The sequence below is a fragment of the Arvicanthis niloticus genome, chromosome 2 (genome assembly GCF_011762505.2).
Source record: "Arvicanthis niloticus isolate mArvNil1 chromosome 2, mArvNil1.pat.X, whole genome shotgun sequence".
Taxonomy (NCBI): Eukaryota; Metazoa; Chordata; class Mammalia; order Rodentia; family Muridae; genus Arvicanthis; species Arvicanthis niloticus.
The window spans coordinates 14,064,389-14,136,477 of record NC_047659.1 but is presented as its reverse complement, the minus strand read 5'-3'; the positions used below and the strand labels follow the sequence as shown (position 1 = coordinate 14,136,477).

Sequence of the window (72,089 nt, the reverse complement as noted above, 5' to 3'; positions counted from 1 at the left end):
ATAAGATATCCAGAGGCATGATCAGGAAGCCACTCTAATGCCCTACATGGAGACCTCAAAGTTTAAACACTGAGCATGCCTACCCCAGGAATGTGACCCTACAGGTCTCAAGAATCTTCTCTCTTTGGTTGGGTGTGATCCAGTGCAGATAATACACCACTCAAGGAAGGACAAAAGTCCAGGCAGTGGTTTGACAGATGGTTTATCCACTTGAGAATGTGTTTCTCAGAGGACCTAAAGAGCAATGATTAACAATCCTCTGTCACTTCAGTTCCAGGTGGAATCCACTGACCTCTTCTGGCCTGGCGTCTGGGGACTTGAAAGCATGTAGTGCAAAAACCTACAGCAGGAAAAACACCCATACATATAAAAGAAATAACTCAAAAACAGAAACAATGCCTCCAAAATTTTTGTATAAAAAACAGATTTTTATAAAAGCATCAAATACATTGTCCAGACCAAGAGCAAAAAGAAAAAGAAACCATCATTATCATTAGAACAACAATTTTAAAAAAGGATAAAAAATCAAACCTAAAAAAAAACCCAACATCTCCAAAAGGGTCTTGAAATTCACTATCTCTGTTGGGAATTCATAAGTAATGTTATATTTCAAGAAAACAAGAGGCATACAGCTCCATGATTACTGATTTCTTTTATACTCCTTTATTGAATATATTTATTTCTTGGGATGTATTAGAGAAATACACTTGTGTTTCTACTTTATTCAACTTAATCATCCACACAGTAGTACATTTTTAAATAGCTAAATTTATAACTACAAAGATACAGCCTGGATACATTTTTCATCATGAAGCTGGGATCCACAGATTTTGAAACACTATCCATATCAAAAGCACAATTCTCTGTGTAGCTGTGACTGGCTGGGAACGAATAATGAAGCCTAAGCCACATGCTACTTGAAGAGGTCCATTCCTGCCTGATACTTCCAGTGTTAGAAGACAGTGAACCACACATGAATACAGAAGGTCTCATGAGGGAAAAATTAGTGATTACATTTTTATCCATGAAAATACATTTAATTTATTCAATACCAACTTAAAGTGGGGGAGTCAATATATAGTATATAAAATTAGTAAAACAACAAATTAATAACATAACAAAAAATAAACAAACAACAAAACTTCAAATGAAAACAAAGAAACCATATACTCAAAGCAATGAAAATTCTAACCAAATCCAAAACATTATAATTAAACTAAGAAGCATTCTTTAGCTGCAGATTTTACAGCACAGACCTACAGCCTGTTACTGGCCTTGGACATATTGTCCAAAGGCTGCCAACGATGGTAATAATCTCTTCAACATGTGTTCTCCTTGTGAAGAGTTGTGTCTGAGGGAAATCTTGACCTGGTCTGCCTGTTTGAGCTTCAGGAGGAGTATTTCAGACCTAGGGGAGGAAGAGACAAAGGCCTGTTGAGCACCTGCCATGTCAGCTATCCAGCAATCACCAGCTTTATTGAGCAGGACAATTCTGTATGACCTTTCAGCCTAAGATCATTCCCTGTATCCCTAAAGGAGAAGGGCCACAGAGAACCTGGGCCTGAGATTTTTTTCTCAGATTTAAAAAATGGCTTGAAAGTGAACAGTGAACTACACACTGTGCTGGAGTTAAAATAAAACACCACATTTCTCCAATGGTCCATATATATTATACTGAAAAATAACTGTGTAGCAATGTCTGAATCAAACACTATACAGAGGCCTTCTAGGGAACCTAACCACCATTGAAGTGAAGGCTCTTATCATATCTGGAGTGCAGGAACCTGCCTGGTTCTACTTGTGAACCCCTCCATCTGTGAATCCTCAGAGAAACCATCTCACAGGAAATCCATGGTCCCTGAAAAGATACTATAATAAGCAAGAGTGTGCTGCATGCAAATCTACCCAAGGGAAAACCTTGAACTTTAAAACAAATATTCATGAAGGAAAAGGGATACCCCTATGTTTATAGTTACTGTAGTATTGTTTGTGGGGTGACTTAAGGGACAACAGGCTCAGGTCATACCAGAGAGCTCAGAAGGGAAGAAAGAGCACACAATCAACACAAACTCTGTGGATCACAAGAATGATCATGGACAGGATTTCTTTTAAACTAGATCAGAACAATATTCTGAGCTGCTCCTAGGTGACTGAGGCAGAGAATCCTATGGAAGGCCTAAGACCCAAAAATACAGTTATACAGGTATAGGAAATCTTCTTGGCTCCTGCTATCCCATCCTAGTACCTCATATCTCAGAGACAGAAAAATGATCCTGCATTGTTTGAGCACAGCAATGGACACACACACACACACACACTAACACATACATAGACACACATACAATCACACCCAAAGACAGACACACACATTCCTGAACACACACAAGCACATGTTCATACATACAGTTGCAGAAACATTTTGACTTTCCCTGATCATGTTAATATAAGAGATCATCCAGGACACTATAAAGCCATAAGAAATAAACCCTTGAATTAACAAAATCGTGTGGAGAGATCTCAGTGATTAGGAACTGATTTGTCTTCTGCAAGTCCTCAGTTAAATTCCCCAAAACAGCAAAGTAGCCTACAAACCATCTTAGTAAAATAAGACGCCCTCTTCTGGTGTGTCTGATGAGAGAGACAGTGTACTCACAAACATAATCTGAATAAATAAAAAAAAAGAAAAAAAGAATAAAAAACCTTGAATGGGAAGAGAACATAGTAGGCATAGCCTATAGACAGCTCAATAAAATAAATGCTTTTCCCTAATAAACAAAGGATGGAAATATGGAGTTTTGGCCTGGTATGCAATCCTGTTAGGAAGTTCCCAAGGCTGTGCACAGTCGGGTTGGTTCCCAGCAAAGGCACATGGGATCAGGGTGGACAAGCCAGTTCCTGCATCTTGCTCACTGTTTCTCAGGGATACTAAACTTAGCAACATCTTTCAACAGGCCCTCCATTTTCCACAGCCTGTGTGGCTTTGTAACCAAAGCTATGAGCCCAGACAACTAGGAAATCTCTGTAACCAGGATGCAAAGTGAGACTTTTCTTCATGTAAGGAGATTCTGTCAGGGATATTTTGTGGAAAATAAGTCTGACAAGTTCAAGACCAAATGGTGGTTTGTATGATCACCCTAGGCAATAGTCCATAGAAGGGCTGCACTACAGTATACTTGTTCACTCCTTGACTGAAGAACATCTGGAGAGTTTCTACTTCAGGGCAGCTCTGTGAAGTACCACTACAACCATGATTTGCAATAATTTCCTCTATGGACACCTACTTCTTGTTCTGAAGTGCCTGGGTCAATGGGGACTACAGAAACTATACAGTTTCTCAAGAGCTGGACATGGCTTCTCACAGGGCTGCCCCATTTTATATCATCAGCCATGTCTGAAGTTCCTCGTTTCTTCCAGCCCTCCTTGAGGATGATTTTAACTCAAACCAAATCACTTTTGAATAACAGCCTTTACAGAGTGCTACAGACAGAACACAGGGTGAGTGCTTAAGACTACCAGGAGCCTAAGGGGCTGTCTGAGGCAGCCCTGTTCTAGCACCTCATCAGAGGTATGGGCCTTCTGCTTGATGCAGATGCAACACCAAGCAACTCAGTGTTTCACAGAGTTATACCCAGGACAAACTCCAAGGCCAAAGATAACTGAGTCAAGCTTAGGCAAAGTTGGAAAAAATGGTAGGAGGTAATGAGGAAAACAAACTAGGATGCTGAGAAGATGCAATGAGCCACCTGACCTTCCAGCAGGCAGTCACTATCCACCAAGAGCAGAGAGGTGGACACAGACACTTAAGCAGCCTTGTTGACTCTCAGGCCCATGGATTTGACACAGCAGCCTCCTACTCACCTCCATGTATTAAGTGTTTGGTTTTCTTACAAGTGATTTCAATATGGGTAAATAGATTTCCCTCTATAACCAGTTTCAATAGTGATAAATAGGCTTCCCACTACCAATGGTTGACAATCTGACTTTACACCAATATTTGTCTCCTTTTGTTCTATTGAGCTAGGTGTAGCAGCATGATGACCTGCTGCTCTGTTTCATGTTTCTTTGATCCAAAGTGAACTGACACTGACACTGTGGTGAGCCCCACACTCCCATCTTAGGACAAGAGGCTGGTGTTCAGGTCCATAAGTTTCCTTTGAATAGGACCACCTTGGGGCCACCTTTTGTCTCATGTGTGCAGCGAGCTGTTGCTGAGCACCCCTTTGTGCCCCATATCCTGCTGTGCTTACAAGAGTTACATGTCTGCTTTGTGGTTGTTCTCACATGGGTGGGCCTCCAAACCCCGGGCTAGGAAATTGTAATGAATGAAGGAAGGACTGGGAAGTAGAAACTGAAGTCACATGGTAAGATTTCAGAAGGGTGGGCTGGGCTAAATGTGAAATTATTGACTTTTAAGTGTTGGCAACATGGGTTCTGTTTGTTTGATAAAGGGTTGAATAACTCAACTGTGGGTTATGTGGAGCCGAGGTGTCTTGGGTAAGACCCATCCTGGCAACCAAACACCCTCCTCCTTTCCCTACTGATTTGAGCTGAATGACAAGAAAGCTCATAAGAAGGCACAGTGGGCCAAGTTGTGTATCTGACACGTGGAGCAGACAGCATTAGCTTCTTCTAAGTTAAGAAATTGTTTTCTTACAACAGCAACAAGAAAACTCAAAACAATGAAACATATAAACATGTTCTTCCTCTCCATGTGTTATGAAACCTTGTAACAATTATTTGAGACAAAGCAATTCCAGGAGCTCTGCCTGGGTGGTGACAGAAGATTCAAAGATGCTGGTCAGACAGCTTAACCAAAACAGAAAGACTGATCAAAACCACATGTAATTAACTGGCCTCTCAACACACTCATCTATATACATATTGTCACAGACATGCATATGACTCCCCCTCCCCACACACACATACCAGAAATCATAAGTGAGCAGGAAACAGTAAGGAGACCAAAATGCAGGAGGAACCACTGGATGTAGACTGTGAATATCTGATGTTTCATGTGAGACCCAGGACTCTGTAATCCATCCCGTGGGGACTAAATAAAACTTAGTAACTTCTGCAGACTAGGTTGAGATAGTTAGAGAAATCTTTTTCTTGAAGCCTCACATCTCTCACCCCAACTCTCAGCCTGAGAGAAGTCTTTCAAACATCCCTGTTCATCCAGTCAGCTCCTGAATAGAAGCTACAAGAAAGAACTCTAGTGACACTGACAGAAACCAGGACTGATGAGCTATCAGGCAGGCTCTGTCAGTACGAACCAAGGTTTAGGGTCAGTTAGGAGACCATCTTGCAATGCAGGGGTTGAGGAAGAGAAAAACACAAGCCCTTCCACCCCCACCATTTTTTACTTAAATAATTTTTGTTAGATATTTTATTACATTTCAGATGTTATCCCCTTTCTTCATCTTCCCCACCCAGAAACCCCCTTTCCCATCCCCTTACTCCTCCTTCAATGAGGATGTACCACCACTGACCCCCCCATATACCTACATGCCCTTGAATTCTCCCACACTGGGGCATCTGGCCTTCATGGGACCAAGGACCTCCTCTCCCACCTACATCTGAAAAGGCCGTCCTCCCCTATATATGCAGCTGGAGCCATGGGTCCAAAGTAAACGAGCTACAGGCCCTGACTTCATCACTCAATGTTCTGTGCTAATGCAAAGGAGGCAGCCACAAAGAACCCCTCTAGTACAATGGCATGTAGGTGTGTAATGTGTGTTCACCCCATCTGTCTTAATGAACTTCAGCTTGTAGTTGATCAGGAGGGTGTGCTTGCCAATCATCCAGTTTTTGAGAGAGCCTAACTCCACAGAAAGTCTTGTTAATGATCACAGAACAACTGGATAAGAATTAGGAGAGTGCCTGGACAAGGTGGAGGATGGTTATCTGAGCTTGACATTGTTTATGGTTCGACATGAGGGCAACTTGCTCCTAAGCATCCTCCATGCATCTTACCTGTTGGATATGCTTGGAATAATTGTCATAGATCTTCATGCTGGCCTCCACACATAGCCTCCTTGTTTCCTTAGAACACACTTCCAGTGTAATCTGCTCCTTAAGCAGCTGCCTGTTTTCATTCCAGAGCATTTTTACTTCACTCTTCATATGAAGAGACTCTGTCAGGAGGTGACAGTTCCTGATGCTGAACCACAAAGAAGAAATGGTGATTATTCCCAGGCACCATCCATCTTCCTCCCACTTCTCCAAGTACCATCCCTTCTCATCATGGGCCCTGATCCCCAGACAGCCCCAGACTACAGACCAGAGTATCCATGGGACCTCACATATAGGAAAGTCAAATCCAGAAGAAAGCAACATTCCAGAAGACTCAAGGTACTTCTGAAAACCCTGACACCAACAGGGACTCATGTATCTCCAAGAAGAGGACATGCCACCCATGACTGCATATATGTCTTTGGTATTAGAGAACCACCTCTAAGTAGAGACAGGGCAAAGCTTCTCTAGGAGAAGAGAGAAGACCCAGCAGATACATATCATTCTATGTGTCTCATGCAAACCAGATCTGTAAATGTGTTTTCAGTGCCCCAGAGACTCAAGGTTGATTGATGTCTCCATCAAGGTGCACACCTTTTCTATTTAGAGGATACTGACTTGGGAAGGACAATGATTGGAGGGGCTCACAGCCTCATCACACTTGATCAAAATGATTTCAAGAGGTCACAATCCTAGAGATTTTCTTTGAGGAAGGAAGCTTCTTGTTGAGAGGCAAACAGTATCAACCAGAGTCTTCACTTTGTTTTAAAGACAATGATGGGCAGACACATTCTGTGCTTAGTGCTGTGTAAACAACAGTGTTAATCACTCACCTGTAAAGTTGATTATTTTTAGTCAACTCCTGGCACTTATACAAGGCCTCACTGATCTGCTGCGGAATGTTTTTGAGCTCGCTCATCACCTGGTCATGTTGCATCACCAGCATCATCGTCTCAAAGTTGAACCTGTGAAAGAATGTGGCCCAAGGAGCAAATAATCCCTGAACTAAGGATTCAAGGATTACATCAATTCAAGTTGAATTGTGAACTACCCCAGCCCATATATGCCACACCCTGATGCATTTGTACTGGATTCTCTTGGTGCTTATTAAACTTGTTACACTTGATCTGGGCACAGTAGAGCTAGGGAACTAAAAAATGGGAGCTGACCTGCTTTGGCTCCATGAGGGGTCTTGAAGGAATAGATTAGGTATTCAAGAACATTCCAGGAGCCTGTGCCACAGTCCTGGGTCCAACTTAAACCTGTGATGACACTTTTTCACCTTGTAGACAAGGTTTTCTCAATTCTTGGTTCTATCACTACATAAATTCGCAAACTTCAGTATTTACAGGGAAAAGGGTTTATTGCCTATATCAGGATTTTCTAATGCCCATCAGAGGTGCGGACAGAGGTCATGTGCTGTGATGCTACAAGTGACCCTCCATGGCCTCATCACTCTCATTACATAAAAAGTCAGTCAGGTAAAGTCTCCAGCCCCATCACACTACACAGACTCCCTGGACCTTAAGTGGAATACACACATACAGACATACACAAACACACACACACACACACACACACACACACACACTGTTATAATGCCAAATACATACAGTGATGTGACATTATCTCAGTGTAAACTGAACAGAATTTGAGAAAAGCAGTGATGACTTGCCAGAAATCCACTCACACTGAGGGGCAGCATAGAGAACCAGGTCCTCCCAGTTGTTGACAGGACTAAACGGACCCAAAGCAGCTCCAGAAAATTACAAAACTGATTCACCATAAACACACAGCAGCTAGCATCTCCCACAAAGCAATACCAGTCCAGGCATCTTAAAATGCATTTGGACATGAGGACAGCCTTGAGTTGTAGCCTCCTGTGATATGTGGAAATCTAGGGTCAACAGAGAGGGCCCAAAAAAGTCAGCTGAGAACTGAGCATAATGGTTACCTGTTGTTCAAATCCTTGTGACTATAAAGTGTCAGGATTCCCCGGAGTTCATCTCTCTCATTGTTCATCCTTTCAAGGTCCCTTTTGAGCTTCACCAACCTCTTCATTCTCTGCTCCTGCTCACTGATGGTGTAGGCTTGGGAGGACTCTTTCTCAACAGACCCTTCAGGGAGATAAAGACAAGGAAACTTGTAGGGAAAATATGACAGGGAAAGGAGAAACCATACTTACTCCCACAGAGAAGCCTGAGGAAGAGGGAATTCTAGAGACACAGTGAATTCCTGAAAGAGCAGGAAAGCTATCTTCAAGCTGGAATCCTCACCTATGTCCCTGCTCCCAACCACCATCACTAAACATATGGCTCTGTCCCTACTGCAGTCCCACTAACCCTGAAGTGCTTAAGTTTTTCCAGTCAAGAAGAAATTGAAGGCATTGTCAGTTTATATCTGAAGATGTAGTCTGTACTGCTTAGCCCAAACATACTGACCATAAAAACCAGCACCAAACGTGTCCCACAAGCCAACACCTATACTTGCTTCTTAAATGCATGATGAAAAACCACACACTACTACACTTATCCCAGACTGTAATTCAGCCCACATCATGTGTGTTCCAGACCAAAGTTTCTGAGACCTTGATACTTGACAAGGGGATTATCTCTCTCTGTTCTTGGCATCACATATTCATGTAACCTACAGGAATCTATTGAGGATGAAATGCTTCAGCACTCTATCCTGAGAGCAAGGCTTTGTTATTCTCACAGAACTCTCTCCTGGCATCCTTTGCCACTCAGCAGGAAATTCAGATCTCTCAGCAAAGCAACTACAGGCTTGTCAATTCTTGGAGCTCTGCCAAAGTAATCATCAGAAATTCTGGACTCTGGGTCTGCCATTGAGAAATGTTGAGGCTCCAGATGCTAAGCCCTTCTCCTGTAAGGACCTGCTCAAGCGCCCCTCCTCCAGGAAGCTTCCCCATGCACTGCCCAGGACTCACTGTGTCTTCCCCAGGGCCATCTCCTTCTTCCTGCTTTACAGAATGCCTTCTGCCTAAGTCTGGTCTCTGGTTGTGTTGTATTGTCCCTACAAAACAGCCTGAGCAGCATGGACAACATGACTGCTTGTGAACCCAGAGGCTCTGAAGGAATACTCCACAGGCAGTTGGTGTCACCACAACACTGGTGACATCACAGAAGATTCTCAGGTTATCCTGGATACATGAGATTGTCCAGGGAAGTGACGAATGATGATGTCAATGGAAACTGCCATGGCCTACCTGCTTGACTAGCTTCCCCCACATTGACCAGTTTCTGAGGTGCCCTTTCCTGGAGTATCTCTTTGGACTCAGTGGATACCCCTTGGCAACTTTTCCTTTTAAAGCTAGAGATTTCTCTCTGCTTCATTACAAGTCAAGCACTTTGGATGGGAGAGTTGGTTAGGGCCTTGGCATGGGCAGCTCATGTTTGTTAGTATCTTAAGGTCTAGGGTTCTTGCTTGAGGGAGAATCTTCTCCTGATAAATCTACCCCTAGTCTCCATTCATGTACCACAGTCTAGTTCCCCAGGGTGTCCTGTTTCCCAGAGGCAACAATGGTTCTCCAGCACCTTTAATTTTATGCAAGTTGAATTATATCTTCTTATTGCACATGCCTTGAGGGGAGACATTGCTTCAATATATTCAGACATGTGTTTCCACAATCCCATTTTTTGCAATGTAAACTCCCTTGTTCATGGCAATATACGAAGGAGTTCAGGTCCAGGGGAATATCCAATTGTAAACTTTATGTCTCTTCTTCAAAAGATAAAATCCCACTTTCTCCCTTTCTCCATTACAACCAGACAAAGTAGGCATCTTGAGCAAAGGTCAACAGGGACATTGGATTGCTGATCTGTAGTTCCATTAGCCATCACTACTCTAATATCTACCTTTCTGAGTTCCAGTGAGAACTCAGAGTTCACTGAGATTCAGTGAAACCTCCATTTAAATGTATCCAGTAGTTCAGGAAGGACTGTGTTTGGCACTGTCATCTGTAGCTTCTGACTTCTGAATCTATGGTACAATGTGACTTAACCTCTCAAGTGTAAGGAAAATTCATGTGACTCCTTTCCAAATTGATTGTGTTTTCCTGGGATACTTCCTTCAGCCACATCGTATCACTATGACAATGACCAAAGGTGGAAATTATGCAGAGAAACAGCAGTGGATTTATTAGGTAAAATGAAAAGGATTTGGAATAATAGTCAATCCTAGTATAGAAATGAATTTCATTATGTGCTTGTGGTTTTATGAGAACAGCAGGAATAGCAGGGTGATTTCAATCAATGAAAGTATGAATTTCATTTTATAGTCTTACTCTCTCTCTCTCTCTCTCTCTCTCTCTCTATATATATATATATATATATATATATATATATATATATATAATTTAATTTTGCAAAGATAGTTTTATTATGACCAAAAATAAAACAATGAAACAGGGAAAAACATCCAGGACCGAAATAAACATGAAGTCTTCTGCTGGGTGTGGCAGCTCCTCTCTAACCTCAGCCTTGGCTCCATACTGAATCCAGACCAGCACTTGCTAAACTCAAGCCAATTAAACAAAAGCCATCAGTTACAAACCAAATGACAACCATTTTCTGGAGTTAATTACCATTGCTTAGTGTGGTTCCAATATATCACTTAAAGCAATTCACTGGCCAAATGCACAACCTGAACCAACATCCAAAAGCACTATACTTTTAATATTAATAGTTAGTGGCAAAGTTTTCCTAATACAAGGGGTCTTTTATTATTTATTTATTTATTTATTTATTTATTTATTTATTTATTTGGTTTTTTTTTTTTTTGAGAAAGGGTTTCTCTGTGTAGCCCTGGCTGTCCTGGAATTCACTCTGTAGTCCAGGCTGGCCTCGAACTCAGAAATCAGCCTGCTTCTGCCTCCCAGTGCTGGGATTAAAGGCATGGGCTACCACCGCCCAGGGAGGGGTCTTTTTATAACCATTGTAACTACTTTGTTTTTCTCAAGCACACTCCATACTGGTACCCAGGTTACTGACTTCACATACAACCCCTACCAACAGTAAAAGTTAAAAGCAACATCAGGTTAAAGCATACCTTTACAATACTTGTAAATCACAGGTGGATGTAATTTTCCCCCATCCTCCTTTGCTTTGATAAATATATAAGCTTTGTTACAAAAATAATGCAAAAATGTTGAAACCAATCTACTATAACTAAGAAATCTGATCAACTCTTACCCAGTATCCAAAGTCAAGATAAAAAAGGCAGGCCTTAACTTACTCCTGGTTCTGACCATATCATTTCTATAATTATCACGTTCCAAAATAAACTAACTAACAGTCAGCGTCTCCATTACATTAGTTCGTAGTTCAGCACTGACTCTCTTGGGGAGGCAAACCTGTCACTTCAATGTCAATCTCACTGAGGACAGCAGCCACCTCCTGAGCCAGCCTGCAGCATGCACAACTTAACCTTTAGTACAGTCCTAGCTTTTCAGAACAGGTCCAGAGGGGAGAACACTACTTCCTCCTCTTCCCACCTTGGCGAGGCACTCCTGTCTTCTTGCCCCCTGATTCAGGCGGCCTGGAATGCTTCTTGCCTCCCAGGCCTCCTTTCCTTTTCTCTCCCTGACCCAGCAGGCAGGCTGCCCTTTCTCTTGCAGGAAGGTCCTAGCCAGCCCCCTTTTCTCTTGCCTTTCTGCCTCATCTTCCTCCTCTTGGCAGGCTCCTCTTGGACCTCTTCCCTCATCTGTTTGTTGGTGGCCCTTGTCACGTCCAGCTGAGGTTTATTACTGTTCATGATTCGAAGTAGCTCTCACTGGTTCTTTTTCTTGGCTGGGAAGTCCCCAAAGGGGGCCTGAAACTTCCTCTTCTTGCCAGAGTGTTGTGGCGCCCCACCGAAGCTCCTCCTTACTCTGGTGTCCTTTAGGGTGCAGCCCAGCTGAGCTGGGCATCTGCATCTTGTGCTCGCGGGCCTGGTTCCACAGAAGGTTCATCTCTTTCTTGGCCACGCGTTCTTTCTTAGCCTGAATCCTCTTTGTGAACTGGTCTTCCATGGGGTTGAAGCTCCCGGGCACCTTGATGAGCCATTCCTTAGTGTCATCCTGTGCGTGCTTGCAGCACCAAGGCACCGCCACTGGCCACTCACCTCGTCCCACACGAGGTTGGTCTTCTTTTGGGGACTGATGGGATGCCCTTAAGGCCAGCGGGTTAGGGGCAGTGGCCAGGGCAGCAGCTTCCCACAACTGAGAAACCAAAGTACCAGTTAAATAAAACATGCCTTCTTTCACCAGACATTAGCTAAACCTATAATTGAACTTCTACAGGAGAGAAGGTTTCATCAGTCTGCACAGCAAACCCAGCAGGAAACATCATAGTGCAGAGATGTCAAGAATTCCCAAAGTTGAACCAACACGCACCAGCCTCCTTCCAAGTTAAACAGTGAATTCTGTTTTGCTGGATTAGGATGGCTGGCTTGCTGTTGCTACTAAATGTTGATACAGCCCCACAGACTCGTGTGTATGGCCAGGAGTTTAGATTCCAAGAAACCCAATGACTGCAATACATAGTGGTTTGCAGCACATGTCTCATGAGTGTTTCAAATGTATTTTTGCTTTGTCACAATTAAGTATTGGAAGATGGGAAGCTGTTCACAGAAGTGCTGTTTCTTAAAGTGTTACTTCCCCATGTGCTTACTGTTAATATTAAATACATTGCCTTGATTTAATATCGAGATGTGGATGCATGCCCCACCCCAAGGGAACAGCATAACCAAATTTGAAGTGGATTTAAATTCCACCACTACAAATGCCTGTTAGTTGCTTTCACCAGAGTGCCTTCTTTAAAAGTATTGACTATTTTGGAGAAACCCTGAATCCTACCAAGATCCCAAAAGAGTAGGACTGGTGTTCCAAGGACTTAAAATGAAAGAAAATCCACAATTTAGGAAACCAGCTCAAATGGCACAATGAGGTACCAGTCATTCATCCATCTAGGCAAACGTTTGGAAACTGCCAAGTTGGCAAACTTTAGTGGTGAAAGCCAGTTTGACTGCAAAGTTGACCAGCACCCTATACTTTAGCGCCAGGACCAAGAGACCTTCTCCCTGAGGGGCTTGCATAGACCCAGGAGGGGTTGAAGTGTCAATCAGACCTGGGCTGCCTGGAGTACCACTGCCCAATTACCTACTCCTAAGACCTGCCTCACCCCTCACTCCTCGGCCCAGAGCATATTCCCAAGGCCTGCAGATGAGAGGAGCAAGTTGCCTGCAAAGGAGACCCGGAACTCAACCCCTTGACCATGGGATCTGATGGCGAGGTGCTCGCTGACCATACTACCAGTGATGTCAGCTTCCACTGACAGAGGATATAGTTTCTTTTCCTCTAAAATACACCCGACTTGTGTCTTTGCACTTTGTATAAGGGCTTTTAAATTTTTTGAAAAGATGAACACTCCTGAAGAGGGCCAGATGCAAAATTTCTAGTCCTGCCCTTTCCTCCATAGACCAATTGTCTCAAAGTCCTGATGACCTCTTATTAGTTTGCACCAAAACTGTATTTCTTGGTATTAGAGAATACTGCACTAATGAGGAAGAAGGTAATATTGTGGCTTACAGCAATGCCTGAGCATTAGAATGACCATTAGAGTTTTGTTGAAGACACCTATGCCTCAGTCACATTCTTGGAGTTTTGATTCAATGATTGTAGAATATAGGGGTGAGCCTTTAGTATAAAGACACCTGCAGAGGTCAGCATGCATAACCAGGGTTGGCAATCAATGGAGATGTAGGCCAAGACACTTTGTCTTTTGCTAGCTGGCATAAAAGAGAGCAAATTAGAGATGACCCCATTGCAGGTTTTATTCTAGACTACCTTCCTTTGATTATTGACACAAAATAAGAGGAAACCTTCAACAAATCTCAGTAGGACTTCCGACTTTAAGGAGATGACAGGACAATTGCTGTACAGCATTGGAGAAAATCATGATGACACTGAGCAGCAGATGTGGCTGCTGGGAAAGAAAATAGCATGGCAAGCAGATCAGGAATGCTTTGTACAGCCTTGGGGTTCAGCCAGGACCAAAGCCTGTCACTAATCACTGAATGCCTTATACATTTCTAACTTCTGGTTGTACTTACAGATCAATATACTCTCAAGAATAGAAGGTCATGGTGGGTATGTGATGCCCTAATCTTTATGAGATAAAGTATTTTTGTAAAATTGTGTGGGTTTGTGTTTGTGTTCATGTTAGCCTCAGATTTAAGTTAAGCTAGGAGGGCCCTGGTAGCACAGTCACTACCCAGAGTAAAGGCAGTAGGTAGAAGAAAGATACAGGCAACATCTACTATCCCTCTCCCTGCTAGCCTTGAACTGAAATATTTACCATCACAGACTTGTATCCTCTGCTGCAGGTTCCATCCTCCTGGGCTTGTCTGAAGCTTAATCTAAACACTGTTTTGATTGTACTTCAACATGATTTATTTACCACCTCCAGCTTTAGGAGAGTTTTCAATTCTGCAATTCATCTAATAAAGCCTAATCTGCATTGTCATGCAGGATGAGACAGGAGAGATCTGCTCCAACCCTGACAAAAAGAGATCCTGAGGCATGATCAGGAACCCACTCTAATGCCCTACATGCAGGCCTCAGAGTTTAAACACTGAGCATGCCTACCCCAAGTATGTGACCCCACAGGTCTCAAGAATCTTCTGTCTTTGGTTGGGTGTGATCCAGTGCAGCTGATACACCACACAAAGAAAGACAAAAGTCCAGGCAGGTACTGGATAGATGGCTTATCCATTTGAGACTTTGTTTCTAAGAAGATCTAAAGAGTCACATTAAGAATCCTCCATCTCAGGTGCTGGAGAGATAGCTCAGCAGGTAAGAGCACTGACTGTTCTTCCAGAGGACCCAGGTTCAATTCCCAGCATCCACATGTCAACTTACAACCATCTATAACTACATGATCTGGCACTTTCACAGACATACATGCAGGCAAAACACCAATGCACATAAGATAAAAATAAAAAAAAAAATCGTCCATCACTTCTGCTCCAGGTGTAATCCATTGACCTCTTCTGGCCTCGGGAGAATTGCATGCATGTAGTGTACAGACATACAGCAGGAAAAACACCCATACACATAAATGAAATAATGCAAAAACAGAAACATGCCTTAACCTAATTAAAAATATCATCAAATACATTGTCCAGGCCAAGAGAACAAAATTCATCATCAGTAACAACACCACCACCAAAACAAAACAAACAAACAACCAAACAAACCAAAATCCTAACATCTGCCAAATGATCTAGGAATTCATGATCTCTGCTTTGCAGTTATAAGTGATGCTACCATTCAAGGAAATAAAAGGCATACAGCTCTGTGGTTACTAATTTCTTTGATATTCCCTTAGTGAATTTTATTTCTTGGGATGTATTAGAGAAACACTCTTGTGTTTCTCCTCTGTTTGTTCATCATGAAAATCCATGGAGTAGTGCATTTTAACATAGCTGAATTTATGACCACAAAGATACAGCATGGATATGTTTTTCATCATGAAGTTAGGTCCACAGATTTTGACACACTATCCACACCAAAAGCACAATTCTCTGTGTAGCTGTGACTGTTTGGGAACAAATAATGAAGACTAAGCCACATTACACTTGAAGAGGTCCATTCCTACCTGATACTTCTAGTGTTACAAGACTGTGAACCACACATGAATACAGAAGGTTCTTATGAGATAAAAATTAGAGATTATGTTTTTATTCATAAGAATACATTAATTGTATTCAATACAAGCTTAAAATAGGAGAGTCAAAATATGTAGTACATAGCCTTAACAAAACAGCACATTAATTATAGTAACAAAAACAAATAAATGACAAAACTTCAAATGAAAAGAAAGAAAATCATATACTCAAGGAAATCAAAACTAACCAAAACCAAAACTCAGTTCTTAAGCTAAGCAGCATTCTCTTGCTGTAGATTTTGCAACAGAGACCTACAGTCTGTTGATGGCCTTAGAATTATAGTGCAAAGGCTGTGACTAATGGTAATAATGTCTTCAAGATGAATGTAGCTATGCCCCAATTGGGGTGGGGGTGCTGTTGGACAAGTCCTTTCAAAGCAAAGCAGGAGTCATGTTACAGACAATACCTCAAAGTCCTTAAAATTCCCTTGACTTATCTCCATGAAATTATTCAGGATGACCCATGAGGACAAGCAAAATTTGCATTCTCAGGCCCCTCTCAGATGACCAGCATATCTTAATGACCCTTAGCACTTCTCTGAAGCCTTCCAAACATGCACTCTTGCTGAACCAGAGGCTAGACAAAATAAAGGCCTTTATGATATATAGTTAGCCAAAGAAAGGAAGAAAATTCAGCCCAAGATTTCCATGGTTAAAGGGATGAGATGCAATGGTGGTTCACTTGCTTTGCACAATCAGTGCTCCTGGTGAAGAATTGTGTCTGCGGGATACCTTGACCGATTCTGTGCCCTGTTTGAGTTTCTGTTGGAGTATTTCAGACATAGGGGAGCAAGACATAAAGGCCTGGTGAGGACCTGTCATGTCAGCTATCCAGCAAACACCAGGCTTATTCCACAGGACAATCCAGTATGACCTTTGAGCTAAGGTCTTTCCTTGTATCCCCAAAGAAGCAGTTCCACAGAGCATCTGGGCCTAAAATTTTTTCTCAGATTTAATAAACAGCTTACAAGTTAATTGTGAACTATACACTGTGCTGGAGCTAAAAAAAAACACCACATTTCTCCAATAGTCCATATATATAATATTGAAAAATAACTGCATAACAATGTCTGAATAGAACACTGTACAGAGGTCTTCTAGAGAGCCTAGCAACCATTCAAGTGAAGGCTCTTATTATATCTAGAGTACAGGAACCTGCCTGGGTTCCTCTTGTGAACCCCTCCATCTATGAATCCCCAGAGAATCCATCTCCCAGAATCCATGCTCACTGAAGAGATACGATAATCAGCAAGAGTGTGCGGTATACAAATCTTCCAAAGGGAAAGCATTGAACTGTAAAAGGGATATTAATGAAGAAAGACGTGATACCACTGCTAATAGAGAACAGCAGAGATGGGTCACGGACCCTTAGCCAGCCTTGTTGACTCTCAGGCTCATGGATTTGACACGGCAGCCTCCTACTCACCTCGATGTACCACAGTCTTTTATTTTCCTACAAATGATTTCAATATAGATAAACAGATTTGCTCTACAACCAGTTTCCATAGTGATGAATAGTTTTTCTCTACCAACTGTTGAATATCTGACTTTACACCATTATCTGTCTCCTTTGGTTCTATTGAGTTAGGTGGAGAGGCATGATGACCTGCTACTGTATTTGATGTTTCTGTGATGCAAAGTGAACTGATAGAGTACTTTCTCATTAAAGCTGGACTGTATTATCATTTAAGATGTTTGCTGACCAAGTGTATATATGTATAGATACATATGAATATGTACATATATGTTCAGAAACAAACCAGTTCATGCCTTCGTACATGCACACACACGTGCACACACAGAGACATACCTAAATACACACTTGGATATACAAGTAACCATACTACAAACACCTAAAACAAGCACCTACCAATACAGAAATACACAACATAAAACTGCTAACACACACATGGACAAAAGCACACAGACACACTCACACATAGACACACACAGACACACACAGACACACACAGAGACACACATATCAATCCAAAGATTGCTATGTTTCAGCACATTTCCTGACACTTGAGAAGGGAGTTGGATCTAAGCTGTGTAGTAGGCTCTTAGACAAACCCAGGCTCTGCTGGTCAGGCCTGTACTTATTTGTGTTTCAGGAACTTTTCCCATGCAGATACTTGCTGATCCTACAAGAATTAATAAGCTCTATACAGATAGGCTGGTCCACACAATTCAAGATCCTAAGAAAGAGGGTTTTAAGAACATCCTCCAGGAAGCTTCAAGTAGAAACATATTCTGCTCTCTAAACCTACCATGGCTCCCTCTCAGAAGACCCTGGTAGCACCATTAAAAAGACAGTTAGTCATGTTTATTATCCATGAACTTTACAACACATTACAGTTCATGTGATATTAAAACATCCCTAATGACGTGCAAAGCAAGCTAGGGAATTAGCATGCAATGATTTCTCTGAAATGCAGCACTCTACAAAACTGTGAGGGGGAAGTGTCCTGAAGCAAAGTAATGTCCATGAAATACTCAGCAAAACAATGTCAGCAGAGGGATGCACTGTAGGATTTCATGAATCCTCATGGTGAAGCCAATAAGACACACCATGAATTTCCAGGGTGTTATCTCAGTACAGGATAGGCAAAGAAGTCTAACTTTTTATTTTTATAATAAGTATATTTTAAAACTTTTTATTATAAAAGACTCTAATTACAAAACAATAAATGGAGTTCCTTTCTTTCTGTCCTGGGAGAAGGCTGGACCAGAGCCTCTCTGAGTGAGGCACCATAGAGCAGGAGGGATGATCTGGGTCCTAGATAATTCTGGAAGTGGCATCCTTAGACACCTCTTCATTCCATAAAGCTGGAAGGGGTGGTGGTCACAGGACCAGGAGCTCCTCTGCCTAGAGTGATAGGATAGCATTGGCAGCCTGGGAGGTAGAGCAGAGGGAGAGGCCCTTGCAGAAACAACCAGGAAGGTCACTTCCAGCTTGGTCGCCTGACCCCATGACCTGAGTGTTGTAGATGCAGATGCTCCTCTTGCTGCCACCATATGGTAGGCATTGAGAGGAAGAGTGCTGTGTGAAAGTCTCTGGGTCATGGAATGACCCAGACTTGGAGATTCTGGAAGAAGCTTGGTATCTGGGGCCACTGGATTCTGAAGACCAACAGATGGCCAGTTATAAGAACCCAGGTGAGATGGCCTCAGTGGTCAGTCAACCAAACCCACTGCTTTCCCACCAGACTAGGGAACCATCCTATGTGCCACTGGGGTTCCTGGACTCTTGCCTTCTTCCCTCTAAGAGCCTCATACTCCCTTTTGAGAATGAGAGGCTGATGTTCAGGTTCCAAAGGGTCATTTAAATAGGACCACCAAATTCTTGGAGACAACTTTTGTCTCATATGTGCAGCTGTTGTTGGGCACCCCTTTGTGCCCCATATCCTGCTCTGGTTCCATGAGTACCATGTTTGCTTCTTGGTTGTTCTGAAAATGGGTGGGCCAACCAACCCAGGGATAGGAAGTTGTAATGAATGAGGGAAGGGCTGGAAAGGGGAATCTGAGGTCACATGGTAAGATTTGGGAAGGGTGGGCTGGGCTAAAAATGAAATTATTCAATTTTAAGTTTTGGCAATATGGGTTCTGTTTGTTTAATAAGTACTATTTGGTTGGAAAACTCACCTGTGCTTTACATGGAGCCTATGTTTGTAGGATAAGACAGCATTGGCTTCGTTCATGTTAATAATGTGGTTTTTTTTACAACAATAACAACAAACCAAAAACAATAAAATCTGTAAAAATGTGGAGAGAGCTACCAAGTTCTTCCTCTCTATGAGTAGCTTACCCTTGTAGCAGTGACTTGACACCAAATAATACCAGGAGCTCTGCTGGGAGGTGACAGATGATTCAAAGATGCTTGTCAGATAGCTTAACCAAAGCAGGAAGTTTCAGATTCAGTGAGAGACCTGGGATTATGTTGCACAAAGACTGCAAAACCACATGTAACTAACTGGCCTCTCAGCACACCCATCAATATACATATTGGCACAGACATGCATATCCCCCTCCCCCAGACACACCAGAAATCATAAGTGAGCAGGAAACAGTAAGGAGACCACAATGCTGGAGGATCCATTGAATGTAAAAAAGCTAAAGTTTCAAGTGAGACCCAGGACTGTGCTATCCATCCCTTAGGGACTAAAAACGCTTAGTGAGCAGCTTCTTCTGCAGACTAGGTTGAGAGAGTGGGAGAAATTTTTTTTCTTGAAGCCTGACATCTTTCACCCTAACCCTCAGCCAGAGAGAAGCCTTTCTTTACACATCCCTGTTCATCCAGTCAGCTCCTGGATAGATGCTCCAGGAAAGAACCCTAGCAACACTGACATGAAACAGGACTGACAAGCTGCTTCTCAGGCTCTGTCACTGTGAACCAAGGTCTAGACTGGGTTAAGAGACCATTTTGCAATGCAGGCAAAAGGGAGAGAAAACATACAAATCCCTTGCCCTGTGCCTACCCTGAAAAAAAAAAAGATAATGGGAACCACTCATTTTGCAATTCCAGTTGGCACTAAAACTTGCAAATTGCTTCCTACCTGTGACATCATATGAACCCTACAAAGCAAATGAGCTACAGTCTCTGACTATATAACTCACAGCTCTGTGCTCCTGTCAAGTAGGCACCCAAATAAAACCCCTCTAGCATAATGGCCTGTAGGTGTGTAATGTGTGTTTAGCTTATCTATCTTAATGAACTGCAGTTTGTAATTGAGTAGGAGGGGTTGCTTGCCAATCATGCAGTTTCTTGAAAGAGGCTAACTCCACAAAAGTCTTGTAAATGATCACAGAACAACTGGATAAGACATAGGAGAGTGCCTGGATAAGGTGGAGGATGGTTCCATGGGCTTGACTTTGTTTATTAGTAAGGAGGGCAACCTGCCCCTGATGCTTCATGCATTTTACCTATTGCTACTTGGTACATAGGTCATAGATCTTCACACAGCACCCTTCCATGTTACCTCTGGTTCTGAAGGAGTCATTATATACAGTATCTGTGTATAAAATCATCCATTTCATCTAGATTTTCTAGATTTGTTGAGTATAATCTTTTCTAGTAAGACATGATGAATTTTAAATTTCCTGTTTTTGTTGTTATGTCTTCATTTTCATTTCAGATTTTGTTAATTTGTGTACTGTCTCGGTGCCCTTTACTTAGTTTGGCTAAGGCTTAATCTATCCTCTTGATTTTCTCAAAGAACCAGCTCTTGCTCTTGTTGACACTTTGTATCTAGCTCTTTGTTTCTATTTGGTTGTTTTCAGCCCAGAGTTTGAGTATTACCTGCTATCTACTCCTCTTAGATAGGTTTGCCTCTTTTTGTCCTAGAGACCTCAGGTGTGTTGTTAAGTTGCTGGGCTAAGATAACCTCAGATTCCTTATGAAAGCACTCAGTACTGTGATTTTTTCCCCTTAACACTGCTTTTCTTGTGTCCCAAAAGTCTGGGTATGCTGCATCTTTGTTTTCATTGAATTATAGAAAGTCTTTCTTTATTTCTTCCCTGTGACTCTGGTTATAACAATCCTGTGGGTGTATGGGTATGATAAGACCCTAGGAAGTACTCTACAAAAGGAGCAGGATGCTCTTATGACCCCTGTGTGTCATCACCTTTGTCATGTTTGTGGGCTTCTGTAGTGGTGCTATGAGCCCAGCTGGTAAGTCCTGGAATAGATCCCTAGTGTCCCATTCTCTTTTTCTCTTTCAGTATACTAATGAGAATAGATTTGATGAATATATAGTCTTCATCCAAATAACCATCCCATTAATTCTTGTGGACCATCTGGATGAAGCACCAAGTTCCTGGATAGTTGTACATGAACTTCCCAAAGCCAGCAAACTGGAGCCAGAAGAAATCCAAGCAGAAGGCATCCATAACCAGCACTGCCAGCACTTCTCCAAGCACAGGGTAATGTGGCTTGAGTGGAAGAAGGGATGTTTTCAAGACAGCTGGCAATCCAGTACCATAGGCAGCACCTACCATGTCTAGACCAGCACAAAAAAGAGCATGAAGGAGGAGGCTTCACATAAATGATTGCCTGGGTCAGGCAGCAGTTCCTGTAGACTTTGGGTTTGCTGCTAGGCAGCCAGCACCTCTGGACTGACTGACACTTGCCCAGCATCTTGTTTACTGCCATGCCACACAGTCACACTTAGAGCACAAATATGAGTGATGCAGGGGTGAAGGATCATAAGACCAAGACTCTTAGTGCACCTGCAGCACCAGCAAGATCACATTGACCATCAGCCATGCAGAAAAGAGCACACTGCCAATAATCAGAAAGGACCTAACTTCCACTTAAGTGGATGGTCAGAAACAATAGGACTCATTCAAGGTTCCTGATCCATTAAACTGGAGGGGAAGCTATAGTCCAGCCAGATGTGGTGGAGACCTAAGACCTTCCTTTTGTAGCTAGGCATAGAGTTAGTTCAGCAGAGAAAGTCTGCAGGAGGCAGTGTGTTGTTCACAGTTATATCCCCTATCTTAGCATCAATAATAGTGTCTGGGTTGGGTAACTGTATGTGGGATGAATCTCCAGGTGGGGCAGTCTCTGGATGGCCTTTTCTTCAGTCTCTGTTCCACAGTTTTTCTCTGTATCTCCTCCCATGGGTATTTTGTCCCCTTTTCTAAGAAGGACCAAAGTATCCACATTTTGGTCTTCCTTCTTCTTGAACTTCATCTTGTATGCAAATTAAATCTTGGGTATTTCCAGCTTTGGGGATAATATCCATTGATCAGTGAGTGAATACCACATGTGATTCTTTGTGATTGGGTTACATCTCTCAGGATGACATTTTCTAGTTCCATCCATTTGCCTAAGAATTTCATGAAGTCATTGTTTTTAATAGCTGAGTAGTACTCCATTGTGTAAATGTACCACATTTTCTGTATTCATCCATCTATTGAAAGGAATCTGGGTTTTTCCAGATTCTGGCTTTTATAAATAAGGCTGCTATGAACATAGTAGAGCCTGTGTCTTTCTTATATGTTGGAGCATCTTTTGTGAATATGCCCAGTAGTGGATGTTGAACATTTCTTTAGGTGCTTCTCAGCCATCTGGTATTCCTCAGTTGAGAATTCTTTCTTTAACTTTGTATCCCATTTATTAATGTGCTTATTTGATTCTCAATTCCATGTTCTTGAGTTCTTTGTATATATTGTATTATTAGCCCTCTTTCAAATGCAGAGTTAGTAAAGATGTTTTCCCAATCTGTTGGTTGCAATTTTTTCCTATTAACAGTCTCCTTTGGCTTACAGAAGTTTTGCAATTTTATGAGGTCTCATTTTTCAATTCTTGATCTTAGTGCATTACCAGTGGTGTTCATGTGGGTATATGAGTATAGATGGGAGCCTCTCTCTATGTGTTTTTGTGAATGTGTGTATCTGTGTGTGCACATATGGCCATGTGTGAAGGACTTTGTACAATAATGTATGTGTGTATGAGCACACATGCATTCACATATATGTTCTTTCCCAGGTATGGGTGAGCATCTGTGTCCTCATGTTGAGTATATGTGTAGGAGTGGATGCCTGTATGAGCTTTTGTGGTTGTGGTTGCTTCTATATGTTTGAATGTGTGTGTATGTGTCTGTCTGTCTGTGTGTCTGTCTTTCTGACTGTCTGACTGTGTTTCTATGTATTTTCACATGTTTGTGGTTTTCTGCACATGTTCATGTTCACTTGCTCATGGAAGGAACATCTTTAACAATGATTGTACCCACCTTAGGTGAGAAAGTACTATGGCCACTCAAGTTTTTACCACTCTGTATCAAACATTGCATGATGCCACCCAACTTTTTACATGTCCACCCTGGAACAAACAAAACCTGTAATTGTAAATATAAAAGTTCTCAGGAGTTTGTAGAGGCAGAAAAATGTTCATTTACAAGAAAATCATTTGGAGGAAACCAAAGGAATGGGGTACACAAAGGTTAAGAGGAGGCTGCTGTGGCAAATCAAGGTCCTGCGGAGGCAAAAAGGGTAGCTGGGAAGTTGTGTCCCTTCTCTATCCTGGGTAAATGGTAACAGCTCACTGGACCGTCAGGGGTTCACTGTTTCTCCCCTACAACCTGTTTTCTTCTCATCCTCAATGCCAGCTAGCATTTTCTTTCCACATTTGCCTAACACTGAATCAGTTATCCTTGTCTTTAGAACTTGGCCTGGATTTTGTTCTTTGAGAGATTAGAGTAGCTGTGTGCTTGCAGGTACTTCCAACACAAGCAGAATTCCCACAGCCATGGTGAGGGGTAAGAACAGGTCTGTCTCAGTGCAGTGCAGCCCACTTATGCTCATGATAAACTACAGCTCTGTTTCTGCAGCACTCTGTAGCTCCTTTTATCCCAAACTTGTTCACACTGTGTTAAAATTGACTTCCTGGAAATTTGGGGGAGATGAGAACCCTTCAGATATTGCTGTTGGCAGTGCATGATAGAGCCCTGGCAGAAGTCATGTACAATTCTTCAGAAAGTTGAACTGCAGTCTCTGTGTTACCCAGTGATTCCAGAATGAGAATTGGCTGTCCACAGAAAAACTAGGGGACATTTGGGTTTTAGCAGTATTCCTTAGAGCAGCCCCAAATTGAGACTATCTAAACGTTCATCAGTCAAAGAATGAAAATGTACAGTGTGGTCCAGCCCTTCCATGGAATATATTTTGGTATGAAATCATACATCATTTGGCCATGAGATCATCAGCCTTCTGTTAGCCAATCAAATCCCTGATACAATCACCTTAATAGGAATTAAAGATTTTGTATGAAGATTTTCTAGTTTCCTGACATCATTGCTTTGTGCATGAAGTAAGGCATTCCATGATTAAGAGAGCTCCTTTTGGAGAAAAATGTTTATCTTGAAGCAACAGGGAAGCAGTGGGTGAGAGCAAGGGGCTGGGTCTTTCTGGGGAACCAAGCCTTTACTATACAGCCTGGAGAACTTACTAAGTGGGCTTTGCTACAAGGAAAAGGACTTCCAAGCGTCACCTTGTCTGTGCACTTTGCCAGAGTTCTTTATCTCCTCTGCACACTGAGATCTTTCTCCATGCAGCAGAAGTTAACTTTTTTTTCTACAGTAGTACAGGTTATTGCCACTTGCATTTGCATTAATTGGGAAACTAAACACGTGACAGTGTGCTTGCATGTTTTCACACATGTACTTTTGTGTGTATGTTCATGAGTGTGTATGTATCTGTGCACATGTATGTGTGCACACAAAAAAACACACAAATGCTTATAACCTTCCACCAAATCACAATTATCTATTGAACAAGAGCAGGAAAGACTTGAGGAATGCCTGTAGTTCTTGCTGAAGCTGAAGGAGTTGGTCACCTACTCAAAAGACTTGGCAGTAGAACTGCAGCATCCCTTCAATTTCCTCCAAATGAACTTAAGAGCTCAGGATGGAAGGAAGTTATAAAACCAATTAGGTCCCCAATATTTTTAAACTTTTTGGGTTTCTTATCATTTGCATGGTTCTCAGCTGTCCATATGTTGTGGATAATCCAGCATGGTATACTGTGATGCTATCATGATGCTACCCTGACAGAGTAAACACCAATAGCATCATATTATCTCTTCTGATCTGTGTTGAAGTGGTTCCCATATTATTCACAAGTGTTGCTGAAGATAATGTAGGTTAGAGGTGAGGACAGTTCCTCTCTCATTGGATTAGTCGTTTGCTCTTCCAAAGTCAAACAACTGGAGATTCTCCAGTTTCACAGCTTGTGTGAAGTGACTTGCCAAGAACCATGCAGGAGGAAGGACAAAAGACTTAAAACTTACTGAATGCAGCCCATGGGTTACCACAGCCACAGGGGTAAGCCTTGGTGTGGCATGGCCATGAAGACTCTGTGTCCTGATGACGTTATGCTGTTATGAAGTACTGCTCTGCTTCTTGCCCTTACATTCCCTCTTAATCTATGAGTTATTTGAAAACATTAGGGGTGCTTCTTGTCCCCCACCTGACAGTGTCTCTGGCATTCACAATATTAATGCTTGATTTCTACCAGACATTGCTGATGGAGCACATCATGATTCCCTCCCCACCCTAAAGAAAATGTAGATTGTTGACAATGACCACCACCCTTAGAAAACCTTTGGAACAATAAAGTTTTTAGTGAAGGTCTGTAGCCATGTTTTTTACTACTGACTCTAATGTAAAAAACCTTAGGGAACACTATGAAGATCACAAAGCCGTACTTTTATTAGTTAAAGTTCTGGACCTTTTTGTGTTCAGAGAACAAAACCATGGTACCACTGGCTTACAGGACCCTCACTGAGGGTGGAAGGGGGTTAATTGATTACTTATACCCTTATTTTGACTTCAGCTTCCTGATATGGTTTACTAAGAATTGCTAATGAGTAGATATGCATTTTGAGGATTTAAGGTAGATATGATTGATTATTATATAAATGTTTAGATTTGTGATTCTATTAAGAATTTTATAAGATTACTTTTAAAGATAAATAATAAAACAATCACTTCTTTCTTTATAAATGCCAATTGTTCTTTTCCAGTAAGGGAAACTAGCTGAGAAACTTACCATTCTTGCTTACATATTGTGAATCTATAATAAGTTGCTTGGTTATGGATGTACGTGGGTTTATAAGAATAACTTCGTTTCTTTAACCTTAATACATAATGTTATTTCCTTTAATGCTAATGATGTATTATCACGTTGTTTTTTATCATAATCATTTATTGGAAGGAAACTGAAACATATTCACATTTAATTATATACTGCTTAAAAGAGTTAGCTGGGATATATAAATGATGGATGAAAGAATAAAGCATGGTGTGGTGTGGCTGGAGAACTGTGTCTTCCATCCATGGACTATGTGTGTCCTTGTAAAGGTTGTGTTAAAGGGGATTAGAACATTGTTCCTACTCTCCACCAATTGTGTTTACTGATATATGTATATATGTGTGGAATACTTGGAACCTGCTTTTGGAGCTTTGCTCTAATGTTTCAGTGTGTGAATATAGACATGTCTATCTGTAGGTGTGTATACATGTGTGTGTGTGTGCATGTGTATCCATGCATGTATAATTGTATGTGTAAACTTATTATATCCTGCCCTTGGCTTCATACATTCATTCATTCATTCAGTGTGTGTGTGTGTGTGTGTGTGTATTTGTGCGTATATGTGAATTTTCTCTATTTCCTTTTTTCACTTTCCCCAAGAAGTTAAAAAACATCATAGATTATGCACTGGCCACAGGGTGTTATTACCAGTAAATTAGATTTTCTGACTTCAGGAAAAAGGTCTGTTGAGTAACATGTTTAATCACTGGTTGCCTTTGGCAGCAGACCCCTTTAGTATCTGAAGCTACGCCAGTCAGCAGCTCTATCATTTACAGCAAATTGCTGCCTGTTTGTATTTACCCATTACTAGGATGCTAAAGCTAGAGTCATTGGCATTGACTGGTCCTGGAAAGTATTTAGAGAGCACTTCAGAGTCACATTTGACCTCTTTGGACAGAAGGTAATCCCATGGAAATTTTGGATCTTGAATTAGCACACAGGCATGAAAGTATTGGCTGAAAAATCACACAATGGTCAACATATTTACAGGAATACCCTGCTGAAGATATAATCCTTCCTCACAGAGGAAGAAAATGCCAGAAGAAATAAATTATCAATAAATTATCAAAAAGCATCCCTTAGGTCAATAAAGTATATTCAATGATAAACCCTGTAGCAACAAACAAGTATTTGGCTGGGAAATTTCAGGTAACTCCCTGACACTCAAGGACTGTGTTGAGTATTGTGAGATAATGTGAAATCAGCTTAAAGGCATGTGCACAGCAGGCACCATTCCAAAAGTATCCAGAAGCAGCATGATGAACTACATTCAGGGCAAAGATGGTGCCTCCCAGACCCTGAAATTCTGATGAGATCCAGCTAAGAATAAAGGAATCATATATGGGATTCACTTGTGAATATCATAACAGTACAACTGGACAACAACAACAAACATGACCTTCAGGGAGAACGACCTGAGCTTTCAACCAGTGTTGTACCTGCAGCTGATGAGATTCGTACATGAGCCTCAGATGACCAAAATATCAATGTGAAAGACAAATTCAACTTCTCAGATTAATCAATATTGCTGAATCTTGGTGGAAAACAGAACCTAAGGACACTACAAATTATTTACCATGCAGTCATGAATCCCACTGGAGAGAATAATGATCAGTAGTATGTGGTTAATCTGAACCACAAGGATGTGTGCAAATGGTCTAAGTTGGGGGTGATGTGGTGTGCTAATAAAGTGTATAAGAGAGGAGGTTATGCTCTCTTTCAAGATGGGTGCTCCTAAACTTATAGAGCATGACATACTGTGGACTCTTCTACATACTTGCTGTCCATTGTTTGTGGCATGAAGGATGTGTCCAGGATATGAAGTGCATCATCCACAATTAACTTAAACCCAGTGTCACAGACAGAACTTAGGATTCCTGCTCCACTCTTAAATCGCCTTTGATAAATGATGACATATTAGAGTTTCAGAGGGATCATCTGAAAAGTGTAACTGTAAAACTTTCTGTGAAATAGCATTTCAGAGAATTCTACTGCTGCAACTGTTTAACTGCCATTATTTATTTCTCAATGTTATAGGTCAGGACCAAGACATTATTAGACATACCTGTTTGGGGACAGTAAGAGCTGCTATCATACCTCAAGCCGAGAACCTAAGAAAATTCAATATTTCTAACTAATGTAAAAAATGCCTACTTGGGAATGAACAAAGCTGTAATTCATTAGGTTCAGCAGCCATTTCACAGCCAAGGAAGAAATATCATATCCAAGTCAGTGCTGCTGTGTGCAGTATGTGTTAGAAAAACAGGAGGGGAGCTATGGGTAAGCAGGACAAAGCATGAAGAATACTTAGGATGCTAGAAATTATAGTCTATGTTATATGGTGTATATTATATTATACAATGTGCTACAAAATTATTGCTGTACATCAAGAAGATGTTCATCTTCTTAGGAGTAGAAATATTTGAGCAGAGGTTCCAGATTGGCAGGGCAAGTGTGTTTCTACACAGAGGTGTGCAGGATACCCCTCTTGCTGTGCTTGCAGCAGGCAGGGCTTCCGACAGAGCAGAAGCACATCCATAGGTGCTCAGCATTCAGGAGAAAAGGTTCAAGAGTAAAAATTAATACTAGTTTTGATCTGTCTGCGATAATCTTTAAAGGAGATGAGTTAACTAAGGTTAAAAGTCTTTGAGCAAAAGCCTATAATAAGTTTCATCCTTAGCCTTGGGAAGGCTTCACCTAAAAAGCCCCTAAAGAGACGTAGCAACGAAAGTCTCCATAGCCTATTACATCTGAAACTGCCTTTATACCCTGCCTTCAAGGCTGGCCACATGGTTTAGTTCACCACTGCTAAACTGCAGCAAGAGAACACTGCTCATAGTGATTTGTGTTTATTTGCTTGTTCATTTGATTTTGGTTTGGGTTTTGTTTGGTTTGAGGTTTAGGCTTTTTTGTTCCACTGGATTGAGGTTTTGATATTTTTTGTCGTTCTGTTCATTATTTTGGTATTTTGCTGTGGCTATATGCATTGGCTATATTGATTTAGCTGATTAGAGAAATGGCTGCATTTTTGTGAATTAGAAAACATCATTTTCAAAGCCTTCACACTTTGACAGCTCTTGTCACCACCTGTGTTGTCACACTGCTGTATCCCCAGAATTCACAGACAGAGATGGACCTCTATGAGCTTCAGGCTACATTGTGAATTCCCAGCCAGCTAGCCAGTTCTACACAGTAGTTTTTAGGGGCATGGACATCATGGTCTACTCTGTGAACACCCACTTATTGATGAAAACTGTATCCACACCGTACCCTTTAGGTCATATGTTTAGATACCCCTAAAATATGGTGCAGGCATTCACATGGTCCTGAAACAGTGATGCAAACAAAATTAATGAGAGCCACCACTGTATTGTTCTAAAGCCTCTTAGGAAAGGAGTATTCATTCAGAGTGTTTAAAAAAGAGAAATACAGAGCTATCTGCCTCTCATGTCCTTGAAATACAGCCTCAGGGATAACTATAAAGTTGAAATAATAACTTTCCAGATAAAGACTTCCCACATTTCCATGTTGAGAATTCCCACACATGTTGAGATGTGGTTTTATTTTTAGGTAATATTAGTGTGGCGACATATTTGGAGCTTTTAGGGTTTTGCTTGGTTTTGGAGTGTTGTTTATTTACTTTGATTTATATGTATCTTTCCCTGCTGGATGTCTGTGCACCACGTGCATGCAATTCCTCCCGAGGCCTGTAGGTGCTGAAGGGGCGTTCAGAGCTGGGCTGCCCTGAGCACCTCTGCATGCTTGCCCACTCCTGAGACCAGCCTCACCCCTCCTAGGCCCGAAGCAGATTCCCAAGGCCTGTAAAGGCAGGTTGCATGGGGCCTGCGAAAGAGACTTGGGACGCAACCACTTCTCCGTGGGATCCCAAGGCAAGGCACTTGGTGTCCTGACTAACAGTCCCATGTGGAGCCTGATTCTCACTGCAGAGCATAGCCTGCTCCACAGACCCCGCCCCTCGGCCTCCATGTGCACAGTGCCAACTGCTGGCAACTGCCAGCAGGGGTCCCCAATAGTGATCCATCTCAAGGCAGGGTAACCCAGAATTAACTGGAGGGATCCCTGGAAACCTACTGACTCCTGGAATACATTCCATTCCAGGATCAGGTCTGGAAGAAATCTGCAGTTGTGCATTTCACCTATCGCCAGGTGATACTGTCTGTACTAATCCTAGATCACACTTGGAGACCAACTGCTCTGCAGCTAACATGTGCTTGGTGTCCAGACATGTAGCAGTTTCCCAGAGAACTGTTAGCACAGTCAAAGAATGAATCTGAGTTAGTGAGTGACTTTTATACCAGATTTACTCCTTCCCACCTCACCTTCCAATCTCTTCTATTAAGGACAGCTTCCCAGAGCACTCAAGTATTATGAACCAAAAAAAAAAAAAAAAAAATGTTGCTGTCAGTAAAGTGAAAATTTTAGAAGGAGGAAGAGGAAGTAGAGAAAGTGTCAGTGGGTAATCTACTCCTCTGAAATGAAGCCGTCCTCAGAAATTACTGACAGATCTCAATAACAGCATCTCAGGAATTTCATGCACAGCATTCCCAGACTAGGCTGATTAGGAAATGTAAAGAAAAGTAAACGCCTGTCATCATTTTCCATGATTATCCTTGTTTTCCACACAGTGCCAAATGGTTTTTTTTTTTAACTATTTAATTTTATATCATTTTTTTTTTTTGAGACAGGGTCATCATGAGCTTTGATTAGCTTAGATCTCGCTATTTATTTATTTATTTATTTATTTATTTATTTATTGTAGGTACATGAAAGAATATTATGGTACCCACGTGGTAGTCAGATGGTAACTCGGTGTGGCGGCAACAAGAAGCAAGGGTGGAGAGGATTTCAAAATCAACCTGTATCTCTGACTTCAGGGACCCTTTTACAGAGTTCTGAAGACTCAACTCAGATTCAACACTGTAACTCCCAAGGTAGGTCTGGGTCTTGTTTTTAATTTGACCCTGGTTCCCAAACTTCTCCTCTTTCTGATATCAGTCTGCTTCTGCCTCCTGAGTGCTGGGATCAAACAGATTTTTTGCACTCCACTGTTCTGCATATTTTAATGCTTCTTATATAATTTTTGAATTCCCTGACTTTCATCAGAGTGTAAAAGGTCTTTGATGATTATGTTACCCTGGGCTGACACCTTGTTGTCAGACTCTTGCAGCCTCTGTTTCTAAGGATGGAAGAAAAATCATTAAAAGGAGGGTTAGAGAAACTGCTAGTTAGTGGGATACGGCCCACAACCACAGGGAAAAGGGTCCAGTTATGAGCACCCAGCTTGTCCTTCAGTGTCCCGGCCACTGGCTAGAATCTTTATAATAAAGTTGATACACCAGAAGTTTAAATAAATTAGCTCCTACAAATAAGTCTGTATACCTAAACTGCACTCAAATACTTTTATCACATTTATTTACTTATTGTAGGCATGTGGATGAATGACACTGTACTCATGTGGAGGTCTGATGATCACTCTGTGTGGTCGTCACAAGAAGCAAGGGTTGAGAGGACCTCAAAATAACCCTGTAGCTCCAACTCCAGAGACTTCTCCTCTCACCAGGAAGTTCTGCAGATTCAACTCAGACTCCAGAAACTGTAACTCCTACCAAAGTTGGTAGGAAACATTTGCAATTCAGCATCTGAGTTGTGTCTCCAACCCGAGTATTGTTTTCTATGTGGTTCTAGGTCAAGCTTCCCAACTTGATGAATCTATGTGCATTTGAAGAATAATGTCTGGACTCCTATAGAGTGTGAGATGCCATTTTAGAGGTGAATGGAGTAACGTGATATGAAAGAAAAAGGAGAGAAGACACTACTGAGATTGATTGTAATGGGAGGGCCCAGATAAAGAGAGGCTGAATGTGATTATTATATTTTGTATCACAGGCTGAATATCACATGGAGCCCATTGAAATATATTCCATGCCCCTTCCGCGTCCCCTTCACCCGCGAAAGAGACACGTGAGGCAGTGTTCGGGTAGTTACTACAGCAAGGATTTATTCTTGTTTCAGCAGAAGCAGAAGACACCAAGCCTGGAAAAGGCACTGCTTATATGCACCCTAGAGTGGTGTGTTCACTTCTGACTGGTTGTTCACTCATCACCCCATATTATGCCCCAGTATGGGCAGTGGCTTGGTGCGCTTTTGCCTCTTGCACCTGCCCAGTTTAGTTGTTTACTTGTGGGAGCACCAGATGCCCGAGCCATCTTGTAATGGCAAATGTTGTCACCGCTCGCCGCGACTCCTAACAGAAATATGTTAGTATGGCTAAAGAATTAAAATTAAAGGAGCTAGTTGGGGTACTGCTTAGCTCCAACACAGGTCTCCAAACCCTGACACAATCTGATTTTTTTTTAATCACAGGGAAGTAGTTAAATGCTTTACCATAACTGAAAAAACACACTAGCTGTAATAACACATCTCTTCCTCCCCAATCTCCCCTTGTTTCATCTCTCCCCCTCCTTCTTTCCCCTCCTTTCCTTTCTTTCTGTTCTTTTTTTCTGGGGATGTGAGCCCAAGACTTCATGTGGAACTACTGATCCAGAACATGCAGGCACTAAGGAGTCTGATCAGCATCTGCTTTCTCTCATTGCTGATGACATCCTGGAAATAGTCATGTTTGTCCTTCATTCTACTTCGGGTAGCATCTGTTCATTTCCATGCATTTCTGCTTGCTCGGGGCCTTCACATTCCTAAGAGAGGATCGATCGATTATGCACAACAACACAGACCTCTTCTCAGCAGCTTTTCTGAGTTCTCATAGCACCTTAGCTCCCTATTTCGTGTTTTATTTTAAACACAAAACTACCTAAGTGCTAATATGCATATTTTTAAGGGTTTGCTCAGGTGCAATTGAAATGCTAAGTTCTGAACCCCAAGACCTGGTTGCTCCAAGATAAAAAAATCTTCATGTACACCAGCCTTTGTTGTGTAAACCTTGCTCCCCAATTTAAAACTATTGGTTAAATAAAACTGGCAAAAGCCAATTACTGGGGGGGGGAGGAAGTGAGGTAAAGTGTGAGTTACCAGGCTGTAGGGGTGGGGTGTGGGTCACATGTACGAACCACAAGGAGAAGAGAGAATTGAGATAGGAGGAGATAGTATAAAGATACAGATAGAAAAAGGCAGGGGAGGAAGAGGAGAAGGAGGACAGAAAGAAAACAGGAGGTCTCCTTTAGTCCTGATGGACCAGCAGCAGGTGTTAGACTGTGAACGCATCTCCAGGATGCCAGACTGCTGCAGCATCAAGAACCCAGAAAATTTTCAACATCAAGTATTTGGGGAATACAGTGGGGTAGTAGCCAGATCTTGGGGGTCAGTATTTACCATTTGAATACATAGCAGTACCAGATCAACCCCCTATATATTCCTTCAGTCTATTAATAAGTACTTACTAAGAACACTGTGTTACAAGAAAACCTACAGAATCAACTAATGTGGGTTCATAGAAGCTCACAGAGACTGAACTGACAACCAGGGAGCCAGCATGGACCTGCCCTAGGCAATTCTGCATATGTTATGGTTGTGTTTACTTTGATCTTCTTGTGGTAATCCTAAGAGCAGGAGAGGAGGATGTCTCTATCTCTTTCTTTTGCCTCTTTAAGGACACTTTGACTCCTACTGGGTTGTGTAGTTTCAGCCTTGATATGAGAGGAGGTGCCTAATCTTGGTGCAACTTGATGTCCCATATTTGCTTGATATGCTGAGAGGCTTCCCTTTTTCTAAAGGGAAATGAAGGAGGAGTAGGTGCCCCAGAAGCAGAGATAAGGGGGGGATCAGGAAGGAGAGGAAGGAAGGGCAACTGTGGTCAGGATCTAATAATCTATGAGAGAACAAATAGTAAAAGAACACTGTGTTATATGCAGTGTTGTGTTAAAACCCGTAAATTAAACCTCCTTACTTAGAGTCCTGCAAAGACATTGTACTTGGAAGACAAATATCTGTAATTAAAGTGCAAAAAAACAGAAAGAAGGAAATGGGGAAGCTATGTTTAATTTCACTCCAAGGTTGAACTTCCTATCAGCTTCATTTTGCTGCTTTGAAAGCCTTTGAAATGTGGGTATATATTCAGTATACTGATACAAATCCTTCTACATCCCTTAGAGACAGTAACCAATGACTGTGTGTGTGTAAGTGTCTATAAACATATGGGGAAATAAATGCATGACTTGGAGCTATGGTTAAACACAGGACAGACTTTTGTTAGAGAAAAAAGGAAATGGAGACAAATCTGCTTCTCCATCTTTTCTTCCCTTACCTTGATGGAAAGCCCTGCTGAGACTTTGCACTGTGGAAGAACTGGGGAAAGGGCAGAGGGAGTCTTCACCATGTTCTTCCTGTAATCTAAAATGGTTTGGGAAAGAGAAAGGAGGTAGTTGGGGCAACAGTGAACTAACAGACTCAAGGATGGGAACACAATGAGAAAGGCATTCAAGATGGAAGGAAAAGTGAACAAGAAAGGCAGGTAGTGAAGAAAGGTAAGGTAAAGCCTTGCACAAGGATGTGTAAGAATGTAATTTCAGATCTCAGCTTGAACTTAAAATTAAAACATTCTTAAGTTTGAGTTAAATATTAGCTGCCCCAGAGGCACATCCCAGGGAGAACACATTCCAAAGACTCAAACAAACATTCCAGGAAAAAAGACCCAAGATAGGAGTCTATGAGCCATTAACAAGTAAACCTTGGTAAACAGAAGCTACCTAAGCTGACCTTCTTTGTTGTAAAAAAGATAAGGTGTAAATTTGAGTTACTTAGAAACCAGGCCTGGGAACAGAAACCAGGCCTGGGAATGGCTGTTGGAGTTTGGCCTTTATGGTTATTGTTAAGAAGTAACTGTATTACTGCCCTCATAAATTTTGTAAAAATAGTATATAAGCTGCCCTTAGCTTTAATTTGGGGTTCTTCTTGCCTGCATGCAAGAGAACCCTAGTATCCTGGTTGTCATCTGGTCATCTTATCATTAATAAACCTCATATTATTGCAAGGAATCCTGTCCTTGAGTTTCTCTGGGGGAGCATATTCCCTGGTTTTGTTATCTTTAGAGTCCAACAGATGGTCTTTGAGCAGAAGCCCAAAATTCTATGATTTTGTTGAATATGTTTTCTGTGCCATTAAACTGGTATTCTTCACCCTCTTTTATTTCTGTTATTCTAATATTTTTGATCTTTTCATTGTGTCCTGAATTTCCTGAATGTTTTGGGTTACAGGTATTTTACACTTTGTATTTTCTTTGACTGACTTGTCAATATCATCTGTGGTATCTCCTATGCCTGAGATTCTCTTTTCTATCTCTTGTATTCTGTTGGTGATGCTTGCATCTTTAGCTCCTGATCTCTGTTGTAGGTTGTCCTTCTCCAGGGTTGCCTACATCTGTGATTTGTCTAAGGTTCTTTTGCTCTTGTGTTTTCTTGTTTTTTTATTTATTTATTTACATTTCAAATGTTATCTCCCTCCATATTTTCTCCTTCACAACACACTTTTATACCACCTCCCCATGCCTTTATGCAGGTGCTGCCTCACCCACCCACCAATTCCTGACTCAGCCCCTAGGATTTCCCTACCCTGCACATGGAGCTTCCACTGGACCAACCTCAGCTGCTCCTTTCCTAAAAAGGGTCTCTCAGGGCCTGGAGATCCTGTGGTTTAGAACCAAGGGTATAGATCACAACACCCAAAGAACGATCCCATTATATAATTGCCATGATGGCAAACACTTAATGAAAATACACATATGATAACAACTTATCTTTGATGACCCTTATTGTACTTCATCTTACCTTAGCTTCTGTATGTACTTTTTATTAACTCGTTAAATAGAGAAATTATCCTCTCATTAGTCATGATACATTTGTCCTACTCTGACATTTGATACTGGGTCTGAAGAACACAGTGAATTACTTTTACCAGTTTTGAAAAAACACAAGATTTCTGGGAGCATTTAAAAAATTATTATTTAGATTGCACCTCAAGGGAAAAGAACTCCAATGCCTGAAGCAATCATGCTAATTCCCCACACTACACAGAAATCTATTCTTCCCAGATAAATCCAGTTCTTCCTCTTCCTCTTCATCCCAGGGTCAAACATATATAAATACCCTTAGAAAACACTATGGCCCCCTTATAGATTGATTTGATTGATTCAAAAATTGAAGTCTCGCTCTCCTAAATCTGTGACCTTGTTTAGTAATAGACTGTATGGTGGTTTGAATAAGAATGGACACCATAGGCTCATATGCTTGAATGATTAGTCACTGGAGAGTGGCAGTATTTGAAAAGGATTAGGAGGTGTGGCTTTCTAGAAGATGGACTTTGAGGTTTCAAAAGCTCATGCTAGGCCCAGTTCTATACCTGCCTCTATGCCTACAGGTCACAATGTAGCTCTCTACCAGTCCTCCAGTGTCTGACAACATATTGAAATACTATCCACCATGATGATAATGTCCTAAACTCCTGAAACTGTAATCGAGCCCTTGATGAAATGCTTTCTTTCACAAGAGTTGCCTTGGCTATGCACAGCACTCAAATATTATCTAGGACAGACAAATAAGAGGCATAACAATGTAAGATGGGGACTTACAAGGGTCAGATGGATCTGTGCCTTAGTCACTATTTTATTTTTTGAAACCAAGTTCCTGACAAAAAGCAAGTTAGGAAAAGTCTTATTTTGGTTCACTATTGGGTCATCATGGTGTGGAAGATGTGATGACAGGCATGTAAAGCTGCTTGCTCATTTCTTAGCCAATTAAGAGAAGGGGTAAATGAAATTCCAGCACACAGCTAACTTTCTAGCTTTCTCCTTGTCTCCTTCTTAATTGGGTTTTTAATTAAAATATATCTATAACATTCCCTGGTCAATATTATCTAAATGGCTGGTTAATATTATCTAAATGGCTATTTGTTGTCTAGGAGAGATTCGAAAATGTGTGAATTCCAATAGAACTAGTGGGAGAGAGGATCTTAAAAGAGTTGCAGGAGAGGAAACCATAATCTGAATGTATTGTATTAAAAATCGTTTTCAATAAAAAAACATAGAAAAAGAAAGAAGAATATTCTGCATTCTACTTTTAATTTTTAATTATAAATAAAGCTAAATTCAAAACTGAAAGATGGTAGATGAATTTTCCAGACCACATGAAAAATATACTGGCAACATCTACCATCCCTCTCCCTTGCTAGTCTTGAACTGAAATACTCACCACCACAGTCCTGTGTCCTCTGCTGCAGGCTCCATCCTCTGGGTTTGTATGAAGCTTACTCTAAACACTGTTTTGATGGTACTTCAACATGATTTATTTACCACCTTTAGGAGAGTTCTCAATTCTGCAGTTCATCTGATAAACCCAATCTGCATTGTCATGCAGGAAGAGACATGAGAGATCAACTCCAACCCTAACAATAAGATATCCAGAGGCATGATCAGGAAGCCACTCTAATGCCCTACATGGAGGCCTCAAAGTTTAAACACTGAGCATGCCTACCCCAGGAATGTGACCCTACAGGTCTCAAGAGTCTTTTCTCTTTGGTTGGGTGTGATCCAGTGCAGATAATACACCACTCAAGGAAGGACAAAAGTCCAGGCAGTGGTTTGACAGATGTTTTATCCACTTGAGAATGTGTTTCTCAGAGGACCTAAAGAGCAATGATTAACAATCCTCTGTCACTTCAGTTCCAGGTGGAATCCACTGACCTCTTCTGGCCTGGCATCTGAGGACTTGAAAGCATGTAGTGCAAAAAACTACAACAGGAAAAACACCCATACATATAAAAGAAATAACTCAAAAACAGAAACAATGCCCCCAAAATTTTTTATAAAAAACAAATTTTTATAAAAGCATCAAATATATTGTCCAGACCAAGAGCAAAAAGAAAAAGAAACCATTATTATGATTAGAATAACAATTAAAAAAGAATAAAAAAATCAATACTAAAAAAATAACCAACATCTCCAAAAGGGTCTTGAAATTCATTATCTCTTTTGGGAATTCATAAGTGATGGTATATTTCAAGAAAACAAGAGGCATACAGCTCCATGTTTACTGATTTATTTTATACTCCTTTATTGAATATTTTTATTTCTTGTGATGTATTAGAGAAATACACTTGTGTTTCTACTTTATTCAACTTAATCATCTACATAGTGGTACATTTTTAAATAGCGAAATTTATAACAACAAAGTTACAGCATGGATACATTTTCATCATGAAGTTGGGATCCACAGATTTTGACACACTATCCATATCAAAAGCACAATTTTATGTGTAGCTGTGACTGCCTGGGAACTAATAATGAGGCCTAAGCCACATGCTACTTGAAGAGGTCCACTCCTGCCTGATACTTGCAGTTTTAGGAGACAGAGAACCACACATGAATACAGAAGGTCTCATGAGGGAAAAATTAGTGATTACATTTTTATCCATGAAAATACATTTAATTTATTCAATACCAACTTAAAGTGGGGGAGTCAATATATATAGTATATAAAATTAGTAAAACAACAAATTAATAACATAACAAAAAATAAATAAACAGCAAAACTTCAAATGAAACAAAGAAACCATATACTCAAAGCAATCAAAATTCTAACCAAATCCAAAAGATTATAATTAAACTAAGAAGCATTCTTTAGCTGCAGATTTTACAGCACAGACCTACAGCCTGTTACTGGCCTTGTAAATATTGTCCAAAGGCTGCCAACGATGGTAATAATCTCTTCAACATGTGTTCTCCTTGTGAAGAGTTGTGTCTGAGGGAAATCTTGACCTGGTCTGCCTGTTTGAGCTTCAGGAGGAGTATTTCAGACCTAGGGGAGGAAGAGACAAAGGCCTGTTGGGGACCTGCCATGTCAGCTATCCAGCAAACACCAGCTTTATTGAGCAGGACAATCCAGTATGACCTTTCAGCCTAAGATCATTCCCAGTATCCCCAAAGGAGAAGAGCCACAGAGCACCTGGGCCTGGGACTTTTTCTCAGATTTAAAAAATGGCTTAAAAGTGACCAGTGAACTACACACTGTGCTGGAGTTAAAATAAAACACCACATTTCTCCAATGGTCCATATATATTATACTGAAAAATAACTGTGTAGCAATTCTGAATCAAACACTATACAGAGGCCTTCGAGGGAACCTAGCCACCATTGAAGTGAAGGCTCTTATTATATCTGGAGTGCAGGAACCTGCCTGGTTCTACTTGTGAACCCCTGCATCTGCGAATCCTTAGAGAAACCATCTCACAGGAAATCCATGCTCACTGAAGAGATACTATAATCAGCAAGAGTGTGCTGCATGCAAATCTTCCCAAGGGAAAGCCTTGAACTTTAAAACAAATATTCATGAAGGACAAAGAATACCCCTGCTATGTTTATAGTTACTGTAGTATTATTTGTGGGGTGACTTAAGGGACAATAGGCTCAGGTCATACCAGAGAGCTCAGAAGGGAAGAAAGAGTACACAATTGACACAAACTCTGTGGATCACAAGAATGATCAAGGACAGGATTTCTTTTAAACTAGATCAGAACAATATTCTGAGCTGCTCCTAGGTGACTGAGGCAGAGAATCCTGTGGAAGGCCTGAGATCCAAAAATACAGTTATACAGGTATAGGAAATCTTCTTGGCTCCTGCTATCCCATCCTAGTACCTCATATCTCAGAGACAGCAAAATGATCCTACATTGTTTGAGCCCAGCAATGGACACACACACACACACACACATACACACACTAACACATACATAGACACACACACAATCACACCCAAAGACAGACACACACATTCCTGAACACACAAAAGCACATGTTCATACATACAGTTGCAGGAACATTTTGACTTTCCCTGATCATGTTAATATAAGACATCATCCAGGACACTATAAAGCCATAAGAAATAAATGCTTGAATTGACAAAATCCTGGAGAGATATCTCCGCAATTAGGAGCACTGATTTGTCTTTTGGAAGTCCTCAGGTCAATTCCCCAAAACCGCAAGGTAGCCTACAAACCATCTTAGTAAAATCAGATGCCCTCTTCTGGTGTCTGATGAGAGAGACAGTGTACTTACAAACATAATCTGATTAATTTAAAAAAAAAGAAAAAAGTAAATAAAAAACCTTGAATGGGACGAGAACATAGTAGGCATAGCCTATAGACAGCTCAATAAAATAAATGCTTTTCCCTAATATACAAAGGATGTAAATATGGAGTTTGGGCCTGGTATGCAAGCCAGCTTAGGAAGTTCCTAAGGCTGTGCACAGTCGGCTTGGTTCCCAGCAAAGGCACATGGAATCAGGGTGGACAAGCCTGTCCCTGCATCTTGCTCACTGTTTTCCATGGACTCTAAAGTTAGCAGCATCTTCCAATAGGCCCTCCATTTTCCACAGCCTGTGTGGCTTTGTAACCAAAGCTATGAGCCCAGACAACTAGGAAATCTCTGTAAGTAGGATGCAAAGTGAGACTTTTCTTCACATAAGGAGATCCTGTCCGGGATAATTTGTGGAAAATATGTCTAACTAGTTCAAGACCAAATGGTGGTTTGTATGATCACCCTAGGCAATAGTCCATAGAAGGGCTGCACTACAGTATACTTGTTCACTCCTTGACTGAAGAACTTCTGGATAGTTTCTACTTCAGGGCAACTCTGTGAAGTACCACTACAACCATGATTTGCAATAATTTCCTCTGTGGACACCTACTTCTTGTTCTGGAGTGGCTGGGTCAATGGGGACTACAGAAACTATACAGTTTCTGAAGAGTTGGACATGGCTTCTCACAGGGCTGCCCCATTTTATATCATCAGCCATGTCTGAAGTTCCTCATTTCTTCCAGCCCTCCTTGAGGATGATTTTAACTCAAAGCAAATCACTTTTGAATGACAGACTTTACAGAGTGCTACAGACAGAACACAGGGTGAGTGCTTTAGACTACCAGGAGCCTAAGGGGCTGTCTGAGGCAGCCCTGTTCTAGCACCTCATCATAGGTATGGGACTTCTGCTTGATGCAGATGCAACACCAAGCAACTCAGTGTTTCACAGAGTTATACCCAGGACAAACTCCAAGGCCAAAGATAACGGAGTCAAGCTTAGGCAAAGTTGGGAAAAAATGGTAGGAGGAAATGAGGAAAACAAACTAGGATGCTGAGAAGATGCAATGAGCCACCTGACCTTTCAGAAAGCAGTCACTATCCAACAAAAGCATAGAGGTGGATACAGACCCTTAGCCACCCTTGTTGACTCTCAGGCCCATGGATTTGACACAGCAGCCTCCTGCTCACCTCCATGTACTGAAGTGTTTGGTTTTCTTACAAGTGATTTCAATATGGGTAAATAGATTTCCATCTATAACCAGTTTCAATAGTGATAAATAGGCTTCCCACTACCAATGGTTGACAATCTGACTTTACACCACTATTTGTCTCCTTTTGTTCTATTGAGCTAGGTGTAGCAGCATGATGACCTGCTGCTCTGTTTCATGTTTCATGTCAAACTGACACTGACACTGACACTGACACTGTGGTGAGCACCACACTCCCATCTTAGAACAAGAGGCTGGTGTTCAGGTCCATAAGTTTCCTTTGAATAGGACCACCTTGGGGCCACCTTTTGTCTCATGTGTGCAGCCAGCTGTTGCTGGGCACCCCTTTGTGCCTCATATCCTGCTGTGGTTATAAGAGTTATATGTCTGCTTTGTGGTTGTTCCTCACATGGGTAGGCCTCCAAACCCCGGGCTAGGAAATTGTAATGAATGAAGGAAGGACTGGGAAGGGGAAACTGAAGTCATATGTTAAGATTTCAGAAGGGAGGGCTGGGCTAAATGTGAAATTATTGACTTTTAAGTGTTGGCAACATGGGTTCTATTTGTTTGATAAAGGGTTGAATAATTCAAGTGTGGGTTATGTGGAGCCTAGGTGTCTTGGGTAAGACCCATCCTGGCAAACAAATGCCCTCCTCCTTTCCCTGCTGATTTCATCTAAATGACAAGAAAGCTCATAAGAAGGCACAGTGGGCCAAGTTGTGTATCTGACACATGGAGCAGACAGCATTAGCTTCTTCTAAGTTAAGAAATTGTTTTCTTACAACAGCAACAAGAAAACTCAAAACAATGAAACATATAAACATGTTCTTCCTCTCTGTGAGTTATGAAACCTTGTAGCAGTTACTTGAGACAAAGCAATTCCAGGAGCTCTGCCTGGGTGGTGACAGAAGATTCAAAGATGCTGGTCAGACAGCTTAACCAAAACAGAAAGACTGATCAAAACCACATGTAATTAACTGGCCTCTCAACAGGCACATCTATATACATATTGTCACAGACATGCATATGACTCCCCCCCTCCCCACACACACATTCCAGAAATCATAAATGAGCGGGAAACAGTAAGGAGACCAAAATGCAGGAGGAACCACTGAATGTAGACTGTGAATATCTGATGTTTCATGTGAGACCCAGGACTCTGTAATCCATCCCGTGGGGACTAAATAAAACTTAGTAACTTCTGCAGACTAGGTTGAGAGAGTTTGAGAAATCTTTCGCTTGAAGCCTCACATCTCTCACCCAACCCTCAGCCTGAGAGAAGTCTTTCAAACATCCCTGCTCATCCAGTCAGCTCCTGAATACAAGCTACAGGAAAGAACTCTAGCAACAATTACAGAAACCAGGACTGATGAGCTATCTCTCATGCTCTGTCAGTATGAACCAAGGTCTAGGCTCAGGTAGGACACCATGTTGCAATGCAGGGTTGAGGAAGAGAAAAGACACAAGACCTCTACCCCCACCTTTTTTTAAGTAATTTTTGTTAGAAAATTTATTACATTTCAGACTTTATCCCCTTTCTTCATCTTCCCCACCCAGAAACCACCTATCCCATCCCCCTCCTCCTCCTTCAATGAGGATGTACCACCACGGACCCCCACCCATACACCTACATGCCCTTGAATTCTCCCACACTGGGGCATCTAGCCTTCATGGAAACAAGGACCTCCTCTCCCACCTATGTCTGAAAAGGTCATCCTCCCCTACATATGCAGCTGGACCCATGGGTCCAAAGCAAACTACCTACAGGCCCTGACTTCATCACTCAATGTTCTGTGCTACTGCAAAGGAGGCAGCACATAGAACCCCTCTAATACAATGGCATGTAGGTGTGTAATGTGTGTTCACCCCATCTATCTTAACGAAATTCAGCTTGTAGTTGATCAGGAGTGTGTGCTTGCCAATCATCCAGTTTTTGAGAGAGCCTAACTCCACAGAAAGTCTTGTAAATGATCACAGAACAACTGGATAAGAATTAGGAGAGTGCCTGGACAAGGTGGAGGATGGTTATCTGGGCTTGACATTGTTTATGGTTAGACATGAGGGCAACCTGCTCCTAAGCATCCTCCATGCATCTTACCTGTTGGATATGCTTGGAAAATTTGTCATAGATCTTCATGCTGGCCTCCACACATAGCCTCCTTGTTTCCTTAGAACACACGTCCAGTGTAATCTGTTCCTTAAGCAGCTGCCTGTTTGCATTCCAGAGCATTTTTACTTCACTCTTCATATGAAGAGACTCGGTCAGGAGGTGACAGTTCCTGATGCTGAACCACAAAGAAGAAATGGTGATTATTCCCAGGCACCATCCATCTTCCTCCTACTTCTCCAAGTACCATCCCTTCTCATCATGGGCCCTGATCCCCAGACAGCCTCAGACTACAGACCAGAGTAGCCATGGGACCTCACATATAGGAAAGTCAAATCAAGAAGAAAGCAACATTCCAGAAGACTCAAGGTACTTCTGAAAACCCTGACACCAACAGGGACTCATGTATCTCCCAGAAGAGGACATGGGACCCATGATTGCATATATGTCTTTGGAATTAGAGAACCACCTCTAGATAGAGACAGGTCAAAGCTTCTCTAGGAGAAGAGAGAAGACCCAACAGGTACACATCATTCTATGTGTCTCATGCAAACCAGATCTGTAAATGTGTTTTCAGTGCCCCAGAGACTCAAGGTTGATTGATGTCTCCATCAAGGTGCACACCTTTTGTATTTAGAGGATACTGACTTGGGAAGGACAATGATTGGAGGGGCTCGTAGCCTCATCACACTTGATCAAAATGATTTCAAGAGATCACAATCCTAGAGCCTTTCTTTGAGGGAGGAAGCTTCCTGTTGAGAGGCAAAAGTATAGAACCAGAGTCCTCACTTTGTTTTAAAGAAAATGATGGGCAGACACATTCTGTGCCTAGTGCTGGGGAAACAACGGTGTTAGTCACTCACCTGTAAAGTTGATTATTTTTAGTCAACTCCTGGCACATATACAAGGCCTCACTGATCTGCTGCGGAATGTTTTTGAGCTCACTCATCACCTGGTCATGTTGCATCTCCAGCATCGTGGTCTCAAAGTTGAACCTGTGGAAGGAACAAATAATCCCTGAACTAAGGATTTAAGGATTACATTAATTCAAGTTGAATCGTGAACTACCCCAGCCCATATATGCCACAACCTAATGCCTTGTATTGGGTCCTCTTGGTGCTTATTAAACTTGTTACAATTGATCTGGGCACAGTAGAGCTAGGGAACTAAAAAATGGGAGCTATGGGAGCTGACCTGCTTTGGCTTCATGAGGGGTCTTGAAGGAATAGATTAGGTCTTCAAGAACTTTCCAGGAGCCTGTGCCACAGTTCTAGGTCCAACTTAACCCTGTGATGACACTTTTTCACCTTGTAGACAAGGTTTTCTCAATTCTTGGTTCTATCACTACATAATTTCCCAAACTTCAGTATTTACAAGGAAAAGGGTTTACTGCCTATATCAGGATTTTCTAATGCCCATCAGTGGTGCGCACAGAGATCATGTGCTGTGATGCTACAAGTGACCCTCCATGGCCTCATCACTCTCATTACCTAAAAAGTCAGTCAGGTAAATTCTCCAGCCCCATCACACTACACAGACTCCCTGGATCTTAAGTGGAATACACACACAGAGACAAACATACACACACATACACACACACACACACACATACACACACACACACACACACACAAACACAAACACACACATACACCATCACAAAGCCAAATGCATACAGTGATGTGACAGTATCTCAGTGTAAACTGAACAGAATTTGAAAAAAGCAGTGATGACTTGCCAGAAATCCACTCACACTGAGGGGCAGCAAATAGAACCAGGTCCTCCCAGTTGTTGACAGGACTAAATGGACCCAAAGCAGCTCCAGAAAATTACAAAAATGATTCACCGTAAACACACAGCAGCTAGCATCTCCCACAAAGCAATACCAGTCCAGGCATCTTAAAAATGCATGATAAGAGCTCACACACTAATACTGCTATTTCCTGAATGATTCATGCCACAGGCTATAGTTTTCTTTTGGAGGAATCAAAAGAGCTTGTGACCCCATCTCACTCCTGTCTGAACTTCAAGTTCTCTGTTGAATATCCAATAGCAAAATGCATTTGGACATGAGGATAGCCTGGAGTTGTAGCCTCCTGTGATATGTGGAAATCTAGGGTCAACAGAGAGGGCCCAAGATAGTCAGCTGAGAACTGGGCATAATGATTACCTCTTGTTCAAATCCTTGTTAATATAATGTGCCAGGATTCCCCGGAGTTCATCTCTCTCGTTCTTCATTCTTTCAAGGTCCCTTTTGAGCTTCTCCAACCTCTTCATTCTCTGCTCCTGCTCACTGATGGTGTGGGCTTGAGAGGACTCTTTCCCAACAGACCCTTCAGGTAGAGAAACACAAGGAAACTTGTAGGGAAAATATGACAGGAATAGGAGAAACCATACTTACTCCCACAGAGAAGCCTGAGGAAGAGGGAATTCTAGAGACACAGTGAATTCCTGAAAGAGCAGGAATGCTATCTTCAAGCTGGACTCCTCACCTATGTCCCTGCTCCCAACCACCATCACTAAACATATGTCTCAGTCCCTACTGCAGTCCCACTAACCCTGCAGTGCTTAAGCTTACCCAGTCAAGAAGAAATTGAGGGCATTGTCAGTTTATATCTGAAGATGTAGTCTGTACTGCTTAGCACAAAATAGATTGACCATAAACACCAGCACCAAACATTTCCCACAAGCCAACACCTATCCTTGCTTCTTAAATGCATGATGAAAAACCACACACTACTACACTTATCCCAGAATGTAATTCAGCCCACATCATGTGTGATCCAGACCAAAGACTCTGAGACCTTGATACTTGACAAGGGGATTATCCCTCTCTGTTCTTGGCATCACATATCCATGTAACCTACAGGAATCTATTGAGGATGAAATGCTTCAGCACTCTATCCTAAGAGTAAGGCTTTGTTATTCTCACAGAACTTTCTCCTGGCATCCTTTGCCACTCAGCAGGAAATTCAGATCTCTCAGCAAAGCAACTGAAGGCTTGTCAATTCCTGGATCTCTGTGAAAGTAATCATCAGAAATTCTGGACTCTGGGTCTGCCATTAAGAAATTTTGAGGCTCCAGATGCTAAGCCCTTCTCCTGTAAGGACCTGCTCAAGCGCCCCTCCTCCAGGAAGCTTCCCCATGCACTGCCCAGGACTCACTGTGTCTTCCCCAGGGCCATCTCCTTCTTCCTGCTTTACAGAATGCCTTCTGCCTAGGTCTGGTCTCTGGTTGTATTGTATTGTCCCTACGAAACAGCCTGAGCAGCATGGACAACATGACTGCTTGTGAACCCAGAGGCTCTGACAGAACACCCCACAGGCAGTTGGTGTCACCACAACACTGGTGACATCACAGAAGATTCTAGGGTTCTCCTGGATACAAGAGATTGTCCAGGGAAGTGAGGACTGATGATGTCTCTGGAAACTGCCATGGCCTACCTGCTGACCAGCTTGCCCCACATTGACCAGTTTCTGAGGTGCCCTATCCTGGAGTCTCTCTTTGGACTCAGGGGATACCCCTTGGAAACTTTTCCTTTTAAAGCTAGAGATTTCTCTCTGCTTCATTACAAGTCAAGCACTTTGGATGGGAGAGTTGGTTCGGGCCTTGGCATGGGCAGCTCATCTTTGTTAGAACCTTAAGGTCTAGGTTTCTTGCTTGAGGGAGATTCTTCTCCATGATAAATCTACCCTTAGGTTCCATTCATGTACTACAGTCCACTTCCCCAGGGTGTCCTGTTTCCCAGAGGCAACAATGGTTCTCCTGCACCTTTAATCTTATGCAAATTGGATTATATCTTCTTATTGTGCACATGCCTTGAGGGGAGACATTGCTTTAATATATTCAGACATGTGTTTCCACAATCCCATTTTTGCAATGTAAACTCCCTTGTCCAAGGGAAGCAAGGAGGGGCCTGGTAGCACAGTCACTACCCAGAGTAAAGGCAGTAGGTAGAGCAAAGATACAGGCAACATCTACCATCCCTCTCCCTGCTAGCCTTGAACTGAAATATTTACCATCACAGACTTGTATCCTCTGCTGCAGGTTCCATCCTCCTGGGCTTGTCTGAAGCTTAATCTAAACACTCTTTTGATTATACTTCAACATGATTTATTTACCATCTCCACCTTTAAGAGAGTTTTCAATTCTGCAATTCATCTAATAAAGCCTAATCTGCATTGTCATGCAGGATGAGACAGGAGAGATCTGCTCCAACCCTGACAAAAAGAGATCCTGAGGCATGATCAGGAACCCACTCTAATGCCCTACATGCAGGCCTCAGAGTTTAAACACTGAGCATGCCTACCCCAAGTATGTGACCCTAGAGGTCTCAAGAATCTTCTGTCTTTGGTTGGGTGTGATCTAGTGCAGCTGATACACCACACAAGGAAAGACAAAAGTCCAGGCAGGTGCTGGATAGATGGCTTATCCATTTGAGACTTTGTTTCTAAGAAGATCTAAAGAGTCACATTAAGAATCCTCCATCTCGGGTGCTGGAGAGATAGCTCAGCAGGTAAGAGCACTGACTGTTCTTCCAGAGGACCCAGGTTCAATTCCCAGCATCCACATGGCAACTTACAACCATCTATAACTACATGATCTGGCACTTTCACAGACATACATGCAGGCAAAACACCAATGCACATAAGATAAAAATAAAAAAAAAAAAATCGTCCATCACTTCTGCTCCAGGTATAATCCATTGACCTCTTCTGGCCTCGGGAGAATTGCATGCATGTACTGTACAGACATACAGCAGGAAAAACACCCATACACATAAAGGAAATAATGCAAAAACAGAAACAACGCCCTAACCAAATTAAAAAATATCATAAAATACATTTTCCAGGCCAAGAGAACAAAATTCATCATCAGTAGAACAACACCACCACCAAAACAAAACAAACAAACAAACAAACAAAAATCCTAACATCTGCCAAATGATCTTGGAATTCATGATCTCTGCTTTGCAGTTATAAATGATGCTACCATTCAAGAAAATAAAAGGCATACAGCTCTGTGGTTACTAATTTCCTCTGTTTGTTCTTCATGAGCATCCATGGAGTAGTGCATTTTAACATAGCTGAATTTATGACCACAAAGATACAGCATGGATATGTTTTTCATCATGAAGTTGGGTCCACAGATTTTGACACACTATCCACACCAAAAGCACAATTCTCTGTGTAGCTGTGACTGTTTGGGAACGAATAATGAAGACTAAGCCACATTACACTTGAAGAGGTTCATTCCTACCTGATACTTCTAGTGTTACAAGACTGTGAACCACACATGAATACAGAAGGTTCTTATGAGATAAAAATTAGAGATTATGTTTTTATTCATAAGAATACATTAATTTTATTCAATAAAAGCTTAAAGTAGGAGAGTCAAAATATGTAGTACATAGCCTTAACAAAACAGCACATTAATTATAGTAAAAACAACAAATAAATGACAAAACTTCAAATGAAAAGAAAGAAAATCATATACTCAAGGAAATCAAAACTAACCAAAACCAAAACTCAGTTCTTAAGCTAAGCAGCATTCTCTTGCTGTAAATTTTGCAACAGACACCTACAGTCTGTTGATGGCCTTAGAAATATAGTGCAAAGTCTGTGACTAATGGTAATAATGTCTTCAAGATGAATGTAGCTATGCCCCAATTGGGGTGGGGTGCTGTTGGACAAGTCCTTGCAAAGCAAAGCAGGAGTCATGTTACAGACAATACCTCAAAGTCCTTAAAATTCCCTTGACTTATCTCCATGAAATTATTCAGGATGACCCATGAGGACAAGCAAAATTTGCATTCTCAGGCACCTCCTGGATGACCAGCATATCTTAATGACCCTTAGCACTTCTCTGAAGCCTTCCAAACATGCACTCTTGCTGAACCAGAGGCTAGACAAAATAAAGGCCTTTATGATATATAGTTAGCCAAAGAAAGGAAGAAAATTCAGCCCAAGATTTCCATGGTTATAGGGATGAGATGCAATGGTGGTTCACTTGCTTTGCACAATCAGTGCTCCTGGTGAAGAATTGTGTCTGCGGGATACCTTGACCTATTCTGTGCCCTGTTTGAGTTTCTGTTGGAGTATTTCAGACATAGGGGAGCAAAACATAAAGGCCTGGTGAGGACCTGTCATGTCAGCTGTTCAGCAAACACCAGGCTTATTCCGCAGGACAATCCAGTATGACCTTTGAGCTAAGGTCTTTCCTTGTATCCCCAAAGAAACAGTGCCACAGAGCATCTGGGCCTAAAATTTTTTCTCAGATTTAATAAACAGCTTACAAGTTAATTGTGAACTATACACTGTGCTGGAGCTAAAAAAAAAAACACCACATTTCTCCAATAGTCCATATATATTATATTGAAAAATAACTGCATAACAATGTCTGAATAGAACACTGTACAGAGGTCTTCTAGAGAGCCTAGCAACCATTAAAGTGAAGGCTGTTATTATATCTAGAGTGCAGGAGCCTGCCTGGGTTCCTCTTGTTAACCCCTCCATCTATGAATCCCCAGAGAATCCATCTCCCAGAATCCATGCTCACTGAAGAGATACTATAATCAGCAAGAGTGTGCGGTATACAAATCTTCCCAAGGGAAAGCACTGAAGTGTAAAAGGGATATTAATGAAGAAAGACGTGATACCACTGCTAATAGAGAAGAGCAGAGATGGGACACGGACCCTTAGCCAGCCTTGTTGACTCTCAGGCTCATGGATTTGACACGGCAGCCTTCTACTCACCTCCATGTACCACAGTCTTTTATTTTCCTACAAATGATTTCAATATAGATAAATAGATTTGCTCTACAACCAGTTTCAATAGTGATGAATAGTTTTTCTCTACCAACTGTTGAATATCTGACTTTACACCATTATCTGTCTCCTTTGGTTCTATTGAGTTAGGTGGAGAGGCATGATGACCTGCTACTGTATTTGATGTTTCTGTGATGCAAAGTGAACTGATAGAGTACTTTATCATTAAAGCTGGACTGTATTATCTTTTAAGATGTTTGCTGACCAAGTGTATATATGTATAGATACATATGAATATATACACATATGTTCAGAAACAAACGAGGTCATGCCTTCATACATGCACACACACACGTGCACACTCAGAGACATACCTAAATACACACTTGTATATACAAGTAACCATACTACAAACACCTAAAACAAGCACCTACCAATACAGAAATACACAACATAAAACTGCTAACACACACATAGACAAAAGCACACAGACACACACACACATAGACACACACAGACACACACAGACACACACAGAGACACACATATCAATCCAAAGATTGCTATGTTTCAGCACATTTCCTGACACTTGAGAAGGGAGTTGGACCTAAGCTGTGTAGTAGGCTCTTAGACAAACCCAGGCTCTGCTGGTCAGGCCTGTACTTATTTCTGTTTCAGGAACTTTTCCCATGCAGATATTTGCTGATCCTACAAGAATTAATGAGCTCTATACAGATAGGCTGGTCCACACAATTCAAGATCCTAAGAAAGAGGGTTTTAAGAACATCCTCCAGGAAGCTTCAAGTAGAAACATATTCTGCTCTCTAAACCTACCTTAGCTCCCTCTCAGAAGACTCTGGTAGCACCATTAAAAAGACAGTTAGTCATGTTTATTATCCATGAACTTTACAACACATTACAGTTCATGTGATATTAAAACATCCCTAATGACGTGCAAAGCAAGCTAGGGAATTAGCATGCAATGATTTCTCTGAAATGCAGCACTCTACAAAACTGTGAGGGGGAAGTGTCCTGAAGCAAAGTAATGTCCATGAAATACTCAGCAAAACAATGTCAGCAGAGGGATGCACTGTAGGATTTCATGAATCCTCATGGTGAAGCCAATAAGACACACCATGAATTTCCAGGGTGATATCTCAGTACAGAATAGGCAAAGAAGTCTAACTTTGTATTTTTATAATAAGTATATTTTAAAACTTTTTATTATAAAAGACTCTAATTACAAAACAATAAATGGGGTTCCTTTCTTTCTGTCCTGGGAGAAGGCTGGACCAGAGCCTCTCTGAGTGAGGCACCATAGAGCAGGAGAGATGATCTGGGTCCTAGATAATTCCAGAAGTGGCATCCTTAGACACCTCTTCATTCCATAAAGCTGGAAGGGGTGGTGGTCACAGGACCAGTAGCTCCTCTGCCTAGAATGATAGGATAGCATTGGCAGCCTGGGAGGTAGAGCAGAGGGAGAGGCCCTTGCAGAAACAGCCAGGAAGGTCACTTCCAGCCTGGGCGCCTGATCCCATGACCTGAGTGTTGTAGATGCAGATGCTCCTCTTGCTGCCACCATATGGTAGGCATTGAGAGGAAGAGTGCTGTGTGAAAGTCTCTGGGTCATGGAAGGACCCAGACTTGGAGATTCTGGAAGAAGCTTGGTATCTGGGGCCACTGGATTCTGAAGACCAACAGATGGCCAGTTATAAGAACCCAGGTGAGATGGCCTCAGTGGTCAGTCAACCAAACCCACTGCTTTCCCACCAGACTGGAGAACCAACCTATGTGCCACTGGGGTTCCTGGACTCTTGCCTTCTTCCTTCTAAGAGCCTCATACTCCCTTTTGAGAATGAGAGGCTGATGTTCAGGTTCCAAAGGGTCATTTAAATAGGACCACCAAATTCTTGGAGATAACTTTTGTCTCATATGTGCAGCTGTTGTTGGGCACCCCTTTGTGCCCTATATCCTGCTCTGGTTCCATGAGTACCATGTTTGCTTCCTGGTTGTTCTGCAAATGGGTGGGCCAACCAACCCAGGGATAGGAAGTTGTAATGAATGAGGGAAGGGCTGGAAAGGGGAATCTGAGATCACATGGTAAGATTTGGGAAGGGTGGGCTGGGCTAAAAATGAAATTATTCACTTTTAAGTTTTGGCAATATGGGTTCTGTTTGTTTAATAAGTATTATTTCGTTGGAAAATTCACCTGTGCTTTACATGGAGCCTAGGTTTGTAGGATAAGACCCATCCTGGGTCACCAACACCCTCCTCCCTCTCCCTAGGGATTTAAGGCTAATGACAAAAAATTCATGAGAAAGCACAGTGGGCCAAGTTGTGTGTCTGAACCTGGAACAGACAGCATTGGCTTCGTTCATGTTATTAATGTGTTTTTTTACAACAATAACAACAAACCAAAAACAATAAAATCTGTAAAAATGTGGAGAGGGCTACCATGTTCTTCCTCTCTATGAGTAGCTTACCCTTGTAGCAGTGACTTGAGACCAAATAATACCAGGAGCTCTGCTGGGAAGTGACAGATGATTCAAAGATGCTTGTCAGATAGCTTAACCAAAGCAGGAAGTTTCAGATTCAGTGAGAGACCTGGGCTTATGTTGCAGAAAGACTGCAAAACCACATGTAATTAACTGGCCTCTCAGCACACCCATCAATATACATATTGGCACAGACATGCATATCCCCCTCCCCAAGACACACCAGAAATCATAATTGAGCAGGAAACAGTAAGGAGACCTCAATGCTGGAGGATCCATTGAATGTAAAAAAGCTAAAGTTTCAAGTGAGACCCAGGACTGTGCTATCCATCCCTTAGGGACTAAAAACACTTAGTGAGCAGCTTCTTCTGCAGACTAGGTTGAGAGAGTTGGAGAAATTTTTTTCTTGAAGCCTGACATCTTTCACCCTAACCCTCAGCCAGAGAGAAGCCTTTCTTTACACATCCCTGTTCATCCAGTCAGCTCCTGGATAGATGCTCCAGGAAAGAACCCTAGCAACACTGACATGAAACAGGACTGACAAGCTGCTTCTCAGGCTCTGTCACTGTGAACCAAGGTCTAGACTGGGTTAAGAGACCATTTTGCAATGCAGGCAAAAAGGGAGAGAAAACATACAAATCCCTTGCCCTGTGCCCACCCCGAAAAAAAAAAAAAGATAATGGGAACCACTCATTTTGCAATTCCAGTTGGCACTAAAACTTGCAAATTGCTTCCTACCTGTGACATCATATGAACCCTACAAAGCAAATGAGCTACAGTCTCTGACTATATAACTCAAAGCTCTGTGCTCCTGTCAAGTAGGCACCCAAATAAAACCCCTCTAGCATAATGGCCTGTAGGTGTGTAATGTGTGTTTAGCTTATCTATCTTAATGAACTGCAGTTTGTAATTGAGTAGGAGGGGTTGCTTGCCAATCGTGCAGTTTCTTGAAAGAGGTTAACTCCACAAAAGTCTTGTAAATGATCACAGAACAACTGGATAAGACATAGGAGAGTGCCTGGATAAGGTGGAGGATGGTTCCATGGGCTTGACTTTGTTTATTAGTCATGAGGGCAACCTGCCCCTGATGCTTCATGCATTTTACCTATTGCTACTTGGTACATAGGTCATAGATCTTCACACAGCACCCTTCCATGTTACCTCTGGCCCTGAAGGAGTCATTATATACAGTATCTGTGTATAAAATCATCCATTTCATCTAGATTTTCTAGATTTGTTGAGTATAAGCTTTTCTAGTAAGACATGATGAATTTTAAATTTCCTGTTTTTGTTGTTATGTCTTCATTTTCATTTCAGATTTTGTGAATTTGTGTACTGTCTCAGTGCTGTTCACTTAGTTTGGCTAAGATTTAATCTATCCTCTTGATTTTCTCAAAGAACCAGTTCTTGCTCTTGTTGACACTTTGTATCTAGCTCTTTGTTTCTATTTGGTTGTTTTCAGCCCAGAGTTTGAGTATTACCTGCTGTCTACTCCTCTTAGATAGGTTTGCCTCTTTTTGTCCTAGAGACCTCAGGTGTGTTGTTAAGTTGCTGGGCTAAGATAACCTCAGATTCCTTATGAAAGCACTCAGTACTGTGATTTTTTCCCCTTAACACTGCTTTTCTTGTGTCCCAAAAGTCTGGGTATGCTGCATCTGTGTTTTCATTGAATTATAGAAAGTCTTTCTTTATTTCTTCCCTGTGACTCTGGTTATAACAATCCTGTGGGTGTATGGGTATGATAAGACCCTAGGAAGTACTCTACAAAAGGAGCAGGATGCTCTTATGACCCTGTGTGACCTCACCTTTGTCATGTTTGTGGGCTTCTGTAGTGGTGCTATGAGCCCAGCTGGTAAGTTCTGGAATAGATCCATAGTGTCCCATTCTCTTTTTCTCTTTCAGTATACTAATGAGAATAGATTTGATGAATATATAGTCTTAATCCAAATAAGCATCCCATTAATTCTTGTGGACCATCTGGATGAAGCACCAAGTTCCTGGATAGTTCAGCATGAACTTCCCAAAGCCAGCAAACTGGAGCCAGAAGAAATCCAAGCAGAAGGCATCCATAACCAGCACTGCCAACACTTCTCCAACCACAGGGTAATGTGGCTTGAGTAGAAGAAGGGATGTTTTCAAGACAGCTGGCACTCCAGTACCATAGCCAGCACCTACCATGTCTAGACCAGCACAAAAAAGAGCATGAAGGAGGAGGCTTCACATAAATGATTGCCTGGGTCAGGCAGCAGTTCCTGTAGACTTTGGGTTTGTTGCTAGGCAGCCAGCACCTCTGGACTGACTGACACTTGCCCAGCGTCTTGCTTACTGCCATGCCACACAGTCATACTTAGAGCACAAATATGAGTGATGCAGGGGTGAAGGACCATAAGACCAAGACCCTTAGTGCACCTGCAGCACCAGCAAGATCACATTGACCATCAGCCATGCAGAAAAGAGCACACTGCCCATAATCAGAAAGGACCTAAGTTCCACTTAAGTGAATGGTCAGAAACAATAGGACTCATTCAAGGTCCCTGCTCCATTAAACTGGAGGGGAAGCTATAGTCCAGCCAGATGTGGTGGAGACCTAAGACCTTCCTTTTGTAGCTAGGCATAGAGTTAATTCAGCAGAGAAAGTCTGCAGGAGGCAGTGTGTTGTTCACAGTTATATCCCCTATCTTAGCATCAATAATAGTATCTAGGTTGGGTAACTGTATGTGGGATGAATCTCCAGGTGGGGTAGTCTCTGGATGGCCTTTTCTTCAGTCTCTGTTCCACAGTTTTTCTCTGTATCTCCTCCCATGGGTATTTTGTCCCCTTTTCTAAGAAGGACCAAAGTATCCACATTTTGGTCTTCCTTCTTCTTGAACTTCATCTTGTATACAAATTAAATCTTGGGTATTTCCAGCTTTGGGGATAATATCCATTGATCAGTGAGTGAATACCACATGTGATTCTTTGTGATTGGGTTACATCTCTCAGGATGACATTTTCTAGTTCCATCCATTTGCCTAAGAATTTCATGAAGTCATTGTTTTTAATAGCTGAGTAGTACTCCATTGTGTAAATGTACCACATTTTCTGTATCCATTCATCTATTGAAAGGAATCTGGGTTCTTTCCAGATTCTGGCTTTTATAAATAAGGCTGCTATGAACATAGTAGAGCCTGTGTCTTTCTTATATGTTGGAGCATCTTTTGTGTATATGCCCAGTAGTGGATGTTGAACATTTCTTTATTCATCATCTGGTATTCCTCAGTTGAGAATTCTTTCTTTAACTCTGTATCCCATTTATTAATGTGCTTATTTGATTCTCAATTCCATCTTCTTGAGTTCTTTGTATATATTTTATTATTAGCCCTCTTTCAAATGCAGAGTTAGTAAAGATGTTTTCCCAATCTGTTGGTTGCAATTTTTTCCTATTAACAGTCTCCTTTGGCTTACAGAAGTTTTGAAATTTTATGAGGTCTCATTTTTCAATTCTTGATCTTAGTGCATTACCAGTGGTGTTCATGTGGGTATATGAGTATAGATGGGAGCCCCTCTCTATGTGTTTTTGTGAATGTGTGTATCTGTGTGTGCACATATGGCCATGTGTGAAGGTCTTCATACAATATTGTATGTGTGTGTGAGCACACATGCATTCACATATATGTTCTTTCCCAGGTATGGGTGAGCATCTGTGTCCTCATGTTGAGTATATGTGTAGGTGTGGATGCCTGTATGAGCTTTTATGCCTGTGGTTGCATCTGTATGTTTGAATGTGTGTGTATGTGTCTCTCTGTCTGTCTGTCTGTCTGTCTGTGTTTCTATGTATTTTCTCATACACATGTTTGTGGTTTTCTGCACATGTTTATGTTCACTTGCTCATGGAAGGAACATCTTTAACAATGATTGTACCCACCTTAGGTGAGAAAGTACTATGACCACTCAGGTTTTTACCACTCTGTATCAAACATTGCATGAAGCCACCCAACTTTTTACATGTCCACCCTGGAACAAACAAAACCTGTAATTGTAAATATAAAAGATCTCAGGAGTTTCTAGAGGCAAAAAATGTTCATTTACAATACAATCATTTGGAGGAAATCAAAGGAATGGGGTACACAAAGGTTAGGAGGAAGCTGCTGTGGCAAATCAAGGTCCTGGGGAGGCAGAAAGGGTAGCTGGGAAGTTGTGTCCCTTCTCTATCCTGGGTAAATGGTAACAGCTCACTGGATGGTCAGAGGTTCACTGTTTCTCCCTTACAGCCTGTTTTCTTCTCATCCTCAATGCCAGCTAGCATTTTCTTTCCACCTTTGCCTAACACTGAATCAGTTATCCTTGTCTTTAGAACTTGGCCTGGATTTTGTTCTTTGAGAGATTAGAGTAGCCGTGTGTTTGCAGGTGCTTCCAACACAAGCGGAATTCACATAGCCATGGTGAGGTGTGAGAACAGGTCTGTCTCAGTGAAGTGCAGCCCACTTAGGCTCCTGATACACTAAAGCTCTGTGTCAGCAGCACTCAGTACCTTCTTTTATCCCAAACTTGTTCACACTGTGTTAAAATTGACTTCATGGAAATTTGGGGGAGATGAGGACCCTTCAGATATTGCTGTTGGCAGTGCATGGTAGAGCCCTGCCAGAAGTCATGTACCATTCTTCAGAAAGTTGAACTGCAGTTTCCAGGTGACCCAGTGATTCCAGAATGAGAAGTGGGTGTCCACAGAGAAACTAGGGGATATTTGGATTTTAGCAGCATTCCTTAGAGCAGCCCCAAATTGAGATTATCTCAATGTTCTTCAATCAAAGAATTAAAATGTACAATGTGGTCCAGCCCTTCCATGAAATATATTTTGGTATGAAATCATACATCATTTGGCCATGAGATCATCAGCCTTCTGTTAGCCAATCAAATCCCTGATAAAATCACCTTACATGGATTAAAATTTTACTTTGCCTCCTGTTTGTGAAGATTTTCTAGTTTCCTGACGTCATTGCTCTGTGGTTAAGAGAGCTCCTTTTGAAGAAAACTGTTTCTCTTAAAGCAAGAGGGAAGCAGTATGTGAGAGCAAGGGGCTGGTCCTTGCTGGGGAACTAAGCCTTTCCTATACAGCCTGGAGAACTTGCTAAGTGTGCCTTGTTGCAAGGAAAGGACTCCCATGAGTCCACTTGACTGTGCACTTTGTCAGAGTTCTCTATCTCTTCCTCCCACTGTGATCTTTCTCCTTCCGACAAAAGTTAACTTTCTTTTCTACAGTAGTGCAGGTTATAGCCACTTGCATTAGCATTAATGGGAAACTGAACACATGATAGTAATGCACTGTGCTTTTCTGTGTTCATACATGTAGTTGTGTATGTTCCCAATTTACATGTATCTGTGCAATCACACTGTAACACACACACATGTGCTTATAATCCTCCATCAAGTCACAATTATCTACTGAACAAGAGCATAACAGACTGGAGGAAAGAGTGCAGTACCTGCTGAAGCAAAAGGAGTTGGTCACCTATTGGCAGTAAAACTGCAGCATCACTTGAGTGTCCTCCAAAAGAACTTAAGAGCTCAGGCTGGGAGGAAGGGTAAAACAAAGTGGGTCCCCTATATCTTTGTCCTTTTAGTTTCTTAACATTTACCTGGTTCTCAGCTCTCCATATGTTGTGGATAATCCAGCATGGTATACTGTGATGCTATCATGATGCTACCCTGACAGAGTAAACACCAATAGCATCATACTACCTCTTCCAATCTGTGTTGAAGTAGACCCCATATTATTCACAACTGTTGCTGAAGATAATGTAGTTTAGAGATGAGGACAGTTCCTCTCTCTGTTGTATTAGTGGTTTGCTCTTCCAAAGGCAAACAACTGGAGATTCCCCAGTTTCACAGCTTGAGTGAAGTGACTGGCCAAGAGCCATGCAGGAGGAATGACAAATAACTTAAAACTTATGGAATGCAGCCCATGGGTTACCACAGCCACAGGGGTAGGCCTTGGTTTGGCATGGCCATTAAGATGACATTGGACATTGTGCTGTTATGAAGTACTGCTCTGCTTCTTGCCCTCACAACCCTCTGAATCTATGAGTTATTTGAAAACATTATGGGTGCTTCCTGTCCCCCACCTGACAGTGTCTCTGGCATTCACAATATTAATGCTTGATTTCTTTCAGGCATTGCTGGTGGAGCACATCCTGATTCAGTCACCACCCTGAAAAATATGTAGATTGTTGACAATGACCACCACCCTTAGAAAACCTTTGGGAGAATAAAGATTTTAGTGAAGGTCTGTAGCCATGTTTGGTACTACTGACTCTGATATGAAAACTTTAGAGAACACCATGAAGATCAAAGGCATACTTAAAGATATGGACCTTTTATTGTTCAGAGAACAAAACCATGGGAGCACTGGCTTACAGGACTCTCACTGAGGGTGGAAGGGGGCTAATTGATTTTGTATACCCTTATTTTGCCCTCAGCTTCCTGATAGGACTTATGAAGAATTGCTAAGGAGTAGATACACATTTTGAGGATTTAAGGTAGATATGACTGATTTTTATATAAATGTTTACATTTGTGATACTTTTAAGAATTTTACAAGATTACTTTAAAATAAATAATAAAATAATTACTTCTTTTTTTATTACAACAAATTGCTGCCTTTCAGTAAGAGAAACTAGCTGAGAAATTTGCCTTCTTTGCTTACACTTTGTTAATCTATAATAAGTTGCTTGGTTATGAATGTAAGTAGGTTTTTAAAAATAATTTGTTTTTTTACCTTAATACGTAATGTTATTTCCTTTAATGCTAATGATGTATTAACACATTGTTTTTATCATAATCATTTACTGGTAGGAAACTAAAACACAATCACATTGTAATTGTATACTGCTTGAAAGACTTTGCTGGGACATATAAACAATGGAGGAAAGAATAAAGCATGGTGTGGTGTGGCTGGAGAATTGTCTGTTCCATCCATCGACCATGTGTGTACATGTGAAGGTTGTGTTAGAGTGGGTTGGAACATTGTTTCTACTCTTTACCAATTGTGTATATTTATGTATGTATATATGTGTGGAATACTTAGAGCCTGCATGATGGAGCTTTGCTGTAACCATTTACTGTGTGAATATGGATATGTCTATCTGTAGGTCTGAATACATGTGTGTGTGTGTGTGTGTGTGTGTATGTGTGTGTGTGTGTATCTATGTACTTTTGAGTACATTTGACCTCTTTGGACAGAAGATAATCCCCATGGATTTGTTGAATCTTGAATTAGCACACAGGCATGAAAGAGTTGGCTGAAAGAATCACACAGTGGTCAACATATTACAGGAATAGCCTGCTCTAGACTTAATTCTTCTTCACAGAGCAGATATCAAATGCTTTATATATTATGCCAGAAGAGAGCAATAAATTATCAAAAAGCATCCCTTAGGTCAATAAAGTGTATTTTATGAAATACCACACAATGTTAAACCCTGTGGGAAGTAACAATTACATGGTTGGAAATTTTCAGGTAACTCCCTGACACTCAAGAACTATGTTGAGTATTGTTAGAAAATGTGAAGCCAGCTTAAAGGCATGTGCACAGAAGGCGCCATTTCAAAAGTATCCAGAGGCAGCATGATGAACTACATTCAGGGCAAAGATGTTGCCTCCCAGACCCAGAAATTCTGATGAGATCCAGCTAAGAATAAAGGAATCATATATGGGATTCACTTATGAATCAGGTGACAGTACAACTGGACAACAACAACAAACATGACCTTCAGGGAGAACGACCTGAGCTTTCAAATAGTGTTGTACCTGCAGCTGATGAGATTCATACATGAGCCTCAGATGGCCAAAACATCAATGTGAAAGACAAATTCAGCTTCTCAGATTAATCAACATTTGCTGAATCTTGGTGGAAAAAAAGAACCTAAGGACACTGCAAATTATTTACCATGCAGTCATGAATCCCACTGGAGAGAATAATGATAGATAGTATGTGGTTAATCTGAACCACAAGGATGTCTACAAATGGTCTAAGTTGGGGGTTATGTGGTGTGCTAACAGTGTATAACAGAGGACGTAATGCTCTCTTTCAAGATGGGTGCTCCTAAACTTATGGAGCATGACGTACTGTGGACTCTTCTAGATACATGCTGTCCATTGTGTGTGGCATGAAGGATGTGTCCAGGATATGAAGTGGATCATCCACAATTAAGTTAAACCCAGTGTCACAGACAGAACTTAGGATTCCTGCTCCACTCTTAAAACGCCCTTGGTAAATGATGACATATTAGAGTTTCAGAGGGATCATCTCAAAAGTGTAATTGTAAAACTTTCTGTGAAATAGCATTTCAGAGAATTCTGCTGCTACTGGCTAACTGCCACTATTCATTTCTCAATGTTATAGGTCTGGACCAAGTCATTATTAGACATACTTGTGTGGGAACAGTAAGAACTTGTATCATAGTTCAAGCTAAGAACTTAAGAAACTCACTATTTGCAATTAATGTAAAAAGTGCCTACTTGGGAATGAACAAAGCTTTAAGAGAATTAGGCTCAACAGCCATTCCACAGCCAAGGAAGCAATAGCATATCCAGGTCAGTGCTGCTGTGTGCTGGATGTGTCAGAAAAAGCAGGAGGATAGCTATGAGTATCCACAACAAAGCATCAAGAACCCTTAGGATGGTAGAAATTATAGTCTATATTATATTGTGTACATTATATTATATATTACATTACAAAATTATTGGTGTACATCAAGAAGTGCGTCTTCTTAGGAGTAGAATTACTTGAGCAGAGGTAACATGAGGGTCCAGATAGGCAAGAGAATTCTGTTTGTACACAGAGGTGTGTGGGATACCCCTCTTGCTGAGCTTGCACCAAGCAGGACTTCAGAGAAGGCAGAAGCACATCCATAGTGGCTCAGAATTCAGGAGAAAAAGTTCAAGAGTTAAAATTAATACTTGTTTTGATCTGCCATCTGATAATCTTTAGAGGAGATGAGTTAACTAAAGTTAAAAGTCTTTGCTCAAAAGCCTATAATACCTTTAATCCTTAGCTTTGGGAAGGCTTCACCTAAAAAGCCTCCAAAGAAGCGTAAGAAGCATTGTCCTGATAGGCTATTACCTCTGAAACTGCCTTTACACCCTGTCTTCAGGGCTGTCCACATGGTTTAGTTCAGTGCTGCGAAACCTCAGCAAGAGAACACTGCTCATCTTGATTGTTTGTTTGTTTGATTGATTGATTGATTTTGGTTTGGGTTTGTTTGGTTTGGTTTGGGGTTTAGGCTTTTTGTTCCATTGGTTTGTGGTTTTGATATTTATTTTTCTTTCTTTTGTTCTGGTCATTATTTTGGTATTTTGCTGTGGCAATATACACTGACTGTACTGATCTAGCTGATTAGAGATTCCTTTAAGCCCCGATTAAGTGAAATGGCTGCATTTTTGTGAATTAAAAAAATCAGTTTCCAAGTCTTCACTTTTTGACCGCTGTGTGTTGGCACACTCCTGTAGGCCCAGAATTCACAGACAGAGATGGATCTCTATGAGCTCCAGGCACCATGGGCTACATGGTGAATTCCCAGCCAGCCAGTTCTACACAGTACTTTTTAGGGGGCATGGATGTCATGACCTACTCTGTGGATACCCACTTAATAATGAAAAATGTATCCATACTCTATCCTTTAGGTCATATACTTAGAAACCCCTAAAATATGGTGCACACATTCACATGTTTCTGAACTAGTCATGCAGACCAAATTAATGAGAGTCACAACTGTATTGTTCTAAAGCCTCTTAGGAAAGGAGTATTCATTCTGGGTATATACAAGAAACCAGAACATCCAGAACTATCTGCCTCTCATTTCCTTGAAATACAGCCTCTGGGATAACTGTAAACTTGAAAAGATTTCCCAGATTGAGACTTCCCAGATTTCCATGTTGAGAAAACCCAGACATGCCGAGACTTGGCTTTATTTTTATCTAATATTAGTGTGGCTACACATTCAGAGCTTTTAGGGTTTTGCTTGGTTTTGGAGGGTTGTTGTTTATTTTCTTTTATTTATATGTATCTTTCCTTGTTGGATATCTGTGCACCACACACATGCAATTCCTCCCAAGGCCAGAAGAGGGCATGGCCTTCCACCTAGAGCCAGAGTAATGGGATTGCTAACTGCCCTCTGGGTTCTATTGTGGATGGACAAATGCTCTTAATGAAGAGACTTCTCTCCAGTCCCTACATTCGATCTTTGTCCTTACAGACTTGTGTGGTTTCTCATTGAAAGAGATTACCCCAAACCAAAGATAGAAGTTACTGGAGATCTTTATTTAGGTACAGGTACCTGAAGATGACATGGTAATTTTCTTAGGTTAACAGGCACCCATGTAGTACTCTTGTGGGTTCAAGATTATGCCCTAGAATCACAGATTGTCAGGTTTGGAGGAGATCTGTCACCTCTCATGCCAGATAACCATGCAGATTAGGCATGGAATGCCTAATAATGAAATGCCCGATTAAGTAGGTCGATTTGGGACAGAGGTGGAGGAAGAAAACACCATTTAAAGTCAGCTGAACAGTGTTGGGATGAAGCTTCAAACTATTCTGCCAGGATGGAGCCTGAAGCAGAGGTCACATGCCTCTAGTGGAGAGCATGCCTGTGCAAAGCTCGGAAAGGGGATCGAGCGATGGTTGATGTTGATCTTTAACCACAGTAGACTTCAAAGTGTATTGAGGAAGTATTCTTCCAGTGGATGCTTCAGTCTTGAGAAGTTCCGCTGGAACAGATCTGATTTCTGAGACTAACAGTGAGTCACAAACTTAATGTGTAAAGAAAACAATCCCCTGCCTCCCCAACCTGATGCTGTAAAACCATGGCTTTTAATCAGCAACCTGAGAAGTATTGAGGGAAGGGGTTCAATTACTCACTGTTGGTCAACTCTTTCTAAGCTCATGCTGACACAGAGGGGACACCTGTAAACACACAGAAAAACAGTCACCATCACATGATATAAGTCTTTTGTCCATCTGTCCATTCTGTGCAAGGAGCCTGGGGCTTACTTACTTGTAGGTCCTCAGCACAGTGCTTGACTCTTGATGAATGCTACCAGCCAGGCAGATTAACCTGGCTCTCACTACTGCCATTTGTGTAGGCAAAAACAGCTGGACATCTTCTTTCATCTACTAAACTTTCCTGAGTATGCAGTGTGGACTGAGGCCTTTTTTTTTTTCTCTTTCAGATAGACATCCCTAGTCTTGAAAGCATTCTGTAAGCCATTATCAAGGACCAACCTTGTAGCAGCCAAACTGACTACTGACTCTCATTTGCCCTTTGTCTTGTAGCTGTTGTCGCAGATGAATGAAGTTACAGGCCTGGAATGTAACTCAGGTGGGTGTTCAGTGTCCAGTGTAGGGGTATACCATGGCTGGGGGGAAGACAGGAGGAGTGGATGGTTCATGGAGCACCCTCATAGAGGCAGGGAGAGTGGGATGGGATAGGGGGGTTTCTAAGGGGAGGCCTAGAAATAGAAAACATTTGAAATGCAAACAAAATATCCAATTTTTAGAAAGAATTAAAAAAATAAACCAGATTCACTTCATACTGACCTTCAAAGTTGGAAATTCCTGCAATAGAGGTCCAGCATCCCATTACCTTTGTCATTGTCAGGATACTAGTGGGAGTAGGTTTGATGGAAATATCCTCTCAAGAATATTCACAGAGTCAATGCTTCTTGTGGAGCATCTGAATGAAGTACCAAGTTCAAGATTAGTTCTGCATGAACTTCCCAAAGACAGTGGAGTGGAGCAAGAAGAAAGTCAAGTAGAAGGCATCCATTTCCATCTCCTTCAGCACCTTTCTTCAGGACAGGGTAACTTGGTTAGGTAGAAGAAGGGAGGTCCTGAGAGATCTGGCCCTCATCTGCTCAGAGAAGGTGCCAGGTGTATTGGGAAAATGTGGGTGACAGGGGTGTATTGAGCAGCATGTAAAGTGAATAAGTAAAAAATATATTCATACAGAAATTATATTACATTCTTTAACAGAATGGGAAAATGTATTGCTCTACTAACTCTAGGGTGGATACACTGGCAAACACTTTAACATCTAGAGTGACTAGATGTTGTACAGCAGGATACCTTTGTCATTTACATATACTGTGTACACAGCAAAGATAAATAAAATGGAGGACTTGCAACCCAATGGACTCTGCTCACCTTTTCCAGAACTCTTGAGGCCTCTGTTCACCCAGGTCTCAGGGCTCATCCAAAATGCAGTCCAGAACAAACCCTGGCCAAGTGTTCCTGGGTTCCTGGCAGATGTCTGCCTCAGGCTGCAGAGGCACTAAAGGGCCAGACATGGCCTTCAGAGAGCAGGCATTCTTTCAGCCATTCCAGGCGTTCTGCCATCCAAATGCAGACTTATGCAGAGGCCTGTCATCTCATAAACTATCTCTTAGGTAATCCAAAAATGGGATGTCATCCTATAGTCGTGATGTGTTGGGTAGACCATACAAGTTTACTAACATCTCTATGACTGTTTTCCTGACTTGAAATTGAATTTTGGGATGGATCATCTGTGGAGTGGTTGCTAAGAATAAAATCATTGACTAACATAAATAATACAGCTTTACATACATGGGTTTAACATTCTAGTTGCCTTGCAATTAGCTGCGGGAATTAAAAACAAAAACCAAACCAAACAACAGGAATACTAACCACAACAATTTTAAATACAAACTGTTGAGTGCTGGGATGAAAGGCATGTATTAACAATGAACAGCTTTGTAGGTATTCATAATATAAAACAAACAGACATACACTCCTATTGCAGTTGTATCAGTTACAGCAGAGATTGCTGTGTGATATTGTGTGCTGCTTCCTTTCCCCAGATAACTCAGGCCTCCAGTCCTGTACCAGGTGTGCTGGACATAAGAGTAGCCTAGTTGACCTGCCTGCTGCCATGGCATAATTCTGCAGCAACCCTTCTTTTGGTAAACAGGAGTCTGAATCCTGTTGACCCATTGTTGGGGCATCCAGGGACCTTCAGGGCAGGAAACTACCAAGACACCATCAGTGAAATTTCAAAAGAGAAATCACATTGGGAAAACATGTGCCCTAATGGGAAGAAAAGGCCCTCAAACTTCTAATGCATCAACAATCTTCCCCTCTTCTGTTGAGCTTTGCATGGTGATATTATGTGGCTCAAGGTAGTAGTCAAAGGCACATGTCACCCCGCAAAAGCCATACATGACTACACTGTTACATCTGTGAAGTTATGTGGCATTATAGCACAGATTCAGCACATCCAGGATAAGAATGCAGAAGCCACAATGCCAAAGGGACTCCCTCCTGAACTTATGGGCCCATTACAATTGAGGTTCAACCTGACCTCAGGCCATCCCACTCCCTGCCTAGCATCCTGATTCTTATGTGTGCTATGAGTACAGTGTCATGGTACAACCCCCAACATCCTCATGCCTGGACTTGGGAATTGAGGAAGACAGTTATTGGAGAAGTGACAGCTATGAGGTTACAATGTAGTAGTGCACCGTCCAGGTTGACCTTTGCTCACTGACGGCCACTTATACAATTGTCTGTTTGCATTTGAGAAAGGAAGGATGTGCACCTTAATACTTTGAAGAAGAAAAAGTTTACAATTTTACATTTGCCCTGTAGTTGAGCCCCTATGTTCCAAAGAAATGGGAGCTTTCCTTGCAAAAGATAGGACTGTAAACCAGAGATTTTGTGAAACACATACATGTGTATATGGAAACAATGCCCACTATGAAGGAATGGACATTAAGAAAATACTATCCATGTTTTATACAGTTAAAGGTATAGGAGAAAGATATTGGCCTCTGGGAAACAGGGAAAACCCGGGGCAGTGGCCTGTATTTCACATGAATTGGCTCAGGTGGTATATTTATTATTGAGAACAATTTCCCACATTCATGGTCTCTAGAGATTTGGGTGCTAAAGAATTTTTTTTTTACCCATGTCAGGGTCCTAACCAACTCTTTCCATCTGAAGCACTTCACTTGTCATGAAGCAGAGAGAAAACTCTAACTTTGGATGGAGAAGTTGCCAAAGTGTATTCCCTGGGTCATATGGGAGGCTCCAGGAAAGAGCCCCCCAGAAACTGCACAATTTGGGAACAGCTATTTAGCAGGTAGGTCATGGCAGTATCCAGTGACATCATCAGGAATGCCTTCCTTGGACATTCTCTTGTATCTAGGAAAGAAGTAGAATATTCTGTGATGTCAACTGTGTTGTGGTGACAACAACTGCCTGTGGGATAGTTCTTCAGTGCCTTTTGGGTTCACAAACAGGCATGTTTTCCAGGCTGCTTAGGCTATTTCGGAAAGAGAATGGTGATCAAGGAGAGACCACTCCCAGTAAGAAAGAAGCTGGCCTCCTGTCTTGTAAGAAAGGAAGACTGAAATCATTCTGGGAAAGGCACAGTGAGTCCTGGGTAGAGTTGGGGAACTTTCTGGAAGAAATAGGCTTGAGCTGGGCCTCCCAGGAATATGCCTTACAAGCTGGAGCCTTGGGATTTCTCAATGGTAGAACAAGAGTCAAGAATTTCTGATTATTAGTTTGACAGAGAGCCAGGTACTGACAAGCCTGCAGCTACTTTTCTGGGAGCTATTTAATTTCGTTTTGAGTGGCAAAGAATGCCATCAGTAGGAACTATGAGATTAACAGTGTGTCCGTTCATGGTAGAAGTTGAAGCCCTTCATCATCTAGATTACTACAGGTTAAAGGAGTCTCTGAGGACAAGAACAGAGAAGGATGCTACACTGGTCATGTGTGGGGTCTCAGACACTTTGGGTTTCAACACACATGATTAGACCTTGATGGTGCTAAGCAATATGAACTCCAGGATTTACCTGCATCACATCTGATATGAGCTGACAATGATCCCTAAGTCTTTATGTCTGAGGCAGCTTATGGATTTCAGTGCATCATACTCTCTGTAATAGGGAGTGTGGCATATGTATGAAGATGGTGGTTGGGAAGAGGGATATAGCTGAGCAGAACAGCCCAAAGATAGCTTTTCTGCTCCTTCTGGGATTCATCCTGTCTCTAGCTTTTCCTCTTCCTCACCCTTCTTTTGTTGGTAACAGAATGGTCTCTGCTGCCCCTGGGCCATCCACTCTGCAAATTCATTTGTGTTTATTTATCTCCAGACTCTGCTAGGCAAACATCATCCCAGAATTCCACCATCAGTAACCAGAAAGAGATGACAAAATTGGAAGAACTGAAATTGAAGATCAAGAAGATGAGCTTTGAGGAGGAAGAAATTAGTCAAATGCTGAACCTGTACAATTATAATGATTTGAACTACAGGTAGTAATTATGCTCAGTCCCCTGTTGACTGTATTGTGCCCTCTCTATTAACCCAAGATTTCCTCTCATCAAAAGAGTGTGTCACCTCTAATCATGCATGTTAGAAAGCCCTGACAGGTGTTGAGAAGTAGGATACTTGACCTTGAGGTACTTGGAGTTTGATTGGTTCTGTCCACAGCTGGAAGGCCCTGGTCAGATTTGCTGCCTCTCAGTGTGTAAATGAAATGCCTGCAGGTCATCACTGCTTTCCTCTGAGTTTGGTCCTTATACTCTGAGACTATGGCACCTCCCTGGATTTAGCTGGCATTCTAATTGTGTTTGTGGTTGGGTTGTTGTGTATATGTGTGAATGTAGTTGTGTTTGTGCTGTTCAGGATCTGAGGCTCTGCCACCTTTGATGAGGTTTGAGGATTTGTCTGATGCACAGTTTGCAGGTCAGGATAGTGTTGAGTCAGTAGACAACCAAATTGTTCAACTGGGTACTTTGGTCTTTGTGTTTGCACTGGTGACACATAGGAATCTCCTGGGGAGGAAGTGTTATTAAGCCTCTCCCTGGAAATACTCTTCTTGTCCTCTGAGAATTCATGTAACAATAGAAACCAAGGATTGAGAGGCCTGCCTTAAAAATAAAAGAAAAGTCATCAGAAAAATCTATTGGGCCCAAGATTGTGGCGGAGACTAGGAGAAACGTCTCACAGAACTAGTGTATTCCTTCAGGCTCACACAAGATGCTCTTGGAGGTCTGCTCCCTCCATTTGGTCCCCTGGCTCTGCTGTCCTGTGCCAAGGATTATAAGTTTAATCAGCAGCAATAGGCCCCATGTCCAAAGAGCAAGGGTGAGGCATATATTATTGGCTGGGGTAGTCCAGGATACAGCCGTTCTGCACATGACCCTTAAAGAAATATTTGTTCTATGTGCCATGCCCTAACACAGGATGAACATTGAATTCGATATCATTAAAAGAAACCACAAAAAGACCATTATGAATATCCAGAAAATGATGGAGTCAATAATTGATGCCATGGAGAAATACAAGGAGCTCATTGAAGAAAACCATTCCTACAGGTGAGTGACTGACACAGCTGAGACCTCAGCACTGGGCAGGGAATGCTTCTGTCCTTCTAGGACTTTGAACAAAAGTAAGGGCTTTGTTTCTATACTGTTTCTTAATAGGAACCCTGCCTTGAGGCAAGAGTCATGGATCTGTACCTCTTGCACTCAGGTGTCCTAAGTCTGAAGAGTATATAAGTGTATACGTTTGTAAGACCTTCCAGTCTTATTCTTCCAAATTCATGATCCTCCACATAGAAAATATTTTCACCTCGATGGGAATATCAAGCAACACTGAACTTCTATGGCTCTGACAAGAGATTTAAAGATCTGTGATCCATGACAAAAATGGAAAGAGTGTATTCCTGTTGGATCTTCTCCCCTCTGTCAGAGGGGAATTGCCCTCTACCTGCTGATGGTTTTCTAGTACCAGGGACAGATAAGCACCCATGAGGAACATTTCATCTTCCTTGATGGACATAAACCCTCTTGCTGTCAGGCCTTACAGAAGTACTTTCAGTCTGGTAGAATGTGGCTGGTCTCTGGATGTGACCTGCCTCTACTTGGTGCTGATATGTATACTGGGGACTCTAGTCTGAGGCTGTCTAGGGACCAGGACACTTGCAGGGATGATGGTACTGGGAGGAGTGACAGGCAAATGGAAGCTGGCTGGGAATCACCATTTTGTTTGTTTGTGGTTCAGCACCAGGCACTGCCAACTCCTTAGAGAATGTTCTCAACTGAAAGACAATGTCAGGGTATTGCTGCAGACAGAGAACAGAAACCTGCTGGTGGAGCAGAGTGAACCACAAGTGTCCTATGGAGAAGATAAGAGTTTCTGTGAGGAGTCCAACAAGAACATCTGTGTTCGGGTGCCAAGCATCAGCAGGTAGGATGAGGCATCAGAGGCAGAGCCCTCATGAGTAACCACAAACATAGACAAACCAGTGTCACTCACTTGAATCATCTGCTTCACCTAAATTACCTTTCCTTCAAACATGACAGATTACTCATGGTTTTATGCTTACTTATAAGTTTTGGTGTTTCTCTCTCTCTCTCTCTCTCTCTCTCTCTCTCTCTCTCTCTCTCTCTCTCTCTCTCTCTGTGTGTGTGTGTGTGTGTGTGGTGTGTTTGTGGTGTGTAGTGTGAATGCTTGTGCATCTAAGTTTTATTTGGACAGGTATGGATGATTGTGTTTATACTAATATTTTGTGTTTGTTTAATGCAAGGTGATTTTGCAAGTGGTTTTTTTTTGGTATGGGTGTTTGTATATACAACAGTGTGTTTGTGTGTGTGTGTTGTTAATATGTGTGTCTCTCTCTATTTCTCTGTGTGTGTCTTTGTTCAGACATGCACCTGTGTGTGTTTCTAGATGCCAAGTTTAATGAGAAAAGCAATCTGAGATTTCAGTTTGCTTCCACGAAATATCAAATACAACAGTCCAATTATTCTGCATCAGAACCTCGCTCCCAAGAGAAACAGAACACAAAAAACTCTTTTAAAGTCAGATTTTCAAATGATTAGGGGCAAAGTGTTGATTCTTATTGAAGTCATTTGGAGCAAATCAAAGGAATACGGTGCATGGAGTTAAGGGGAGGTTGCTGTATAAAATCCATGTGTTTATGTCCCTTTTCTGTTCTTAGTGAACTGTCAGGGCCCACTGGAATGTCAGGTGGCTCACTGTGACTTCTTAGCATTCCAGGTTGTTTTCCTCATTGTCTGCTACCATTTACTTTCCAGCTACTTCTACTCAGTAAAAGTTTGCCTTCAAGTTTGTCTTGGATTTTATTCCTTGAGGCATTGAGTTGCTTGGAGCTGAATCTGCATCTAGCAGAAGTCCCAGAGCTGTGGTGCAAGAACAGGGCTGCTTCAGGAGACCCTTGAAGGTCATGATACACTAAAGCACCCAACCAATGTTATCTGTGTAGCATTCTGCAACTGCTGTTATTCAAAATCGCTTTCTCTGAGTTAAAATCAGTCTCAATTTGGGTTGGGAGTCATGAGAACCTTCAGACAGGTCTGGTAGTACAAAATTTGGTAGGTCTGTGAGAAGCCTTGTTCAGAAAGTGGAAATGAAGTCCCATTTACTCAGTGATTTAAGAACAAGCAGTAGAAGTACACAGAGCAACTAGGGCACATCAGGGTTGTAGTGGTCTGCAGAGCAGCCCTGAAGGAGAAACTATCCAGATGTCTGTCAGTAAAGAGTGAAAATGTACCATTTGGTGCAGCCCTTCCATGGACTATTGCTCAGTGTGAGATAATCCAAACAAGCATTTGGCATTTCAACTAGTCAGCCTTATCTTGCTCAAAATGTCCCTGACACAGTCAAATTATGGGGAGAAACTTGTACATTTCTATCCTAGTTATGGGTATTTCTTATTCTTCTGGGCTCATAGCTTTGGACACCAAGTCAGTCAGGCTATGGTAAAGGGAGCTCCTATTGGAAGAAGCTGTTTACCTGGGGTCAAGTCTGGAACAGTAAACAAGAAAAAGAAGCTAGTCTTCCACCAACATGTGATCTTTAGCTGGGAAACAAACCTTCTCTACACAGCCTTTGGAACTTGCTAAGCCAGATTATATAATAGGCCAAGAAGCCTGATTCCAAGTTAGGTTTAAGAGAGGAAAGCATATCACTGACTGCACTGTCCATATGCTATGCCACTATGTACCTATCCCATTCAAGATTTGATTTTTTTTATACCTGGAAATATACTGGTA

General features: G+C 41.6%; 1 protein-coding gene and 1 pseudogene across 2 annotated transcripts in view; one reads left to right on the top strand and one right to left on the bottom strand.

The window, feature by feature from the left end:
* Positions 1 to 11,773: 11,773 nt before the first annotated feature.
* Positions 11,774 to 47,059, bottom strand: LOC117702877 (uncharacterized). Its single transcript, XM_076928216.1, has 5 exons — positions 46,908 to 47,059; positions 45,914 to 46,076; positions 44,607 to 44,738; positions 43,735 to 43,921; positions 11,774 to 12,229 (listed from the first exon to the last, which is right to left on the bottom strand). The coding sequence occupies exons 1-5, from the start codon at positions 47,023 to 47,025 to the stop codon at positions 11,774 to 11,776; spliced, it is 1,056 nt and encodes a 351-aa protein (XP_076784331.1). The 5' UTR covers positions 47,026 to 47,059.
* A 20,243-nt stretch (positions 47,060 to 67,302) lies between these two features.
* LOC117703451 (uncharacterized) overlaps positions 67,303 to 72,089 on the top strand; it is a 6,907-nt pseudogene continuing 2,120 nt past the window's right edge. The window contains exons 1-5 of the transcript XR_013108354.1: positions 67,303 to 67,432; positions 68,162 to 68,321; positions 69,255 to 69,386; positions 70,075 to 70,237; positions 70,831 to 70,856. The product of XR_013108354.1 is annotated as an uncharacterized LOC117703451 (transcript). The remainder of the gene's footprint in view (positions 67,433 to 68,161; positions 68,322 to 69,254; positions 69,387 to 70,074; positions 70,238 to 70,830; positions 70,857 to 72,089) is intronic.

Coding starts and splice junctions, on each gene's coding strand:
- LOC117702877 (XM_076928216.1), bottom strand. CDS start 47,025: ATGTTGTCCATGCTGCTCAGGCTGTTTCGTAGGGACAATACAATACAA. Junction 44,739..45,913: donor AACAAGGATTTGAACAAGAG/GTAATCATTATG, acceptor TTCCTTCCACAG/GTTCAACTTTGAGACCACGA. Junction 12,230..43,734: donor TTTCCAAGCATATCCAACAG/GTAAGATGCATG, acceptor TTGGTTTCTCAG/TTGTGGGAAGCTGCTGCCCT.